The sequence below is a fragment of the Hordeum vulgare genome, chromosome 3H (genome assembly GCF_904849725.1).
Source record: "Hordeum vulgare subsp. vulgare chromosome 3H, MorexV3_pseudomolecules_assembly, whole genome shotgun sequence".
Taxonomy (NCBI): Eukaryota; Viridiplantae; Streptophyta; class Magnoliopsida; order Poales; family Poaceae; genus Hordeum; species Hordeum vulgare.
The window spans coordinates 481,785,364-481,857,452 of NC_058520.1; the positions used below are offsets into that span (position 1 = coordinate 481,785,364).

The window sequence follows — 72,089 nt, forward strand, 5'->3', positions numbered from 1 at the left end:
CCCTGGTCGGCCTCGCGAGCTGGCCATGTGCATCCAAAGGCCTGACGAACCCCTTCGCGACTATGTCACGCATTGGACGGAGCTGCGCAACTCCTGCGAAGGAGTGCATGAGGTACAAGCCATTCAATATTTCATTGACGGCTGTCGAGACAGCACTCTACTCCAGCACAAGCTCATGTGCTCCGAGCCCACTTCTCTGGCGGTGCTCATGGCCAAGGCGGACAAGTACACCACGGCTGCCTTGGACAAAATTATCCCCACGCCGTCTACTCCCAAGCCGGCTGGCGACAACCGAGGCGGCCAGAACAACAAGCGCAAGGTGGATCAACTTGATTCGCGCTCCACAAGCAAGCAGGTGGCTAGCATGGATGAAGATGCGCCGGCTACTCAAGCCGGCTCTCAGCGGCACCGGACCGGCAAGAACAACTGGCAACCCAAGCTCACATTCGACCAAATGCTCGATGCGCCATGCAAGATGCATACTGGGGCATAGCCGGCCACTCATACCCTCCGACAGTGCAGCTTTGCACAGCGACTACCGCGAGGAGAGGGTCTGTCAGCTCCCCCGGCGACAGCTGCTGTGCCTCGTGCTCCGGCTCCTGGGCCGGCTCCGGCTCCACCACCGCTGCCTCACAACGATGGTCGTCTCCACGACGAGTACCCCCACCAAGACGGAGCTTACATCGTCTTCACCAGCGAGGGTGACGACAAGCATAGCCAGCGGCAACACCGGCGTCAGGTGAACGCCACGGTCCCCCCAGTTCCCCAATTCATGCATTGGTTTGAAAAGCCCATTACGTGGAGCTGGGCTGACCATCTTGCGGTGATGCTGAACTCAGGCTCATACGCACTCGTCCTCGACCCCACCTTCGCCTCCAAGAGGCTCACTTGACGGTTCTCCCGGGTGTTGGTCGACGGTGGCAGCAGCATAAACATCCTCTACCACGACACCTTGCTCAAGCTTGGGCTAAAGGAGAAGGACCTCCAGCCGACCAGCACTGTCTTCCACGGCATTGTACCGGGACAGTCCTGCTCGCCTATCGGCAAAATTCAGCTGGATGTCCTCTTCGGCGACAAGGCACACTTCCGCCGAGAACCAATCTGGTTCGAGGTGGTGGATCTCAACAGCCCCTACCACACGATGTTGGGTGCTACTTCTCAAACAACAGCGCCATAAATTGGCACGTTGACGGAGACTTGCCTTGTGTTGGTTTTTCCCTTGAAGAGGACAGGAGCAGTAAGTATTTCCCTCAGTTTTGAGAACCAAGGTATCAATCCAGTAGGAGAATCTCGTCAAGTCCACAGTACCTACGCAAACACAAAAGAGCTTGCACCCAATGCTATAAAGGGGTTGTCAATCCCTTCAAGATTGATTGCAAAGTGAGATCTGAAGACGGAAAGTGCAACGAAGTAAAAGAGTAAGGCTGAAAATATGGTGTGAAGTAGACCCGGGGGCAATAGTGTTCACTACAGGATTCTCTCAAAATAGCAAATATTACGGTGGGTGAACAAATTACTGTCGAGCAATTGATAGAACTGCACAAAGTCATGACGATATCTAAGGCAACGATCATACATATAGGCATCACGTCCGAGACAAGTAGACCGATACTTTTTGCATCTACTACTATTACTCCACACATCGACCACTATCCAGCATGCATCTAGTGTATTGAGTTCATGACGAACAGAGTAACGCTTTAAGCAAGATGACATGATGTAGAGGGATAAACTCAATCCAATGATGAAAACCCCATCTTTTTACCCTTGATGGTAACAACATGATGCGTGCCTCGCTACCCCTTCTATCACTGGGTGAGGTCACCGCACGGTATGAACCCAAAACCAAGCACTTCTCCCCTTGCAAGATTCATAGATCAAGTTGGCCAAACAAACGCCACAACTCAAAGAGAATTACAAGGATATGAAATCATGCATAAGAGAGATTATAAGAAACTCAAATAAGATTCATAGATAATCTGATCATAAATCCACAATTCATCGGATCTCGACAAACACACCGCAAAAGAAGATTCCATCAGATAGATCTCCATGAAGATCATGGAGAACTTTGTATTGAAGATCCAAGAGAGAGAAGAAGCCATCTAGATACTAGCTATGGACCTGTAGGTCTATGGTGAACTACCCATGCATCATCGGAGAGGTCATGGTGTTGATGAAGAAGCCCTCCGTATCCGAATCTCCCCTTTGGCAGGGCACCAGAACGTGCCCCAGATGGGATCTTGCGGAGACAGAAGCTTGCGGCGGCGGAAGAGTATTTTCGTGGATCTCCTGATTTTTTAGGGATTTTAGGGAATTTATAGGCGAAGAAGCTAGGGCAGGGGATGCCCAGGGAGCCCACAAGCCTGGGAGGCACGGGCCCCCCTAGCCGCGCCATGGGTGCTTGTGGCCTCCCCCGGGACTCCCTGCCTAGGTTCCCAAGCTTTCTATGTATCTTCTGTTCCGGAAAAAATCTTTTCGGAAGTTTTCTTCCGTTTGGACTCCGTTTAAAATCCTCCTTTGAAAAGAGTCAAAAACATAGAAAAAATAGGAACTGGCACTTGGCACTGAGTTAATAAGTTAGTCCCAAAAAAGATATAAAAGGCATACAGAACATCCAAAGTTTGACAAGATAATAGCATGAAACCATAAAAAATTATAGATACGTTGGAGATGTATCAAGCAGCCCCAAGCTTAACTCCTACTCGTCCTTGAGTAGGGAAGTGATAAAGACTGAATTTTTGATGTGGAATGCTACCTAGAATAGTTGTCCTTTGTAACTTCTTTCATGTGACATGAATGTTCAGATCCTTAAGATTCAAAACAATAGTTTGCTATTGACATGAAAACAATAATACTTCAAGCAAACTAGCAAGGTAATCATGAACTTTCGAAATAACAAGGCCAAAGAAAGTTACCCCTACAAAATCATCCTCACACAACTAATGTAAATCATGAACAACCCCGGTATTGGCCAAGTAATTGTTTTCGCACTCTTACTTTCTCAAACCTTTTTCAACTATCACGCAATACATGAGCGTGAGCCATGGATATAGCAGAATAGGTGGAATAGAGTGTGGTGGTGGTTGTGAGACAAGAAAGGAGGAGATGGTCAAATTGACTCGGCGTATCAAAGGACTATGGAGATGCCCATTAATAGATATCAATGTGAATGAGTAGGGATTGCCATACAAAGGATGCACTAGAGCTATAAGTATGTGAAAGCTCAAAAGGAGGAGTAGTGGGTGTGCATCCAACTTGCTTGCTCACAAAGACCTAGGGCAATTTGAGGAAGCCCATCATTGGAATATACAAGCCAATTTATATAATAAAGATTCCCACTAGTATATGGTGGTGACAATGCAAGAAGCTCTCAATCATGAAGAACATGGTGCTATTATGAAGCACAAGTGTGGAAAAAGATAGTAGCATTGTCCCTTCTCTCTTTTTCTCTCTTTTTTTGGGCTCTTTTGCCTCTCTTTTTTTATTTCCTCACATGGGACAATGCTCTATTAATGATGATCATCACACTTTTATTTACTCACAGCTCAAAGCTTAGAACGATGATGACTCTATAGGAAATGTCTCCGGCAGTGTACCGGGATGTGCAATGATCTAGCTTGGCGTATGACGTTGAAACATCTCGCTAGCTATCTTACGATCATGCAATGGCAATATGAGAGTGACGGCACAAGTCATGAGACGGAACGGTGGGTGTTGCATGGCAATATAGCTCGGAATGGCTATGAAAATGCCATAGTAGGTAGGTATGGTGGCTATCTTGAGGAAGGCATATGGTGGGTTTGTGCACCGGCGAAAGTTGCGCGGCACTAGAGAGGCTAGAAATGGTGGAAGGTGAAAGTGCATCTATACCATGGACTCACATTAGTCATGAAGAACTCACATACTTGTTGCGAAAGTTTTTATTAGTAATCGAAACAAAGTGCTAAATGCATACTCCTAGGGGAAGGGTTGGTAGGTGTTAACCATCGCGCGATCCCGACCGCAACACAAAGGACGACAATCAATAGATCAATTATGCTCCGACTTCCTAACATAGCGGTTCACCATACGTGCATGTTACGGGAATCACTAACTTCAACACAAGTATTTCTAGATTCACAACACCCTACTAACATAACTCTTAATATTACCAAATCCACGTCTCGAAACTAATTGAGAGGAATCAAACTTCTCTTTCTACTCAATGCACATGAATATGGAAGTTTGTGTATCCTCTTTGGGTACCTATCACCTTTGGGACTACTTTCATAGCACAAACCAACTACCAAGTCACGCACCGCCGTGCTCTGAAAGATCTAAGTGAAGCACATACATCAAAATTATCTAGCTCAAAAGATATAAGTGAAGCACAATGATCATTCTAGCAAATTCATGATGAGTGCATGTCTCTCTCAAAAGGTGTGCAGCAAGGATGATTGTGACACAACAAAAAGAAAAGACTCCTACGATACAAGACGCTCCAAGCAAAACACATATCATGTGGTGAGTAAAAATATAGCTCCAAGTAATGTTACCGATGGATTGAAGACCAAAGAGGCGATGCCTTCCCGGGGCATCCCCAAGCTTAGGCTTGTTGGTGTCCTTGAATTTTTCTTGGGATGCCTTGGGCATCCCCAAGCTTGGGCTCTTTCCACTCTTTATCCCTTTGTCCATGAGAACATCACCCAAAACTTGAAAACTTCACAACACAAAACTTAAACAGAAACTCGTGATACCATTAGCACAAGAAAACAAACTACCACCTCTTTAGTGTGACATCCTCGACTTTTGCTACCGTGATGATTGTAATTAAGCGACAGTGATCCCGCGCTAATGATGCCACGTCACAGTTAATTATATCAATGATCTCGTGTTAGTTGAAACCGAAACAAAATTCGAAACTTAAAATTAAAGTCAGACGAGAAAGGTTTTATGTTGTTGAAATAAAAACGTCGGGGAGTTATTAAAATGCTCTAATGAATTATAAATGCGAATCTGGCACTTTTGGAATTGTTGGTAATCCCAATATATTTAAAAGAGGATCTTTAAATAAAATAAATAAAGGAAATATAGTAAATGAAAATAAATAAATAAAAGAAAGTATTAAAAATATATATAATAAATTGTAAAAGAAAGTAAATAAAATTAAATAATAAAAGAATAATAATAATAAAGTATTAAAAAAAGGAAAAAAGAAAAATACCCCCTCGCCTAACTGGGCCAAAACTGGCCCAGCCGGCCTCCCCATTCGGCCCACCAGCCCCTAGCGTATAAAGCCACCCAGGGGGGCAAACCCTAGCCGACCCTCGTCGGCACCATCCTCACCGGAACCGCGCCACTGCCACCTCCTCGTCCGCCTCCACGCCGCCTTCTCCGCCTCCCGAGAACTCCGGATTCACCGGGCACTCTCGTCAACGCCGGTGAGCCCCTTTTCGAGCTCCTCCCACCGTCTCCTTCCTCGCGTCGTCCCGGTTCCATCTCGACAAACGGCGCTCCGTTCCGACGTCGTGGTGCTCGTGTAGGCATAGGTGTAGATAGCCCCCTCTCTCTGTGTGTTGAGATGAGAGTTGAACAGAGAGTTAGCATAGAGTTTTAGGTAGAAATAAAAATAAGATGATGTATTCGTGTATGTGTTTTGTATGTATGAGATGCACGTATGTATGTATTTATGTATGTAGGTATATGGAGAAATACGTTGATTGTATAGATATGTTTATGGGTGTTTTGTGTGTGTGTGGCCTAAGCTACTTACCGGTGGGGCCAACCCACCCCGCTGTCTATGACAGGTAGGCCCACACCCTCTTTTGAGAAAAATTAAAATTAAAATATAAAAATAAAATATGTTTTTATTAAATAAATAAATAGATATATTAATTAATTAATTAGTTAATTGATTATTTGGGTAATTAGAATAATTAGAATATGACACGTGGGTCCCGCACTAATTTAATTTGATTAATTACTATTTAATCTTAATTAAAAACTTGTGTCTATGACGCTCGGGACCCACTGGTCAGTTGACCAGTCGACTACTGATGTCACCATGACATCATTTTGATGTCATAATAGCATTTAATTAAATTAATTAAATCTTTGTTTAATTCCTAAATATTGAATAAAACTTCAAAAATTAATATTAAACAATCCGTAAGTCAGATCAAAATATTTTCAACATGAAAGTTGATCAGCAGAACGAGACGAACCCGGATACACGGTCCATTCGTCTGTCACGCGTCTCTAGAATAGAAAACATGGAACATTTCCATCATTACCAGTCTGACCGGTAGTAGCCCGAGACCCGGAAAATATCGTCACATATTCTTCCAACCCGTCTATGACGGATGTTGCTGCGTTAGCTCATATCTAGCCTGCATCTTGCAATGTCATGCATCGTGTCGCATCTGTTGCTATAATTTATTGTTTCTTCCCCCTCTTCTTACCGGTAGACCCCGAGACCGACGCTGCTGCCGGGTGCATCTACGACCCTGCCGATCAGTCCTTCGCCGCAGAGCAGCAAGGCAAGCAAACTCCCCTTGATCATTCCTATATCGCCTATGTCTTTCTTCCTACTGCTTGCATTAGTATTTTGCTACTGTTGTAGTTAGCTCCTATATCTGATGCATAGCCTATTTTTGATGAACTGCTACTTTCAGCACTATATCTTTAATCTGCTTAGTATAGGTGGAACAGTCATCCCTTGTGACCCCGTAGTCCAGTTGCCCCGCTTGTTTTCAAATCTTTATCCGTGATCGACGAGCCAGACCCGACATAGCACTTACACCCCCCTTAGTTGTAAGACGCTACCGAGATACTATCGAGTACCGAGGCTGACACCTCGCTAAGTACTCTTGATGATATCTCTGTAGTATAGCAGTCGGTCATGGTTATCGAGGGTGATTCCTTTTTCACCATTCCCAACGATGCCTCTGTCGTGCAACCCCTCAAGTGTGGGACCCCCGAGGGTGATTCCTCTAAGCCCACCTTGACGGATACATCGTTCGGAATCCAATGAGGGTGATACCTCGGATTCCCCCCGATATTACAACCACATAGTTACTCGAGCATGTCACTGGGATCATTGGTGATTAGTTGTTAAGACGGGTGGATTCCCGCAAGATTGTGTCGATGGCCTAATTAAAATGTTAATGGATTTGGGTATTTGATCTGGGTTGGTTGTAGACCTTTTCGCACTAACCAGCTACGCGGGAAGAATTATGGGTACTCGGTGTCGCGGTATCAGCCAAAGCTTTTCAGATGTCAGCAATGTAGCGGCGCGCGCCCGAGTGGTCCCGAGATGCATCGCACTTGTGATTAAGGGATAATAGGACTGACGTCGGCCGCCCACGCATCGTGCAGGAGCGCGAAGGGGAACTGGGCCCACGAACCCTTTGTGTTTAGGATTTAGACCGGAGGGCTGGCCTCTCTGTTGAGTCTTAGGTGGGGCTGCGACGTGTCGATATTCCGAGGCCGGGCAGGACCCAGAAAAGTGTGTCCGGCCAGAGTGTTATCGAGCGTGACGGGACATGTGGTGCACCCCTGCAGGGATGAAAATTAACTATTCGAATAGCCGTGTCCACGGTTACAGGACGACTTGGAGTTGTGCCCTGATCTTATACAACTATGACTGTTACTTAACTGGAATTAGTTTGCCTCGGGATTGCTTCCTCGCAGGGAGTCGAGGGAGGATCTCTGGGCGTGACCTCACTTTGTTACTACTGCAACAATATGACTATTAATTGTGTTACCTTGGTCTATTCTCGTCTATTGTTGCGAGACCCTAAAGATGCTAGTCGTGGATAGGACTAGGCCTTCTCTCTCTATTCTCGCATTGCTGCAGTCAGTCCACATACAACCACCCCCCCTTCTTTGATACTGATGCATACTTAGAATAGTTCTGATGTAAGTCTTGCGAGTACTTTGGATGAGTACTCAGCGTTGCTTTGCTCACCCTTTGTCCCCTTGATCCGTTGCTGCGAACAGATGATGGAGCCCAGGAGTGGAGTTTCCTACCGACGCCTTCCGCCCCGATGGTGACTTCTTCGTGGAGGCTTCTGAAGAATAGTAGTAGTTAGGAGGTTCCCAGGCAGGAGGCCTCGCCTCGCTCGATCATGGTTCTTCTGTGCTAGCCTTCTCTAAGGCACCCCATGTTTTATGTTTGTACTCAGATATTGTTGCTTCCGCTGACTCGTGTGTTTATTGAGCTTTTGTATTCTAGCCCTCGAGGCCCTGGCTTGTAATATGAAGCTGATATTGTTTTATTTGTGTCTAGTGTTGTGTTGTGATATCTTCCCGTGAGTCCTTGATTTTGATCGTACGCATTTGCGTGTATGATTAGCGTACGATTAAACCGAGGGCGTCACATTTAGGTACTATAGAAATCTTGATTTCTATTTATATTGGTGTTAGATTACTGTATTCTCACTTTTCCATGGATAGTACCCCCCCCCCCCCCCCCGATACTATCCATAGTTTCATCAAAACAAGCAACCAACTCAACAAAAACAGAATCTGTCAAAAACAGACCACTCTGTAGCAATCTGTATACTTCGTATACTTCTAGTACCTCAAAAATTCTGCACAATTACGACTGCCTGGTAAAAAGGCATATCAACCAGCAGCAAAAAGAATCAACTCAAAATCTATTTCTGAATAAAAATGAAAAATAATCTCCTGAGCAAAAAGTTTCTGTCTTTTCCCAGCAGGATCAAACAACCATCACACCAAGACTAGTCATAAAGGTTTTGCTTGGCTCAAACACAAAAAGAAACACAAAATACACAATCATAACAGAATTATGATGGTGTGGATGCAACAAAACAGAAATAAAAAAGATAAATTCATTGGGTTGCCTCCCAACAAGCGCTATTGTTTCACGCCCTAAGCTAGACATAAAGTGATGGAATCACGTATCGTCGTCTTTGGTTCTCAAACCATAAGTAGCGTGATCACTCATCATCTTAAGGTCTTCATCTTTCTTACTAGATGATTCACCACTATTTTTAGGAACAAAAATAGACTTGGTGGCCTTATTGTGGGCAAAGTTTGGAGTATTCTGCACAGCGGCAAAAGCGGAACCCAAGTTGGTTATAACATCCTCTAGTTTGCCAATCCTAGCGGAATCATGACCTAGTTTTTCGTTAACTGTGGGTTCCGTCTCCTTTAAATTTTACAAAACCATTCCCACCTTGGATCCGTAATGAGTGATTTGATTGTGGATCTTTTTATCCAAATTCTCAATGAGTTCGATCGTAGCATCTTTATTTTCAATGACGCCCAGCCTACGCATCACATGTTCCAGAGTTAAGGTAGTTCCATTAACCATGAGTGGGGGTGAGCCTACCAATTTTATTACAGCTCCGTAAGAATCAACGGTATGGCTACCCAAGAAATTTTCGCCTATGATGGTGTCAAGAATATACCTATTCCAAGGAGAAATACCCACATAAAAACTGCGAAGCAGGACGGTAGTAGATTGCTTACGAGTAGATCTACTCTGAGCATTGTAAATCCTATACCAAGCGTCCTTTAAGTTTTCTTCCTCATTTTGCTTGAACTTGAGAACTTCGTTCTCGGGAGTATCGTTCGGAGCGGTGGGTCTAGCCATGAGGACAGGTAGACTATCCCACACAAGCGAACAGGAAGCAAGCGAGAAAAAAGGGCGAACGAAAAAGGCAAACGAAAAAGGAAAAAAATTTGTAAATTTTTGTTTTTCAGAACTGGGGGAGAGGAAAACGAGAGGCAAAGAAGTAAATGCAAGAGATGAGTTTGCGACACTTACTTGGATGAGTTCTTGACTTGATCCTCCCCGGCAACGGCACTAGAAATCCTTCTTCTACTTCTCAAACAACAGCGCCATAAATTGGCACGTTGACGGAGACTAGGCTTGCGTTGGTTTTTCCCTTGAAGAGGAAAGGGTGATGCAGCACAGGAGGAGTAAGTATTTCCCTCAGTTTTGAGAACCAATATATCAATCCAGTAGGAGAATCTCATCAAGTCCAGAGTACGTGCGCAAACACAAAAGAGCTTGCACCCAACGCTAAAAAGGGGTTATCAATCCCTTCAAGATTGATTGCAAAGTGAGATCTGAAGGCGGAAAGTGCAACGAAGTAAAAGAGTAAGGCTAAAAATATGGTGTGAAGTAGACCCGGGGGCCATAGTGTTCACTAGAGGCTTCTCTCAAAATAGCAAATATTACAGTGGGTGACCAAATTACTGTCGAGCAATTTATAGAACCGCGCAAAGTCATGGCGATATCTAAGGCAATGATCATACATATAGGCATCACGTCCGAGACAAGTAGACCGATACTTTCTGCATCTACTACTATTACTCCACAAATCGACCGCTATCCAGCATGTATCTAGTGTATTGAGTTCATGACGAACAGAGTAACGCTTTAAGCAAGATGACATGATGTAGAGGGATAAACTCAAACCAATGATGAAAACCCCATCTTTTTACCCTTGATGGCAACAACACGATGCGTGCCTTGCTACCCCTTCTGTCACTAGGTGAGGTCACCGCACGGTATGAACCCAAAACCAAGCACTTCTCCCATTGTAAGAATCATAGATCAAGTTGGCCAAACAAAACCCACAACTCGAAGAGAATTACAAGGATATGAAGTCATGCATAAGAGAGATCAGAATAAACTCAAATAAGATTCATAGATAATCTGATCATAAATCCACAATTCATCGGATCTCGACAAACACACCGCAAAAGAAGATTACATCAGATAGAGCTCCATGAACATCATGGAGAACTTTGTATTGAAGATCCAAGAGAGAGAAGAAGCCATCTAGCTACTAGCTATGGACCCGTAGGTCTATGGTGAACTAATCACGCATCATCGGAGAGGTCATGATGTTGATGAAGAAGCCCTCTGTATCCGAATCTCCCCTCCGGCAAGGCACCAGAACATGCCCCAGATCGGATCTTGCCGAGAGAGAAGTTTGCGGCGGCGGAAAAGTATTTTCGTGGATCTCCTGATTTTTTAGGGATTTTAGGGAATTTATAGGCGAAGGAGCTAGGGCAGGGGAGGCCCAGGGAGCCCACAAGCCTGGGAGGCGACCCACCCCCCTCGCCGCGCCATGGGGGCTTGTGGCCTCCCCTAGGACTCCCTGCCTTGGCTCGCAAGCTTTCTGTATATCTTCTGTTCCGGAAAAAATATTTTTGGAAGTATTATTCCGTTTGGACTCCGTTTAAAATCCTCCTCTGAAAAGGGTCAAAAACACGGAAAAAATCAGGAACTGGCACTTGGCACTGAGTTAATAAGTTAGTCCCAAAAAAGATATAGAAGGCATACAAACATCCAAAGTTTGACAAGATAATAGCATGAAACAATCAAAAATTATATATACGTTGGAGACGTATCATTGGGCACGCCGGCTCTGGCCAAATTCATGGCCATCCCCCACTACGCCTACCTCAAGATGAAGATGTTGGGTCCAAAGGGCATCATCACCATTGCTGGAGACTACAAAAAGTCGCTCGAGTGTGCAAAAGACAGCAGCCGTCTTGCCGACGCCCTGGTGATTGTTGAGGAAAACAGGCAGATCGACCGTCTCGTGGCTCAGGCTACCGAGCAGCCGGCGATCCCTAATCCACCATCCCAGTCGGTCGGCGAAGACTCATTCAAGCCGGCCAAAGAGACCAAGCAAGTTCCACTCGACCCTGCGAACCCCAAGCAGTGCGTCACCATTGGCGCTAATCTCAGCACCAAATAGGAAGGCGAGCTCGTCGACTTCCTCCGTGAGAATCGGGACATCTTTGCATGGTCCCCAAAAGACATGCCCGGAGTTCCGAGGAAGTACACCGAGCACAAGATTCATGTGTGGATGGATGCCAAGCCGGTGAAACAACCCTTACGCTGCTTTGCCAAGGGGAAGTGGCACACAATTTGAGAAGAAATCGCCCGGCTACTCGCAGCCGGCTTCATAATGGAGGTTTTCTACCCGAACTGGTTGGCCAACCCAGTCCCAGTGCTGAAGAAGAACAACACATGGTGAATGTGTATCGACTACACGAGCCCGAATAAGGCGTGCCCGAAAGACCCTTTCGCCTTGCCCAGGATAGATCAAGTGATCGACTCCACAGTCGGTTGCGAATTGTTGTCCTTTCTCGATGCCTATTCAGGCTACCATCAAATCAAGCTGGATTCGGCTGATCGATTGAAGACCTCTATCATCACGCCCTTCGGGGCCTACTGCTACACCACCATGACGTTCGGTCTGAAGAACGCTAGTGCCACGTTTTAGTGTTGCATGCAGCAATGCCTCCTACCGCAGATCGGCAGGAACATCCACGTCTATGTGGAAGACATCGTCGTCAAGACCAAGCAGCACTTCAGTCTCCTTGAAGACTTGCGAGAGAGATTGGCATCCGGCGGATCCTTTGCTTCGGCGACTCGGATCTTGTGGTGCATCAAGTCTCTGCCGAATGGGACGCCAGGGACGCCAACATAGCAAGCTACCGCTTCCTCATCCAGCAGCTTAGCGGTACTTTCGAGGGCTGCGAGTTCCATCATGTCCCCAGGGTGGACAATGAGGCGGCTGACACCTTAGCCAAAATTGGCTCCACAAGGCAGACAATCCCAGCCGGCGTCTCCCTCGAGCAATTGCACAAGCCATTCATCAAGCCGTCTCCGGAGTCGGTGTCGATCTTTGTGCCGGCATATCCTTCAGTGCCAACGACGTCGGCTACGCCAGTTCCGCCGGCTACAGCTACTGTGCGGGCTACAGTGGCTCTGCCGACTCCAACTGTTGCGCCGGCTACAACTGCTTCGCCGGCTACAACAACAACTCTGGCCACGCCAAGCCTCGAATCATGTCGGCTCGACACCTAGTGGGTGGCTGTCATGGAGGTAGATGGCACGGCTGCCACAGCGGCATTAGAGACAGAAGGTCTCGAGCCTGCGACTACATCAATAAGCACAGGGGCTGCAGAAGCCCCTGACATTTAAGTCGCGGCGGAGCCCGCTCCTGTGTCGGCTCCTATCATGGTGATGTCCTACGCGCACGAAGACCTATCATGGTGATGTCCATCTACGAGGGGGATTTCAGATCTACGTACCCTTGTAGATCGCACAGCAGAAGCGTTAATAAACGCGGTTGATGTAGTGGAACGTCCTCACGTCCCTCGATCCGCCCCACGAACCGTCCGACGAACCGTCCCGCGATCCGTCCCATGATCCGCTCTGATCTAGTGCCGAACGGACGGCACCTCCGCGTTCAGCACACGTACAGCTCGACGATGATCTCGGCCTTTTTGATCCAGCAAGATAGACGGAGAGGTAGATGAGTTCTCCGGCAGCGTGACGGCGCTCCGGAGGTTGGTGGTGATCTAATCTCAGCAGGGCTCCGCCCAAGCTCCGCAGAAACGCGATCTAGAGGAAAACCGTGGAGGTATGTGGTCGGGCTGCCGTGGAAAAGTTGTCTCAAATCAGCCCTAAAACCTCCGTATATATAGGTGGGAGGGGAGGGGCCTTGCCTTGGGGCTCAAGGAGCCTCAAGGGGTTCGGACGAAGGGGGGGAGGAGGATTCCTCCTCCAATCCTAGTCCAACTAGGATTGGAAGGTGGAGTTCTTCCCTTCCTTCCCACTTCCCCCTTTTTTTCTTTCTCTTTGATTTTCTTATCTCCTTGCGCAGGGGCCTCTTTGGGCTTGCCCACCAGCCCACTAAGGGCTGGTGCGGCACCCCTAAGGCCTATGGGCTTCCCCGGGGTGGGCTGCCCCCCCCCCCCGGTGAACATCCGGAACCCATTCGTCATTCCCGGTACATTCCCGGTAACTCCGAAAACCTTCCGGTAATCAAATGAGGCCATCCTATCTATCAATCTTTGTCTCCGGACCATTCTGGAAACCCTCGTGACGTCCGTGATCTCATCCGGGACTCCGAACAACATTCGGTAACCAACCATATAACTCAAATATGCATAAAACTACGTTGAACCTTAAGTGTACAAACCCTGCGGGTTCGAGAACTATGTAGACATGACCCGAGGGACTCCTCGGTCAATATCCAATAGCGGGACCTGGATGCCCATATTGGATCCCACATATTCTACGAAGATCTTATCATTTGAACCTCAGTGCCAAGGATTCATATAATCCCGTATGTCATTCCCTTTGTCCTTCGGTATGTTACTTGCCCGAGATTCGATCGTGAGTATCCGCATACCTATTTCAATCTCGTTTACCGGCAAGTCTCTTTACTCGTTCCATACTACAAGATCATGTAACTTACACTAAGTCACATTGCTTGCAAGGCTTGTGTGTGATGTTGCATTACCGAGTGGGCCCCGAGATACCTCTTCGTCACACGGAGTGTCAAATCCCAGTCTCGATCCATACTAACTCAACGGACACCTTCGGAGATACCTGTAGAGCATCTTTATAGCCACCCGGTTACGTTGTGACGTTTGATACACACAAAGTATTCCTCCGGTGTCAGTGAGTTATATGATCTCATGGTTATAGGAATAAATACTTGACACGCAGAAAACAGTAGCAACAAAATGACACGATCAACATGTTACATCTATTAGTTTGGGTCTAGTCCATCACATGATTCTTCCAATGACGTGATCCAGTTATCAAGCAACAACACCTTGTACATAGTCAAAAGACCCTAACTATCCTTGATCAACTGGCTAGCCAACTAGAGGCTTGCTAGGGACAGTGTTTTGTCTATGTATCCACACATGTATCTAAGTCTTCATTCAATACAATTATAGCATGGATAATAAACGATTATCTTGATACAGGAATCATAATAATAACTTATTTATCATTGCCTCTAGGGTATAATTCCAACAGTGGGCTCAACCCATCTAGGCCTTCCTTCTTCGCGGTGAGCTTCCCCAAAATGAGGCGGAGGCAAGGCAGATCCAGCGTCGATCAGCAGCCTACGCCATCATCAATCACAAGCTGGTTCGGCGTAGCGTGACTGGCGTGTTCCAGCACTGCGTCGAGTCAGAAAAGGGGCAGGAGATCCTTAGAGATATACATCAGGGTGAGTGTGGGCATCGTGCCGCCTCTAGAACCCTCGTGGCCAAGGAGTTCCGCCACAGATTCTACTGGCCCACGGTCCTCGAGGAGGCTATAGACATGGTCAACAAGTGTGAAGGTTGCCAACGCTTCAGCACGTAGAGCCACATGCCGGCTTCGGCCCTGAAAACCATCCCCTTGTCCTGTCTGTTTGCCGTTTGGGGTTGGATATGGTGGGGCCATTCAATACCTCTCGAGGCGGCATGACGCATCTCTTGGTCGCTCTTAACAAATTTACCAAGTGAATTGAGGCCAGGCCCATCAGGAAACTTGATGGCCCCACGGCCGTCAGGTTCATCAAGGACATTGATGTCCGCTACGGCGTCCCCCACAGCATCATCACCGACAACGGCACCAACTTCGCCAAGGGTGCTTTGGCACTCTACTGCTCCAATGAAGGCATCCGGCTCGACTTAGCATCGGTGGCGCACCCACAATCCAACGGCCAGGTGGAAAGGGCCAATGGCCTCATCCTGGCTCGCATTAAGCCAAGGCTGGTGGCGCCACTTGTCAGGTCAACCGGCTGCTGGATTGAAGAGCTGTCGGTTGTGCTATGGAGCCTCCGCACCATGCCGAACCGGTCAACCGGATTCACACCATTCTTTATGGTATACGGGTCCGAGGCCGTCATCCCCACGGATGTTGAGTTCGACTCTCCTCGGGTCACCCTATACACAGAGACGGAAGCAAAGGAGGCAAGAAAAGACGGCGTCTATCTGCTCGAAGAGGCACGGGATCTGGCCTTGAGCCGGACGGCCATATATCAACAAAAGATGAGATACTACCACAGCAAGAAGATCAAGCCCCTCTCTTTCAGAGAGGGAGACTTGGTGCTCAAAAGAATCCAGCGAACAGCCGGCCAGCACAAGCTCTCTTTCCCATGAGCGTATAGTGTACGCCGGGTCGAACCCTTGCAGTCTCGCACAAGCTACAGTCCGGCTCCCGGCTGTCTGGCTAACGAGACGGTGGCAGGGAATGCAGACTGCATGAAAATCTTAACTACAAAAAAGGATGCCGGTTCGGGTTGGTTTGATCGCTTTCGATCTTATTTTCTAGTCGGCCTCTGCTGGCTCGCTTTCTGAGTCTAAAAGTCTTGATGGCTTCAAAAATTCTAAGTCCAATGTTCTCAAAGGCAGAAACCTCGTCCCAGTCACAAACCGGCTCCCAGCTGTCGGGCTGGCGAGGCAGATGTTAGAGAGAACAAAGGAGTTGGCTGAAAAGGAGTCAAACAGGAATCAAAAGACGAAAATGTGAGTCAGCAAGCATAGTGCTTACGAATTCAATGTAGAATGACATAGCATATATTACATTCAAAAGCATTCAGAGGCCCACGGCCGAAGTTCATTACAATAAAACACCCCTAGTGGGTGGAACTGTTGGACTGACAACAAAACGCAGATAAAAAACAAAGAGGACAAGCTAAGGGGCGGTGGCTCCGTCTGCGGCCCCGGCTGCAGCTTCTGAAGTGGTGGCTTCACCATCCCCGGCTACGCCTGAGCCGGATGAGTCGTCCCCGCCTCGAGCGCCTTCGGCACCGTCCTTCGCAATCGAGTCCGTGTAGGCCTCGCTGTTGGAGTCGGCGGCTTCCTCCTCGAAGGCCGCCTCGGCAGAACTGCCTTCGGCATCATAAGGCTGCAGATGAACAGGTCCTCACGGACCACATTGCCATCTGCATCGCGCTCCAGGCCGAATTCGTCCCAGGTGGCGAAGGAGGCGACGCCACTAGCCCTCAATTGCAGTTGGTCCTCCAAGGCCACCAGCTCCTCCTCCGAGTCGACACGCTGTGCTGCGAGCTTGCCCAAGTCTAGGTTTCCGTATCAGGACTTGGCCAAGCGGAGCGCCAGGTATGCGCCAGCGCGCGCGGCTGAGGCACGCCAGGCGTCGAGGCGGGAGCTGCCGGCCTCAAGCCAGCGGGATAGCCGGCTCATGGATGCCGGCTCCACGGCGTCGGGCCACAGGACCCTCACCATCTCCGGACCTGCGCTCTAGAGCAGCTCCAGGGAGCGGGCCAGTATGAGCAGGCGGGCCTTTATGCCGGTGGCGATCTCCTCCACGGACCAGCCGGCGTCGGCGTCCACCTCTTCACCAGTGGCGCGACGCTCTTCGCGGCTGGTCTCCACCGCCGTTTTCGTTGCTTCCCGTGTCCCAGGGAAGAGCCCTGGGGTGTGGGATGGGTAAGAAGAAGAACGAGGGAGGATGCCAACAAAAGAGAAAGATCAAATCAAGATGAAGGAAACTTACGGTTGAAGTGGATGTCGGTCTCGCTGGCCTCCTCCATGGCCTCTCACTCCCGTGTCATGCTCTCTTGAGCCACACGGGAGAGCTCGCCTCGGAGGGCCTGGGCCACCTCCGTTTCCTTCGCTAGCTGTGTCACACCCAAGATGCGGCCCTATCCTCAACTTGGCACGAGGGCCTCGTCAGGGATAGAAGCGCATCTTGTCGTGTCACAAGAATGGATATCGTTACAAGTACATGTACTGAAAAGATGAGATATATATATAATTGGCTTACACTCGCCACATGCTACATCAGAGTCACATCAGTACATTACATAATCATCAAGAGTAAGAGCAGGGTCCGACTACGGACGAAAACAAACGAGAAAAGAAGAACGACGTCCATCCTTGCTATCCCAAGCTGCCGGCCTGGAACCCATCATAGATCGATGAAGAAGAAGAAGAAGAAGCAACTCCAGATGAACAATCAACGCGCTCGCGTCAAGTAACCTTTACCTGTACCTGCAACTGGTGTTGTAGTAATCTGTGGGCCACAGGGGACTCAGTAATCTCATTTCAAAGGTATCAAGACTAGCAAAGCTTAATGGGTGAGGCATGGTTAAGTGATGAGGTTGCAGCAGCGGCTAAGCATATATATATGGTGGCTAACTTACGAGTACAAGAAATAAGAGAGGGAAGATCTACGCATAACGGATGTGAACTACTGATGATCAAATGAATGATCCTGAACACCTACCTACGTCAGACATAACCCCACTATGTCCTCGATCGGAGAAGGAACTCACGAAAGAGACAGTCACGGTTACGCACACAGTTGGCATATTTTAGTTAAGTTAACTTCAAGTTATCTAGAACCAGTGTTAAACAAAGCTTCCACGTTGCCACATAACCGCGGGCACGGCTTTCCGAAAAGATTTAACCCTGCAGGGGTGCTCCAACTAGTCCATCACAAATTACCACAAGCCGCGTTGAAATCCTCAATCACGAAGCTCGCGATCTCGTCGGATTCCCTAGTGGAAAACCTCAACTCTCAGATTACCCAAAGCATCACCGGAATCCCGATGCACAAGATATCTCGTCAAAGGTAAAACTAATCCAGCAAGGCCACCCGGTGTGTCGACGAACCCGATAGGAGCCGCGTATCTCGTTCTCAGGACACACCGTCTATGCAAAGTGGACGGGAACCAAACCTCGAGTTGCCCCGTGGTGGCACCGCCGACTGCTAGGTGGGTGGACCAACACTCATGAGGAGCACTGGCCCGGGGGTTGATTAAATTTCCGCGGGTTAATTACTCCCTATGCAGTTCATTAGTTATTAGGCAAAAGTAGTACCAAAGTTGGGCCCTGCCAGACCAGCTTTAATCTAAAACGAATTATCAAGGGGGTCCCCATAACAACCCCGATCGTGTTAGGAGCGCTCATTTATGGAACATAACACCGGTAGCCGCAAACTAAGGGACAAAGGTGGAACAAAACACCAGGCTAGAAAAGGGCCGAGCCTTCCACCTTTCACCAAGTATATAGGTGCATTAAATTAAATAACATTTAAATATATGGTGATATGACAAGGAACCCATGTTATCACATGGAAGCAACTACACCTCCAACTAGCAACGCTATCAACAGGGTTAAGCAAGCAATAACATAGCCAAACAGTGGTTTGCTAGGTCGATCAGGTTGAAGGTTATCATGGCATTGTTGAGAGGCTGAATTTAACATGTGGTAGGCAACGAGACACAATCGATAGAAGTGAAATAACTAGAATGGCAATGATAGAAACGGTATCTGGGGAAATGGTCATCTTGCCTGAGATCCCGCATGGAAGAAGAACTCTGTGAAGTCGGCGAACCAATGTAGTCGAACGGGTCCTCACATTCTGACACGCTTGCGGAACTCTAACGAGACGGAGCAAACCGGAAACAAACATCAACACAGATATTCACCTCACGATGCACAACATGATGCATAACCTACTATGATGCATGATCAAGCCAACATGCAAGGGATGGCATGGCAATTCACCTCATGCAAACACTACACATTAAGTGAAGCTCGATATGCAACGGGTTGCATATCGACGAAACTCCACGATTAATTATTCAATTCACGCCCGATTATTTAACACACAATATTAAGTGTGGTTAACATGGCAAGGGGTGAAGCGATGATCCTACATGGCATCCTACACGGTTAACACGCGGAGCATAGGACGGAGCTACGGCACGATAAACATGCAACACAAGATATATATGCCATGAATGCGTCATGCATGCGAGTTCAAACAACACATGCAAGGGGAGAAAGAAACAAGTGTCGCCACGGCGAGCGAGAGGGAACCATGGCGGCAACACGGAAACGATGCCACGGCAACGTTCCTATCCCGATAACTCGTCGAGATATCGTGCCAACATATAGGAAGCGTGTGTGGGCACGTTAAGTAAATATGGGGTGATCCCGTATCTAGGGTTCGCACATGTCGGGGGCACGACGAAAAGGTAGACAACATGCAACGGGCAACCATATATAGCCGCATACATACATACATTCATACATCACTTGTACACGATACACGACATGTCCCATCGGTATACCTTCGACGCGTGCAAATCGGAGGGGTTCGGTCAAAGCGGACGTCGTGGAGGTCGAGGTATCGGTCTCGTCGACGGTAGTCGTTCGCTCGGCGTCGTGGTTCACGGGTCTTCGGCGTCGGTAGACGAACTCGTTTTCCGAAGATGGTCGGGGTCGTCGAGGATGTCGTGGTTCTCGGTGAGCTCGTCGTCGACCCATGGCAGGCGGGAATGGTGCGCGCGGCAACGGCAAGCGGCAGCACGAGCAAAGGCGAGCGGAGGCCACGGCTACTAGCGGTAGCAACTAACATCTAGCCACTAGCATGCCTCAGCTAGCAACCTACATGAAACTGGCGGCTACAGCTAGCCGCTAGCAGCAAGCTAGCAAGGCAAGCAAGCATCTACATCAAGCAACTACTGCAGCTAGCACTAACTATAGCAGCACTCGGCAACAAGCAAGCACAGCAAGCAGCAGCCTAGCGAGCTAGCATCTACAGCAACAGCAAAGCGACCCAAGCAGCAAGCAGGCATCGCAGCAAGAACAGCGTCAGCAATAGGCAATGAGCTACTACTACAGGCATCGGTCGGCAGCATGCACAGCAACAGCAAAAGGCACGGCATCAAGCGAGCAACGGCACAAGCAGGCAGCAGCAGGAGCCGGCAGCGCGAACGACAGCAACAGTGACAGACCAGCAGGCAGCAGCGGCACCAGCAAGCTTCGGCAGCAAGCAACGCAACAGCTAGCTAGCACCGGCTAGCACAGCAACTTAGCAGAGCATCAGGCAGCATTCCGACGGCAACAAAAGCAAAGACAACATAAACGGCAATAGCAACACAGGCGGCAGTAGCAGCAGGCAATGACGACGAGCTCTAAGGTGCTGTGGGTGCTTGCCGGAACTGCGGTGGCCACCGAGGAGGTTCCCGGCGGGGCCCTGCGAGGTGGGATCCGGCGTGGCCTAGGGGAAGAGGGAGGCCGCGGCCACGGGGCTGGTCTCTGGTGAGCTGCAGTGGGCGCGGTGGAGGTAGGCACGGACACAGGGAGTCCGAGGGGGCGGCAAAATCCGGTCGGAACGGGCACGGGCGGCGGCGCAAGGCAGGAGGCCGTGCGGCGAGCGGCGGCGGGGCAGGAGGTGCGCGGCCTCGGGAGGAGAAGCTGGGAGGAAGAGAGGAGAGGGGAACGGGTGGCTCGGGCTCAGGGCGGCACCAGCGGCGATGAGAGGTCGGCGGGCGATGCAGTGGCGGAGAGGGAGGCGAGGCAGCAGAGAGGCTCGGGCAGGGAGATGGCTGCGCGAGGGGGGAGGGTGACGCACGGGGAGGAGAACGAGAGGCTCGAGGGGAGGACGATGACGGCGCAGCGGGGGGAGAGGGATCGAGCGAGGCTCTCCTCACTCCTTGTCGCTAGGGTTAGGGGAGCCTGGTGGGCCTTGGGCCGGCTAGGCTTCCTCTCCCTCTACCTCAAAATATTTTCTCTTTTCTATTTAAATAAGATAGAAGCTTGAGAAAAAAAAAGGTGCGGTTGGGAAAATAGATAGAGAAAAATATTTTCCTTGGAACCAGAAAAAAATGTGCAAAGTTCTAAAAATGGTTGGAGGAATTTTACAAACTATAAATTCAAACAAGTTTGAATTTAATTCCAACTGGTCTGATTTTAAAACCCAACCAAACCAAATCCGAATGGCTTGCAATTTCAGAGGGTGACCCTACATCATACATATGATTTATGGGCACAATAGGAACATTTATTTGGGTCATATAATATTGGCAACCAAAAAAACGACTAGGAGGAAGTGGCATAGAGAATTTGGGAGGTAGGGCAAAGCATTGTGTCTGGGATAAAAAATGAAGTTGGGATGACACCCGAGGATGCAATGGATTGAAATAAGTTGAGAATAGGAAAAAAATGAAGGGTCAAGGAGTGGCTAGGAGTAGCGGAAGAAGAAGAAAAAAACATGAACACAATAAGGGAAGCAATCACAACAGAGATGATGGAGATGATGCATGATGCGTGATGAATGCAACAAACAAAATAAAACACACTGCGACAACGAATTAAAAGGGGAATCTTCTGGAGCGTCGGTGTCGGGCTGTCACAACTCTCCTACACTACAAGAGGGTCTCGCCCCGAGATCCAAGAATGAAAGGGGGAGAGGGTGAGAAGGAACAAGAGGTAAAACTTAGTCGCTTCTTTGACAAACGAGTGAAACCAACGATCCTTGAAGGTTGCAAAGAGATAATGATATAAGAAACAAGCAAGAATTCACAGAAAATTTCGGCAGCACTTCGGTAGGAAAATGGGGCAAAAAATTCGATAAGAAGAGAGAATTAGGCAATATTCACAACAAACAAGTAAATAGAACAAGGGAACACCATGATCTTGATAGAACAACATAATAGACCCAAAAGAGCAACATCACAATGCCTCCGGAACAAGAGAATAAGAACTAACTCAAGCGGAAGAAGAGAATGAAGAAAAGAATGACAACTACTAACTCCAATGAACTTGGCGAGCATCCTTGCAAGAAGAATTTGGACGGAGTTGTTGGAAAGACAACAACGAAAAGAACAAGACAGTAGTGGGCTTATGAAAATCATCTCAACAAATATGAGGTGACAACCAACCACTAAAAGAAACAAGGATAGATTGGGAGCAACAAGATAAGAACAATTTCTTACACCAAGAGGGTGCATTCAGAACTAGGATTAATGACAAGCACCATGATAGCATAATCCATAGGAAAAGCTTTAGGTGAAGTCCAAACCAAGATAGCTGAATGGAGAAATCATGGGTTGAAATATCTCATGATCAAAGAATTGGTGGGTTTAATTATCTCATTCTTGAGAGGAAAACTCTTCGAGGCTCCTACACTAACAAGAATGCTATAATACCACCTCAAAGAATAAAGGAGAACAAACGCATTGGAAATGAAAGAGAAGAATACTTGAGGTACTCCAACAAGAATCTTGAAGAACACTTGAGAATGAATTGATATCATGACGAACCACCATGAAGGACCTCCGTATACAAATGAATGATGCAAAGATATGAAGGATGAAAGAATAAGATTGAAGCCTTGCAAAGTCTTCGGTGAAGCTTCACGAAGAGAAACTTGAGAAAACTTGGAACTCCGGAAAAGAAAAGATAAGAACACTTGAGAAAAAAGGAATTGATATCATGAGCCACTCCGGACGAAGAATTCAGATTACTATGAACAAGAATAAGAATTATGTTATGCTTATTCTTCAACAGGTTTAAATGATGACAAGCAACGGATTTAGCATACCACTTATTCCTCTTGAAAGAATCTTGAAGAGACAGAGAGAAAAGCACCATTTGAAGCACCGGTAAGAATTCACAATTGAATGGGAAAACCAAGAATTAATGGAGATACATGAGAATGATGAGATCATAAGCCACGTGAGAGAAAACTTGAATAAGGCACCGGAATAATTGAGAGACGAACGAAGAGGCAACAATTTAGAAGAATTGAGGATGAAAGCTGAAAGCTGAGAACGAAGAATCTTCTGAAATGATGGCCTTCGGAGGATCGAGAAATGAACACAACATTGAAATGCACCGAATAGCAAGAAAGGGAATACTCATGATTGGAACAAATAAAATGACGACACCAAGCTGAAATGATGAATCTACAATAGAATGGACCAAGATTGAGAGAAACACTCCTTCGAATTGCAAGCTGAGAATGATGACGAGGAGCACACCAAGAATTACTGAGACACTCCGGAATAGAGAAGAATGAAAGGTTGAGCCAAATAAGAGTATTAATTCAAATAGAACTTGAAGAAGTAATATGACTGATGGAAATCATACTTACGTCATAGTTGAAACGATTTATAGATCTCCGGAGATGATCAAAAGAGCCAGGAAAGATCCTGGGAAAATCTGTGGGTTATGGGCCCACTCGAAGAACCACCGTTGAAAAGATTGCTTGGAAGAGAGATATTGCACCGGTAGGAAGAGAACTAGATGAGGTTGAGAACCTCGAAATAATTGAAAAGACTGGAAATAAGAACTACAGAGATAACTTCAATGCTCCGGATCGAAAAGAGAGAAATAAATACCAAGATAGGCTGAAAAAATCTCCAACATGAAAAAGAATTACAAGGATAATTAGGATATGATGAACACGGATAGCTGAATTAAATTCACCGGTAAAAGATAACCAGGTTGAATAAAGATGAACACGAAGCTCGTGAGAATCTTCACCATGAATCACCGGATAAGAGAGAAAAGAATAGACAGCGGAAGCACCATGAAAAGAAAACTCTTGGATGAAAATCCAATCACTGAAGAAAAAGGTGGGAGGGCAGGGAAAAACAAAGACGACTTGGAACAGATGAGATGAACTCCGACATAAAAGAGAGAATGATCTTGCAAAATTAGATAAGATTGAATTCAGTTGAAGAGAAACACACTGGTTGAATGGAATTGATACGATGACTCCGGTTGAAAAAGGAACTGACATGATAATTGATATAGCAGAAGAATTAATACTCTCATAAAAAATATGAGAACACCACTTAGGAAAGATCTGAAATCACCACTGGACATCGAAGCAACACGAATTTGTTGGAAGATCGTCCTATAAGTAACTACTTGAATTCCCACCTAAGAATTCCCGAAATATCTGGTCATGCAATCTGGTACACGGATACAAGGAGTAATAATCACACAACTCCTATACTAACCCGTCACCTGTATCACATCCGTCAACACACAACCAGAATCTCGGACCTTCATCTACAACAGACCCTCGTGATCACAACGATACAAAGTATGGCAGTACTCCCGAACAATCTGCACCAGTATTGGGGACATCGGGGTTATCTCGCCACTACTAGTATTGAAGCAATTACGAACATCCTTCGTTCTGAGATACTAAGAAATCTGAATGATAATGATGTGCTCAAGAATCCCCTGGAGCTCAACTCCCCTGAAACTCAAAGCACATAGGAGGCACCAAGACAGAACTCCGTCACATCGGCATCATATAGATTCCAAAAATATCCGCGTGATCCTAAAAAAAATTGAGTGAGAAGACGAGTAGAATAGATTATTACGTCAAGATTCCTCACCAGAGCATAGAAGAGGAGAAAAAAGAACCCTACTCTCCGATATATAACTATACTCAAAGCAGTTTTTCACTAGACTCGACTCGGCCAAGTTCGATCAATCAAGGGGGCTCCTAGGTCGGTACTGGTCTGATACCAACTTGTCACGCCCAAGATGTGGCCATATCCTCAATTTGGCACGAGGGCCTCGTCAGGGATAGAAGCGCATCTCGTCGTGTCGCAAGAATGGATATCGTTACAAGTACATGTACTGAAAAGATGAGATATATATATATATAATTGGCTTACACTCGCCACATGCTACATCAGAGTCACATCAATACATTACATAATCATCAAGAGTAAGAGCAGGGTACGACTACGGACGAAAACAAACGAGAAAAGAAGAACGACGTCCATTCTTGCTATCCCAGGCTGCCAGCCTGGAACCCATCCTAGATCGATGAAGAAGAAGAAGAAGAAGAAACTCCAAATGAACAATCAACGCGCTCGCGTCAAGTAACCTTTACATGTACCTGCAACTGGTGTTGTAGTAATCTGTGAGCCACAGGGGACTCAGCAATCTCATTTCCAAAGGTATCAAGACTAGCAAAGCTTAATGGGTGAGGCATGGTTAAGTGATGAGGTTGCAGCAGCGGCTAAGCATATATATATGGTGGCTAACTTACGAGTACAAGAAATAAGAGAGGGAAGATCTACGCATAACGGACGTGAACTACTGATGATCAAATGAATGATCCTGAACACCTACCTACGTCAGACATAACCCCACCGTGTCCTCGACCGGAGAAGGAACTTACGAAAGAGACAGTCACGGTTAAGCACACAGTTGGCATATTTTAATTAAGTTAACTTCAAGTTATCTAGAACCAGTGTTAAACAAAGCTTCCACGTTGCCACATAACCGCGGGCACGGCTTTCCGAAAAGATTTAACCTTGCAGGGGTGCTCCAACTAGTCCATCACAAATTACCACAAGCCGCATAGAAATCCTCAATCACGAAGCTCGCGATCTCGTCGGATTCCCTAGTGGAAAACCTCAACTCTCAGATTACCCAAAGCATCACCGGAATCCCGATGCACAAGATATCTCGTCAAAGGTAAAACTAATCCAGCAAGGCCACCCGGTGTGTCGACGAACCCGATAGGAGCCGCGTATCTCGTTCTCAGGACACACTGTCTATGCAAAGTGGACGGGAACCAAACCTCGAGTTGCCCTGTGGTGGCACCGCCGACTGCTAGGTGGGTGGACCAACACTCATGGAGCATAGGACGGAGCTACGGCACGATAAACATGCAACACAAGATATATATGCCATGAACGCGTCATGCATGCGAGTTCAAACGACACAGGCAAGGGGAGAAAGAAACAAGTGTCGCCACGGGGAGCGAGAGGGAACCATGGCGGCAACATGAAAACGATGCCACGACAACGTTCATATCCCGATAACTCATCGAGATATCGTGCCAACATATAGGAAGCGTGTGTGGGCACGTTAAGTAAAGATGGGGTGATCCCGTATCTCGGGTTCCCATGAGTCGGGGGCACGACGAAAAGGTAGACAACATGCAATGGGCAACCATATATAGCCGCATACATACATACATTCATACATCACTTTCACATGGTACATGACATGTCCCATCGGTATACCTTCGACGCATGCGAATCGGAGGGGTTCGGTCGAAGCGGACATCGTGGAGGTCGAGGTACCGGTCTCGTCAACGGTAGTCGTTCGCTCGGCGTCGTGGTTCACGGGTCTTCGACGTCGGTAGACGAACTCGTTTTCCGAAGATGGTCGGGGTCGTCGAGGACATCGTGGTTCTCGGTGAGCTCGTCGTCGACCCATGGCAGGCGGGAATGGTGCTTGCGGCAACAACAAGCGGCAGCACGAGCAAAGGCGAGCGGAGGCCACGGCTACTAGCGGCAACAACTAACATCTAGCCACTAGCATGCCTCAGCTAGCAACCTACATGAAACTGGCGGCTACAGCTAGCCACTAGCAGCAAGCTAGCAAGGCAAGCAAGCATCTACATCAAGCAACTACTGCAGCTAGCACTAACTATAGCAGCACTCGGCAACAAGCAAGCACAGCAAGCAGCAGCCTAGCGAGCTAGCATCTACAGCAACAGCAAAGCGACCCAAGCAGCAAGCAGGCATCGCAGCAAGAACAGCGTCAGCAATAGGCAATGAGCTACTACTACAGGCATCGGTCGGCAGCATGCACAGCAACAGCAAAAGTCACGGCATCAAGCGAGCAACGGCACAAGAAGACAGCAGCAGGAGCCGGCAGCAACAGTGGCAGACCAGCAGGCAGCAGCGGCACCAGCAAGCTTCGGCAGCAAGCAACGCAACAGCTAGCTAGCACCGGCTAGCACAACAACTTAGCAGAGCATCAGGCAGCATTCTGACGGCAACAACAACAAAGACAACATAAACGGCAGCAGCAACACAGGCGCCAGTAGCAGCAGGCAACGATGACGAGCTCTAAGGTGCTGCGGGTGCTGGCCAGAACTGCGGCGGCCACCGAGGAGGTTCCCGGCGGGGCCCTGCGAGGTGGGATCCGGCGTGGCCTAGGGGAAGAGGGAGGCCGCGGCCATGGGGCTGGTCTCTGGCGAGCTGCAGTGAGCGCGGTGGAGGTAGGCACGGACACAGGGAGTCCGAGGGGGCGGTGAAATCGGCCGGAACGGGCACGGGCGGCGGTGCAAGGCAGGAGGCGGTGCGGCGAGCGGCGGTGGGGCAGGAGGTGCGCGGCCTCGGGAGGAGAAGCTGGGAGGAAGAGAGGAGAGGGGAACGGGCGGCTCGGGCTCAGGGCGGCACCAGCGGCGACGAGAGGTCGGCGGGCGATGAAGTGGCGAAGAGGGAGGCGAGGCAGCAGAGAGGCTCGGGCAGGGAGGTGGCTGCGCGAGGGGGAGGGTGACGCACGGGGAGGAGAGCGAGAGGCTCGAGGGGAGGACGACGACGGCGCATCGGGGGGGAGAGGGATCGAGCGAGGCTCTCCTCACTCCGTGTCGCTAGGGTTAGGGGAGCCCAGTGGGCCTTGAGCCGGCTAGGCTTCCTCTCCCTCTACCTCAAAAATTTTTCTCTTTTCTATTTAAATAAGATAGAAGCTTGAGATAAAAAAGGTGCGTTTGGGAAAATAGATAGAGAAAAATATTTTCCTGGGAACCAGAAAAAAATGTGCAAAGTTCTAAAAATGGTTGGAGGAATTTTACAAACTATAAATTCAAACAAGTTTGAATTTAATTCCAACTGGTCTGATTTTAAAACCCAACCAAACCAAATCCGAATGGCTTGCAATTTCAGAGGGTGACCCTACATAATACATATGATTTATGGGCACAATAGGAACATTTATTTGGGTCAGATAATATTGGCAACCAAAAAAACGACTAGGAGGAAGTGGCATAGAGAATTTGGGAGGTAGGGCAAAGCATTGTGTCTGAGATCAAAAATGAATTTGGGATGACATCCGAGGATGCAATGGATTGAAATAAGTTGTGAATAGGAAAAAAATGAAGGGTCAAGGAGTGGCTAGGAGTAGCGGAAGAAGAAGAAGAAAAAGAAACATGAACACAATAAGGGAAGCAATCACAACAGAGATGATGGAGATGATGCATGATGTGTGATGAATGCAACAAACAAAATAAAACACACTGCGACAATGAATTAAAAGGGGAGTCTTCTGGAGCGTCGGTGTTAGGCTGTCACAAGCTGCGCTTGCACTTGGGTCAGGGCGGCCTCCTTCTCCTTCAGGGTAGCGTCCTTACGCTTCATCTCTTCAAGATGAGCGTCTTCACGCGCTCCGTGTCAGCAATGTGGGAGGTGTCCTTCTCCTGAAGGGCGGCGCGTAGCTGTTCCAACTTTGCCTGGTGGGCCGCCTCGCGGTCCTTCTTCTCCGTCTGGAGAAGACCCAGCTGTAGGTGGAGCTGCTTGTCCGCCTCGCGCAAAGCGTTTTGCTTCAAGACGGTAGTATCCAGCCGGCTCTGAAGATCGCCGGCTCGGCCTTCGGCCGTCTGGATCTGGACCCGTAGTGCGTTATACGCGTGCACTTGGGTATCATGAAGCTCCTACAAACAAAACAAACGAAGCAAAAAGTAAGATTCGGCCCGGCTAACTCTTAGCCGGCCCAATTCTCGGGGGCTACACCAAGTGGGTGCGCTAGCGCGCCCCCACTAAAAAAGCAATGACAAGCATAGCACAATGAGATTCGGCCCGGCCAATGCTTGGTCGGCCCGATTCTCAGGGGCTACACCCAGTGGGTGCGCTGGCGCGCCCCCACTGGTTCAAGAACAAGGAAGAAAACCCGAAATGAAGCAAAGAAAACGCAAAGGTTTGAAGACTCACCCTGGTTCGGTCTTCAAGGTGGTCCAGGTCGCACTTGGCCACCAGGGTTGCTTGCGTCACCTTGTCGCGGCTGCTGGAGAACAACGCCACCAGCTCCGGGATGCCACTGAGCTCGGTGCCTGGGGCAGTATCGCGCTTTCGGCATTGGCCACGCACCAGATATTCATGGGCTGGCTCCCGAAGATGGGGCCGGATCCTGGAGTGGCCGGGCCGTGGTTGATCACGACAATGGTGTCGTCTCCGGGTGGTGGGTTCGCGGCCGGCTCCCTCGACTTTCCGGCCGGCATTGTCTTCGCACTCGAAGGTGGATGGGTCGTTTCTGGCGCCTCCATCATCGCCTCCGGCGCCTCCATCATCGCCTCCGGCGCCTCCATAATCATCTCTGACGCGCCGTCTACATCAGCTTTAGGCGCGTCGAGGATCACGACAAGATCCACCGGCGTAGAGGCGGCCGGCTTGGCGGACTTGGCTCGTTCGGCTCCCTGAGTGCAGTTCGGCGCCGCCTCGCTAGCTGGCTCCTCCACACGTGCCCGCTTGGAGGGGTCGTGACTTGCCTTCGACCGCTTCTCCTTGGGGGGCTTTTTGGCCCGGCTGGGCTGAGATTGGCCTTCGGTCGCTTTCCGAGCCGCTGTATCCCAGCGAAGGGCGGACTCATCGTCGAGCGCCTTCTTGGTAGCATCAGCAGCCGCCCAGGTGGCTCGCTCGGTGGCGGAGGCAGTTTCCTCCTCCACCTCTTCGGCATCCCTGCCAAGTACAAATTGATGAGGAATCTATCCTCGCACAAGAATTTAAAAGAAGGTAATAAAGAGCTCTTACCAGCCACGACGGGCACCCGCTTCCTGCCGGCGGCGGCTCGGTGCTTCTTAGCGCCATCGCCTCGACCTCCGGCTGGAGGTCCCGTTGCGATGCGCTTGGGAGCTGGCTTGGCGTGGCGACCCCCTTGCCCTTATGCCAGGCCGCCTCGCCAGGCGCTGTCGTCTCGCCAACATTGCGACGGCCTCGCGTCATGGGAAGGCTGGAGACTTCCTCCAGGTCCTCTGGGTCTTCCCCGAAGGCTGCACCATGCAGAGTAGGCGGCGTCTCTTCATCATCCGTCCAGTCAAGAAGAGTAGGCGGCGTCTCTTCATCACCCTCCGACTCCAACGCATCCTCCGAATGTTCGGAGGCGGCGGCCCGTGGCTCTATCACCCCTTCATCCTCAATCTCCGAAGGGTCCCACGCCTCCACGTCGTTGGCTGGCGGATCAAGCACTTGCATGCGCTCGAACATCTAGATAGAGGAGTCGGCGTCCGGCTCAAAAAAGGAGAACAACAAGTTCAAAACAAGTAAAGAGGGTTTGGGGAGGTACTTACCATCGGAGCCGGATGGGCTCGGTCGTGAGGGGCATTCCCCATTCCCAGTCTCCGCCTTCATCCATGTTGGCGGAGGAAATCATGTTCACATTCCGGGCCACCGCGCCGGGTTGGAAGTTCTTGGTGGAGAGCCGGCAGGGGTCGCGTCGGCCGCCCATCTGGTAGATCAGATGCAGCCGTCTCTGTAGAGGCAGGACCCGGCGGGACATCATGGTGGTGAGCAGGTCACGGCCCAGCAGGCCGTGAATCTTCATGTTGTCGAGGTGGGCGCATATCTGCGACACCTCGGCAATCGGATTTGGAAGCATAGCCTTCCAGTTCCTCTTCTCCGTCGGAGGAGCGATGGCGAAGCGGAGCAGACTGATGCAGTCGTGGAAGGGGTCGACATTCTTGATGGAGTCTTACAGCGGCATTTGGGGGAAGTCGCACGTCGTCCTGTGATGCACCAGCGTCGTGCCGCATGGGGTCATCGACCGGGGGCCCTTGAGCTTCATCGCCTTGGCCTTGTCCATCTTCACGGACTGTTGTTTGAACAAGACCAGCTTCTGCCAGAGGTCGAGGCGGGGCTCAATCCACAGGAAACCACGACGAAGGAAGCTAGCTGAAGAATGGCGTTGGGCGCCAGATGATGCGGCTGCAGGCCGAAGAAGGTGAGGAAGCGGGCGAAGAAGTCGCTTACAGGGAGCCCGATGTGTTGCCCCTTCTTAGGGGCACTGCTGGACATGGTGGCTGACGGCGAAGGCTAGGCCGATCCTAGAAGCGGTTGATGGCGATGGCCTGTGCGACGGCGAGGACGAAGCATGGCTTCTTCTTCATCTAAGCTCAGAGAAGAAAGGGGCGCTGGTGCAGGGCGAGAAGGGGGTGAATGGCCTCCTCGATGCACTCGCACCCTATTTAAACCCCCACGATAGATCGTGGGGTGGGGATCCGGTGCGCATAACGCCCACTTCCCTCGATTATTACGGGCGCATTTACGCCCCTTGGAACCCAACCGTCGCGGAGTAATCTCCAGAGGATCCGTTCGCACGGGGGCCGAGGGGGCGTCGTGGCGGGACCCAGCGCTCAGGACCCGTCCCGTCACCTGCTCAATACATCATCACGTCAGGCCAGGGCCTGACACATGGCGCAACAGCGCAACTTGCGGCGAAGCCGAGGCGTCCCTTGGAAGCCAGCCGGCTTCCGATCCGACACCTCCTGCCGCACGCGGCTTAAGAAGATCATGAGCAAAAACCTCAAGCCGGTGAGGCCTCCCGCTCTGAGGCGGTGGGCCTCCCGTGCTTCGGGGACTACTGACGGGGGGATAACCCCGGGGTAGGCTCATCGAGCCTACTCCTTTGCCTTTCATATTAAAGGAAAAGCACAACTCTCTCCATGCAGCCGAATCCCCCTGGACGGCTAGGAAGCTCCTGCCGGCTAGGGGTGAGATGGTCAACTTCTCCTGGCCGGCTGGGAATCACCTGCCCGCTAGGGGCGAGACGGCTACCTCCTTCTGGCCGTGTGGGGGGCATCTACCGGCTAGAGGCGAGACGATCGCTCCTAGGCCGGCTAGCGAGGCCGCTAGCCGGCCAGGGAGCTCAGGTCACATCAGATCGTAGGTCATGACGAGACCCTACAATTAAAGTTGAATACACGTCAGCCAGGGTACTGGATTGGAGTGCACGGCATGTATAGTGTCAGCGGCCATGCCGCTGACCTACTCCAGCTCCGATCCATCATCCCCACACACTATCAGCCCTTCAAACACCCATTCCATTACCACACTCGACGTGGGAACAGTGGGGACGGACGTACTAGCAACCCATGACGAATCTCGCAAGACGACGTCGGACGTACTACACGTGTCCTGTGTCGGCCTTACGCGAGAGCTTCATTGGCTGACCGGCGGGTCCCATAGCCAGATGAGACCTTGCAGCCGACGGGCCCCTCCAGCGACAAGACAAGACCACTATGGACCCCCTGGCCAGCCGACTAGGCTGCCAGCCGAGTCCCACCTTTGTACTTTTATCCTTATTCTAGGTCAGTGGGTTCGTCTATAAAACCCATGGAGAGGGTCGGTCAATCCTTCACACACACACCCACACATGAGAGGTAGTAGCGAGCCGGCAGCTCCTTCTTCCTTCTCCGTCGAACAGCTCAAGAAGCACATTGTAACCACTCTGGTGCATTATACATTCCGACAGGACTAGGGGTATTATCTCTACGGAGAGCCCCGAACTTGGGTACATCGTGCATTCCTCGCTTGTACCAACCCCGTTCCCAGAGTCCGTCGGTGTCCTTTTGGTCTCCACCTCATATCTTTAGCCTGCTCATGGCTTATGTCGTGAGTAAACACCGACAGGGATGCGGCGGCTCGGACACACGCGTGTAACACGTGCGCTCTGGACGTGCACGGCAAGTGTTCGACGAAATGCCAGAGCACCCAAAAGAGCTCCAAAGCGAGTGGGACTGCACAAGGCTAGGCTAGAGTCTGCAAGATGGTTGGACATGAAAGTTCGGCTAGGGGGACAATCCACAATGCAGGTCAAAGCTTATGCCAAATTTGGCCATGCACCCAAGGTGCTTGATGAAATGCCAAAGGCTTCAATTGAGCTTTTCTTCAACCCCAAAACTCCAGATCATACTCTGCCAAGGTGTAAGCAATGGTGGCAGGGTTGGTGGGAGAAAAGAAGAAAATTGCTAGTGCAAAATTTTAAAAAACACATTTCTGGACAGCAAGTTAAAGCTAGTATCTCATGCATTGAAAATCATCCAATGGGCCTAAACTCCTGGACTTAAGATTTTGGTAGGGTGTTATACAAGCATCAAAAATCTCAAAGCAACTAGAGCAAGGAAAAACATGGTTGTGGTACAAAGTACCAAACTGGACCAGAATAGAAAAATAATTGGTTTGCTAGATTTTTCCAAAGCACAAGGTTGGGTTTTTCATAAAAGTGAATCTCATGCATCACTTGACATCCCCAGATTTTGTATAGAATTTTTGAAATATTATTTCTAGGTGTTGCAATTCAAACACAATATAGGGCCAGAAAAGAAAAGAAGTTAATGTGCTTAAATTTTTCAAAACACTCGGATAAGTTTTTACAAAAACATGATCCAAGAACATCCTAGGTCATCTTTAAGTTTTTGCAGAATATTTAGAAAATGTTATTAAACGGTTGTAGTGCAAAACAGGTCCTTAAAGGAATTAAAAATCTTTTTTGAATAAATAAAATCATTATAGCTAGTATAAGTATACTGCTGAAAAATAAAATGAATTGATTTGATGCTGTGCCTTCACAAGGAACATACCAAGCCCAAATTAGGCAACCATATACTTCCTACCTCCATACCTAAATATAAGTCTTTTTAGAGATTCTAATACAAAACTACAAACTACAAACGGAGCAAAATGGGTGAATCTCCAAAAAAACTTATACTCCCTCCGTCCTAAAATAAGTGTCTTAAGCTTAATACAATTTTATACTAGCGCTAGTATAAAGTTGAGACAGTTACTTTGGGACGGAGGGAGTATTTAAGAACTGAGGAGGTAGCAGAATGAAACACAGGCCGAGTTAAAACAGAACAGGCCGGACACTGGACAGCATCAGTCCAGAAAACTAAAGGATAGCTGCAGCTTCAGCAACAGCAACACCCAGGCACACAAACTTAACCAACAAAATTGCCACTCATTAGCATAGACATAAGAGTGCACTTAGTTATCATAGCTATGATGATTACTACTGTACCAATGATGGTACTCCACTCCATTAATATGACAGCAGATTTGTCTGATGAAACATCCTTTCCTTTGGAGCTCCATGCACCTCCTACTTCCTATAGTTAGTTGTGCTTCAGTACTACTACTACATGTACTATATTACAAGGTGGAAGCTAGCGCTTGTGTCAGTTCAATTTAGTAATTGTCCAATTTACAATGCCTTTCTTTCATTTTACTGAAGCGGCGCACACAGGCTGATGATGGGCATGGCGTCTCTTCTCTCGAGGTAAGCTGGCCTCGAACTGATCTTATCCTCTCTAAAAACAAACTCCTGCTCTTGTACTTGAGATTCATCATCTAAGCTTCACTTATTCCTGCAGACAAGCCATACTTGACGTTAGATATATATATATATACATCATCACAAGTAGTTCACATACATTCCAGCCTCTCTGCATTGCACTTTGCAGGGGGGTAAGACTAGGTTCCTATAATCCCTCCCCAAACCCCACCTTGTGTGGGAGCTTCTCTGGGGTCTGTCCTTTAGTATGTGTGTGTATGTGTGTGTAGGAGGATGGTTCTAGACTCCCACCCACACAACCATGACCCATCCCCCTCGCACGACAAAAGTACCCTTCGCTGCCACACCACAGCCACTCACACGAGCTGCTGCCTAGGAACTTGTTTCCCCGATCCAAGTCGCAGGGTGTCACCGTTTCTGCACAGCCGGATACCAGGACCCTCCATGGAGCAAGCTTCACCACTAGGGAGCATATATGTGGACCTCTCTTCCCAAATGGGCGACCCAAAGCTGGACATTATCTAGGAATCGCAAATGCCAAGCTAAGTCAACATATTTGGCTGGCTGCTCCACCTTGACAGGCTGAACACCAAGCAAAACCTCCTTCAGAAAAACCTGTGGACCAATGCTGCACGTTCTCGGTGCCCTAATGGTACTGAAGATCAACACCATCTCTTCACATGCCGTGTTTCTCGTAGAATGTAGTGTATGATTAGCGTTCTTCCAAGCACCAGATAATTCAGCAACATCTGGTCCTCACCGATTCTCCTAGGGCTACCATTCACCATCCGGCATTTCATCTTCGTTCTTGTTCTCTGGAAATTACGCGAGACTAGAAAGGCCAAAGTGTTTCGCAATGTTGAGCATGACGCCATGGTGTCAAAATCATCACTGACCTGACAGTTTGGTCCAACAGACCTAAAGTTTAGGGAACAAAAAGGAGGACACTTGTACACGCTGTCACTACCTGTCCTCACGATAACACACACACACACACACACACACACCCCCGGTTGACAGTTTTGAAAACCATAATCAAAAGGAAGTAGAGAACACAGACCTCAGAACGGTAAAACAGCTCATCTGCGTGATACCACCTGAAAAAAAGACACTGGGACTATCAGTATCAGAACTGAGAACAGAGTGATAAGTTGATGGCTTACATGAGAAGTACTTACATCTCCCTTGATGGTATTTGAGGCTTACAAGAATGTGGATCTTTGTAGCAGTTAAAACCAGCATGGGATTTAGCATCAAATAGAGTTCCTGTTTTCAGACTCTCTTCACGCGACCTTTCTTTGAATTCTTCAGTAGTTTCATGGCGTTGCTTCTGTGGCTTGTCTCTCACTTGTGTCCTGTATTCTGACACCTTGCTATTCAGAAAGAACTTTGTCTTGAAAACAGCTTTTCTACGCAAGATCACATATGCATTGATGCATTGCCACAGTGTCCTGAATACAGCACCTTTGACAATCTTGTAGCCACCTCTCTCAAGATCATTTATCTTTTTCCCTGTTACTTTTTCAAGCGCTGACAAAACACTGCTAGATACCTGCTGGTGATTGGTGACAGTGCCATCTAAGCTAGAAGGAATGGAAATCGGCATTTGCAGCTTAGGATCAAGGGAATGCATGGTATATTGAAATACCCAGAGATTTTTTCCCGCCTCTGTTGCGAACAACACAAGGTTGTCGCACGCAACATGGCAATCCTTATGTAACGACTCTTTCTTGTCATGACCAGCAACTGCAACAACTGCAGCGCGAGTCGTGTGGAGTGATACCTTCATTTGGGAGACAGCACCTGCGTAGTTGCCTCCATAATCAGCCTCTAGCAAGCCAGTATCAACAATGTATGGAGTTCCATTTTTGTCTGACAGTGCCGCCTGTTGATTATGACTGTTTCTTTCCTCTTTGCGAACATCACTGAACTGGATAGATGGGCGATATGAATATTTACCATCTTCAGCACGACTTCTCCTTAGGAAACCCTCAACCCACACACTCTGTCCGTCAATCACGAGTCCTACATCTTGCCCCGAGTATCGAACCCAGAACACGAAGGTTTGGTCCTTTCTTGATACACAGAATTTCTTCCCTTCAGGACCAACTTCATATATTAGATCCGAACCAGAAACATGCCAAGCTCGATAATGGCTGATCGCTCTCAGATAGCTGATTTGAGCCTTCCTCTCGTATGTCAGATCGAAAATGACGCTGTTCTGAAATATTAATATCAGAAGAAATAGGTTAGGAGAAATTTGTACTCGTGAAAGGTAGGAAAAGGGTATATAACATGGACCTCTATTGAGAACAAACTGAACAAGTGTAATTCATGTTTGCTGTATAGGTAAACATCTATGATTGAACTCATGATAAATACAACTTTATTACCTATGTGCTCTAAAGATTGTTTGCTCCACAGGTTTATTACTAGTGATGAACTGATGATTCATGGTCAGTACATAAATTACCTTTACTTTTCCACCATCAGGTTCTGCAATTTGCTTGAGACTGGTGGGTCTAACCAAGGTTGACTCATAGAACAACCTCTTTTTCATTGGTGACCACTCTTTGAAGAATTCATCCTCGTCTTTCACTAACATTCTACCAAGCTCATGTTCAATTTCCTTATCTGAAAGTTCCTTTGCGGCCCTCTGAAATAGCATACAACAAGTCAATTCTATGAACACAAAAGGCACACCTGTGCACAACCATATGTCATGCCCCACATGAAATGCTTGCACAGCAATCTTTGAAGCCTTAAATGTATAACATGCCATTATAACGTACCTTAACAAACTGGGATCTCCATGGATCAGCTTCTTCTATATGTGCTTGATCTGCCACCTGAAAAGCATATTTAAATATTTGTGTTGGCCAAGAATTAATATTGTAAAGATTTTAATGAACCTGGAAGAAAAACTAGTAATAAATACCATTTCCTTATTTTTGCGCAATGCATATTCCATTATACAATTAACAGTCCAGTTAGGAAAATCTGAGAGTTGCATGGTAAGTGGAAAGAGGACTTGCACAACTGCAAGATCATTGTTGGATGCGGCGATCAGTATTGGTTTCGAACCATCCTATATAAAAAAACAGAAGCCAACCAAAGATCAGTTTCATTTGGCTCCGCAAAAAATATGCAATATTTAACGACAAATGATTGTACAATATGAAAGGATTGCTTCACCATGCTGCATAAATAATCCAAAATTACTGCCCAAAAGTACAATAACTTCCAATTAAAAAGCAAAAGATGACTTCAGGTTTGCATAGAAACGCAAACAAAGATAATCTGTCAATATGTAAACATGCAAGTGGAGGCTTACCCTTGACTCATGTATGTGATCGTGGAATCTGTGTGACTGTGAGTTGCTAGTACTAAGACGATAAGCCTCACATGTGATCTTAGTACATCTAACAAAACGATCTGCTATATGAACCTAGTTGCCTGCTACATTTATGCCAATTGCAAAATGCAATGTCGTGGTAGTAACTTCATTGAGCTGGAACCTCCTCATGGTGATGTAGCCATTTCAAATGCTACTCTGCATGGAAAACTTAGGACAAGGAAGAACAGAAAAGATCTAGTTAGACCCTCATCTACTTGCTTTGTCACCCCCCCCCCCCCCCCCCCCCGGGGCAAGCAAGTACAAACATGGGCAAGTCAAGAAGGAGTTGTGAATGCATAACTGGGATAAGGAAGTGCATGAATAAAATCATGTAAAATGTATAACTTACTTTGTTACAGCTATTTGGATCATACCCAGCTTCAAGAAAATAGTTGACTATTTCGATGCTGCCACATTTTGCCGCATCATGTAGTGGGTATTCCATAGTCTCTGGAGCTGCACCTGCCTATGTTGCAGAAAGGGAGGCACAGTCTTAGGCAGCACATACAATATGATTAAAGAAATGAGAAATCTACAGAGGGATTAACTACAAAAATGAAACTATTTTCAGCGACACCAAAAGGCTAAAAATGATGACTCACTGCTAAGAGGAAACATTTGAAACAAAGATGCATAAGTCTCAAAAGTGTAAGTATCTGAACAAAAATAAATGTAATGGAAGGAGCAGAATAAATCGAGCTGGGGTTTCTGGACTATAAATGCTCCTTGTAAAGAAATACTCCCTCCATTCAGAAATATAAGATGTTCTAACTTTTTTTCTTTATCAGATGTATATAGACACGTTTCAGTGTGTTTGCTCACTCATTTCAGTCCATATATAGTTCATTGAAATATCCAAAACACCATTTGTGAACAGAGGGAGTAGTATGAAAGTGTTACAATCAGAGGCTCCAAGTAAGTATGTTTTACCAAGGTAATGCTCATATTAGTTTGAAAAATTCCCTAGTGCTCTTGATTACCATATATGTTAAATGTGTTGCTTCCCAACCTAATATTTATGTCTGGTTTGGATATAGACCCCAGATTGGTCAAGAGTTACAATCCTTAAAACCAATTGATTACTGTACACTTATTGTATAAAATGTTTGAAACTTACCTCCGTGAAAAGAATAATGTGACTTCCAGCTAACAGTACAGCAAGACCACATTTCAAATGAAAAGAAATCTCAAGAGTGTTAGCATCTAAGCAAGAACGGCGCTTTGAAGAAAAGGAAAAGGTTGACAGTTTGGTGATTTTGGTACATATTTTGAGATGTTACCGATACTTTTAATAACTTACAGTTCCAGACACATTTATCAAGACTTTATTACCTACTACAGTGTCTTCTCCAATTATTAAAACTATAAGTTACATTTTGATTCCTCCCATTTGTCTGTGTTCTGCAGTCTAATAAGATCATTTCCTAGTATGTATTGACTAACCTTAAACGATGAGACATTTGAACCATCTCAGAATGACTTACAATGATAGCTTTCCATTAAGCACTTAGTACAAAATAAATAGTGGGAGTCAAAGCTTAAGACAGCAGGACGTGGACTGCAGTAGCCATTTAATGGTGGTGAGGCAGGAAAAGCTACGATTTCTAGATAAATAACGGGAGTTCCATAACATTCCTTGTGATATACATATACTAACTAGCATATTGCCATTCATATCTATCATTTGTAAGAAAAGAAAAATATGTGTACTATGAGCTAACAAAAGTACATTTTCCCTAAGGTGATGGAAGGTACCACTGAACTTTCGGTGTTTTCATGTACACACAGGTAAAAAAAATCCTTGATGGTTGATGAGGGGTTATCAAGTCTTCATATGTGACGAATGTTCCATTTTACTAGCTCTGAAACATGGAGGGGTTATCAAGTCTGACATTTTGATAAATGTGAAAACACTAGATGTGTTATCTTTGTAATTTTGGTAGATGAGGTGGATTAGTATATCCACTGTCACAGACAGTGGTTAACACTTATCAAACAATCTACCAGATTGATACTTCTATATTTGAAATTCATGCAACGATGCACATTCCAAGTGTTTCTTGTGCTTCTCCAACATATTGTATTTTTGAGTTCAATGAGGTAGACTCTGATTACTTGCTCTTAACTAGAAGGTGTCTAACATTGTTTTCATTTTTCTATAACCTTGCAAGCACTTCTTCTCGTGCAAGATGGTGTAGAAAGAAAATTTGTGCTTATGGCTACATTGTGTAATTCCAGTTTTGTTTTATCAATCTATACCTTCTCTATGTGTTGTTTAATCAGACGCTTTTCTTGCAATATCTATTATGTGATAGGTACATTACTAAAAGTGAGGACTTATTCACTGAATTATATCTGATAACACAATGTATGTGCCTATGACTGTTTATAATCTCCACCTTATAATTTGAACGAAGGATTCGGTTCAATTTATATGATACACAATTTCTCACATAATTATTTGCTTTTCCAATCACACGGAAAACTGGCGGATGATATTACAACAATATGGCATAGCAAGTTTGGAACTAATAATGTTATTATTCTCCAAGAGTTATGACATGAAAATTTTAGCAAAATACATGTTTTGAATAGCATATTATCAAATATATATGAGAAAATGAAACTTTATTCGCAAAATTAAACAGGATAAAGAGGGTGCACGCGCGCACTTGCAGGGGCCACTATGCTAGTTTTGACAACTAAAATTGTACCTGAACTAAAGCATTGAAGCAAGCAAATGAACCAGATTTAACAGCGCAGGCAAGTGGGGTTCCCATCATAACAGAGTGAGAGTTAACAGGCACACCATTCTCAAGCAGAATCATCACAAGTTTTAGGTCTCCTGTAAAAGGGAACAGATAATAAATACCAGATTGGGAATCTTATAAAAAGGGGATGCATGTGGCACAATTTTACCCCTAATTGCTGCGTTGTGAAGGTTTGTGATTCCAAGCGAAGATTTAACATGCGGGTCTGCTCCATTGGTAAGCAACCATTTGGCTGTTCCAACATGACCATTTTCATACCTGGTCAAACAGGCCGTGCTAGTCGGGCCAGCCCGACAATCCACACGGGCCTGGTCCGGCACGACTTAAACGGACCGTGCCAGGCACGCGGCACGTCTCGGGTCGTGCCTGGGCCTGGAGGCTGGACAGGCGGGCCGGCACGACACAGTTCATTTATTATTTTTACATATTTTTGATATTTTTGATATATATATATATATACATAATATATGGTCCAATAAACCTAAAATAAGCCCATAAGGCTAAAATTATACAGCCCAGCGTGCTAATCGGGCCAACAGGCCGGTCCGTTTAGTAACCGGGTCGTGCATGGGCCTGGAAGCGCAGCACACGGGCTGGCACGGCACGGCCCGATTACTAAACGTGCCTCGACGGGCCGTGCCGGGCCAGGCACATTTAGCACGGGACGTGTCGTGCCGGGCCGGGCCGGCCCGTTTGGCCAGGTATGCCGACGGGGTCGGTCTGTGGAAGACTTGGATTGGTTTTGGTCCAGCCCGCTGCGCTTCGGCCCACTAATAAGCTCACTGCTGCTATGCATCACAAAAAAGCATTGTATTGTCTTAAAAAGAACATGGTACCCCTAAAAAAGGAAAAGCTTGGGACAGCTGGCAGATCCGACGAGACGTCCGGTGCCTCCAGCGCATGACATGTGTCCTATGTGTGGCCCGCACACCGTATTATTCTAATTACATTTTTGTTCTATTTTTTCTGCAACATCATCTTTGATGCAAAAGTTTCTTTCGCAAAAAATACCTATGTTGCGAAAAAGAAATACCCAAAAGAAATTCTGCAGTAAGATCTCAAAAATATGCAACAAGACCTATATTGCACACACAAAAATCTACAACAAAATCTCTGTTGTATATGTTTTTGCAACAAGAATTGTGTTGCAAAAGAGAACTTGCAACACGATCTCTATTACAAAAATAAGGATAATGCTCAGCCACAAAATTTGTGCCTGATCTGATGGCTCGCAACCCGGCGAAACTTTTTAAAACATCCGTCGGTCAACGCATAGCACATCCCATCACCAAAAACCTTCAGTTTCTCAAAAAACATTGGGATATTTGTGGGGTGATAGTTTCTAAAGTGGAAAGTGCAGAGGAATTTGTGAAAGTAAGTATGGACGACACTGCTTTTGACGAGGAAACAGGCATTGGGCGTACCGAGGCAATTATCCGTGATTGTATAGGAGCTCCAATTGATGGGGTAGCTCATGTTTGCCATTCATTGATACATCGTCGACTGCAGAAGCGTGTGCACTTTGTGATGGTTTGATCATTGCAGGTAACTGTTGTTGGAAATATGCCCTAGAGACAATAATAAATTAGTTATTATTATATTTCTTTGTTCATGATAATCGTTTATTATCCATGCTATAATTGTATTGATTGGAAACACAATACTTGTGTGGATACATAGACAAAACATTGTCCCTAGTAAGTCTCTAATTGACTAGCTCGTTGATCAAAGATGGTCAAGGTTTCATGACCATAGGCAAGTGTTGTCACTTGATAACGGGATCACATCATTAGGAGAATCATGTGATGGACTAGATCCAAACTAATAGACGTAGCATGTTGATCGTGTCATTGTGTTGCTACTGTTTTCTGCGTGTCAAACGTCACAACGTAACTGGGTGACTATAAAGATGCTCTACAGGTATCTCCGAAGGTGCCTGTTAAGTTAGTATGGATCAAGACTGGGATTTCTCACTCCGTGTGACAGATAGGTATCTCGGGGCTCACTCGGTAATACAACATCACACACAAGCCTTGCAAGCAATGTGACTTAGTGTAAGTCACGGGATCTTGTATTACGGAACGAGTAAAGAGACTTGCCGGTAAACGAGATTGAAATAGGTATGCGGATACTGACGATCGAATCTCGGGCAAGTAACATACCGAAGGACAAAGGGAATGACATACTGGATTATATGAATCCTTGTCACTAAGGTTCAAACGATAAGATTTCGTAGAATATGTAGGATCCAATATGGGCATCCAGGTCCCGCTATTGGATATTGACCGATGAGTCCCTCGGGTCATGTCTACATAGTTCTCGAACCCGCAGGGTCTGCACACTTAAGGTTCGGCGTTGTTTTATGCGTATTTGAGTTATATGGTTGGTTACTGAATGTTGTTCAGAGTCCCGGATGAGATCACGGACGTCACGAGGGAATGGTCAGGAAACGAAGATTGATATATAGGATGACCTCATTTGATTACCAGAGAGTTTTTGGCATTACCGGGAATGTACCGGGAGTGACGAATGGGTTCCGGATGTTCACCGGGGGGGCCAGCCCACCCGGGGGAAGCAAATGGGCCTTAGGGGTGCCACACTAGCCCTTAGTGGGCTGGTGGGACAGCCCAAGAAGCCCTATGCGCAGGACTCAAAAAAAAGGGGGAAGTGGGAAAGTGGAGAAGGACTCCACCTTCCAATCCTAGTTGGACTAGGATTGGAAGGGGAGGACTTCCCCCCTTGCTTCGGTCGACCCCTTGGGGCTCTCTTGAGCCTCAAGGCAGGTCCTTCCCCCTCTCTCCTATATATACTGAGGTATTAGGGCTGATTTGAGACAACTTCACCACGGCAGCCCGACCACATACCTCCATGGTTTTTCCTCTAGATCGTATTTCTGCGGAGCTCGGGCGGAGCCCTGCTGAGATAGATCAGCACCAACCTCCGGAGCGCCGACACGCTGTCGGAGAACTCATCTACCTCTCTGTCTCTCTTGCTGGATCAAGAAGGCCGAGATCATCGTCGAGCTGTACGTGTGCTGAATGCGGAGGTGCCATTTGTTCGGCACTAGATCGGGATGGATCGTGGGACGGATCGCGGGACGGTTCGTGGGACGGTTCGCGGGCGGATCGAGGGACGTGAGGACGTTCCACTACATCAACCGCGTTTCTTAACGCTTCTGCTGTGCGATCTACAAGGGTAGGTAGATCGGAAATCTCCTCTCGTAGATGGACATCACCATGATAGGTTTTTGTGGGCGTAGGAAAAAATTTGTTTCCCATGCGACGTTCCCCAACAGTGGCATCATGAGCTAGGTTCATGCGTAGATGTTATCTTGAGTAGAACACAAAAGTTTTTGTGGGAGGTGATGTGCGATTTGCTGCCCTCCTTAGTATTTTCTTGATTCCACGGTATTGTTGGATCGAAGCGGCTCGGACCGACATTACTCGTACGCTTACGAGAGACTGGTTTCATCGCTACGAGCAACCCCGTTGCTCAAAGATGACTGGCGAGTGTCGGTTTCTCCAACTTTAGTTGAATCGGATTTGACTGAGGAGGTCCTTGGAGAGAGGTTAAATAGCAATTCATACATCTCTGTTGTGGTGTTTGCGTAAGTAAGATGCGATCCTACTAGATACCGATGGCAACCACGTAAAACATGCAACAACAATTAGAGGACGTCTAGCTTGTTTTTGCACGGTATGCTTGTGATGTGATATGGCCAACGACGTGATGTGATATATTGGATGTATGAGATGATCATGTTGTAATAATTAAGATCGACTTGCACATCGATGGTACGGCAACCGGCAGGAGCCATAGGGTTGTCTTTAAACTAACGTTTGTGCTTGCAGATGCGTTTACTATATTGATAGGACGTAGCTTTAGTAGTAATAGCATGAGTAGCATGACAACGCCGATGGAAACACGTTGATGGAGATCATGGTGTGATGCCGGTGACAAGAAGGTCGTGCCGGTGCTTTGGTGATGGACATCAAGAAGCACATGATGATGACCATATCATGTCACTTATGAATTGCATGTGTTGTTAATCCTTTATGCACCTTATCTTGCTTAGAAGGACGGTATCATTATGAGGTGATCTCTCACTAAAATTTCAAGACGAAATTGTGTTCTCCCCGGCTGTCCACCATTGCGACAGTTCGTCGTTTCGAGACACCACGTGATGATCGGGTGTGATAGACTCAACGTTCACATACAACGGGTGCAAAACAGTTGCACACGCGGAACACTCGGGTTAAACTTGACGAGCCTAGCATGTGCAGACATGGCCTCGGAACACAAGAGACTGAAAGGTCGAGCATGAATCGTATAGTTGATATGATTAGCATAGAGATGCTTACCACTGAAACTATTCTCGACTCATGTGATGATCGGACTTGAGATAGTGGATTTGGATCATGTACCACTCAAATGACTAGAGAGATGTACTTTTTGAGTGGGAGTTCTTAAGTAATATGATTAATTGAACTAATTGTCATGAACATAGTCTAATGGTCTTTGCGAATTACGATGTAGCTTGCGCTATAGCTCTACTATTTTTTATATGTTCCTAGAGAAAATTTAGTTGAAAGTTGAAAGTAGCAAACTTTGCGGACTGAGTTTGTAAAACCAAGGATTGTCCTCGTTGCTACGCAGAAGGCTTATGTCCTTAATGCACCACTCGGTGTGCTGCACCTCGAGCGTTGTCTGTGGATGTTGTGAACATCCGAAATACACGTTTCTGATGACTACACGATAGTTCAGTGCAAAATACTTAATGGCTTAGAAGCAAGGCGCCGAAGACGTTTTGAAACGTCACAGAACATAAAAGATGTTCTAAAGAGATGAAATTGTGATTTCATGCTTGTGCCCTTGTTAAGAGGTATGAGACCTCCGACAAGATTCTTTGTCCACGAAGTAAAAGAGAAAATCTCAAATCGTTGAGCGTGTGCTCAGATTGTGTGAGTACGACAATCGCTTGAATCAAGTGGGAGTTAATCTTCCAGATGAGATAGTGATACTTCTCCAATGTCACTGCCACCAAGCTGTGAGAGCTTCGTGATGAACTATAACATATCAAGGATAGATACAATGATCCTTGAGCGATTCGTGATGTTTGACACTGCGAAAGTAGAAATCAAGAAGGAGCATCAATAGTTGATGGTTGGTAAAACCACTAAGTTTCAAGAAAGGCAAGGGCTAGAAGGGATACTTCGTGAAACGGCAAAACAATTGCTGAACTAATGAAGAGACCCAAGAGTAAACCCAAACCCGAGACTAAGTGCTTCTGTTATGAGGGGAAACGGTCACTCAGACGGAGCTATCCTAGATGCTTGGTAGATAAGAAAGCTGGCAAAGTCGAAAGAAGTATATTTGATATACATGATGTTGATGTGTACTTTGCTAGTGCTCCTAGTAGCGCGAGGGTATTGGATACCGGTTCGGTTGCTAAGTGATTAGTAACACGAAATGAAAGCTACGGAATAAACGGGGACTAGCTAAAGGCGAGGTGACGATACGTGTTGGAAGTGTTTCCAAGGTTGATATGATCAAACGTCGCACGCTCCCTCTACCATCGGGTTTGGTGTTAAACCTAAATAATTGTTATTTGGTGCGTGCGTTGAGCATGAACATGATTGGATCGTGTTTATTGCAATACGATTATTCATTTAAAGAGAATAATGTTTACTCTATTTGCTTGAATAATCACCTTCAATGGTTTATTGAATCTCGATCGTAGTGTTGCACATGTTCATGATATTGGTGCCAAAAGATACAAGGTAATGATGATAGTACCACTTACTTGTGGCACTGCCGCTTGAGTCATGTTGGTATAAATTGCATGAAGAGGCTCCATGCTGATGGATCTGTATACTCACTTGATTTTGAATCACTTGTGACATGCAAATCATACCACATGAGCAAGGCCTTGTTTTCATTGAGATGAGACAAGATAGTAACTTGTTGGAAGTAATACATTTTGATGTATGCAGTACAATGGGTGCTGAGGCACGCATTGGATATCATTATGTTCTTACTTCAATGACGATTTGAGTAGATAAAGGAGTATTTACTTAATGAATCACAAGTATAAAATATTGAAAAAGTTCAATTCTGTTTCAAAGTGAAGTTCATCGTAACAAGAGGATAAACTTTCTACGATATGATCATAGAGATGAATATCTGAGTTGCGAGTTTTGGTACACATTTACGACAATATGGAAGTTGTTTCGCAATTCATGCCACCAAGAACACCATGGTGGTGATGGTGTGTCCGAACGTCATAGCCGCGACCTATTTGATATGGAGCATACTATGATGTCTCTTATCGAATTACCGCAATCATTTATGGGTTATACATTAGCGACAACCACATTCACTTTAAATAGGGCACCGCGTAATTCCGTTGAGATGACATAGTATAGACTGAGGTTTAGAGAAATCTAAATTGTCGTTTCCTAAAAGTTTGGGGCTGCGATGCTTATGTGAAAAAGGTTTCAGTCTGATAAGCTCGAACCCAAAGCGGATGAAAGCATCTTCATAGGATATCCAAAACAGTTGGATACATCTCCTATCTCAGATCCGGAAGCAAAGTGTTGGGGAACGTCGCATGGGAAACAAAAATTTTCCTACGCGCACGAAGACCTATCATGGTGATGTCCATCTACGAGAGGGGATGTGTGATCTACGTACCCTTGTAGACCGTACAGCAGAAGCGTTAGTGAACGCGGTTGATGTAGTGGAACGTCCTCACGTCCCTCGATCCGCCCCGCGAACTATCCCGCGATCAGTCCCACGATCTAGTGCCGAACGGACGGCACCTCCGCGTTCAGCACACGTACAGCTCGACGATGATCTCGGCCTTCTTGATCCAGCAAGAGAGACGGAGAGGTAGCTCCGGAGGTTGGTGATGATCTCGTCTCAGCAGGGCTACGCCCGAGCTCCGCAGAAACACGATCTAGAGGTAAAACCGTGGAGATATGTGGTCGGGCTGTCGTGGCAAAAGTTGTCTCAAATCAGCCCTAAAACCCCACTATATATAGGAGGGAGAGGGGGGAGCCTTGCCTTGGGGTCCAAGAACCCCCAAGGGGTCGGCCGAGCCAAGGGGGGAAGGTCCCCCCCCCCAAACCGAGTCCTACTTGGTTTGGAAGGTGGAGTCCTTCTTCCCTTTCCCACCTCCTCCTTTTTTTTCCTTTTCCTCTTTGATTTTTATCCCAATGCGCATAGGCCCCTTTTGGGCTGTCCCACCAGCCCACTAAGGGCTGGTGTAGCACCCACAATACCTATGGGCTTCCCCGGGGTGGGTGGCCCCCCCGGTGAACTCCCGGAACCCATTCGTTATTCCCGGTACATTCCTGGTAACTCCGAAAACCTTCCGGTAATAAAATGAGGTCATCCTATATATCAATCTTCGTTTCTGGACCATTCCGGAAACCCTTGTGACGTCCGTGATCTCATCCGGGACTCCGAACAACATTCGGTAACCAACCATATAACTCAAATACGCATAAAACAACGTCGAACCTTAAGTGTGCAGACCCTGCGGGTTCGAGAACTATGTAGACATGACCCGGGAGACTCCTCGGTCAATATCCAATAGCGGGACCTGGATGCCCATATTGGATCCTACATATTCTACGAAGATCTTATCGTTTGAACCTTAGTGCCAAGGATTCATATAATCTCGTATGTCATTCCCTTTGTCCTTCGGTATGTTACTTGCCCGAGATTCGATCGTCAGTATCCGTATACCTATTTCAATCTCGTTTACCGGCAACTCTCTTTACTCGTTCCGTAATACAAGATCCCGCAACTTAAACTAAGTCACATTGCTTGCAAGGCTTGTGTGTGATGTTGTATTACCGAGTGGGCCCCGAGATACCTCTCCGTCACACGGAGTGACAAATCCCAGTCTCGATCCATACTAACTTAACGAACACCTTCGGAGATAACTGTAGAGCATATTTATAGTCACCCAGTTACGTTGCGACGTCTGATACACACAAAGTATTCCTCCGGTGTTAGTAAGTTATATGATCTCATGGTCATAGGAATAAATACTTGACACGCAGAAAACAGTAGCAATAAAATGACACGATCAACATGCTACGTCTATTAGTTTGGGTCTAGTCCATCACGTGATTCTCCTAATGACGTGATCCAGTTATCAAGCAACAACACCTTGTTCATAATCAGAAGACACTGAGTATCGTTGATCAACTGGCTAGCCAACTAGAGGCTTGCTAGGGACAGTGTTTTGTCTATGTATCCACACATGTATATAAGTCTTCACTCAATACAATTATAGCATGGATAATAAACGATTATCTTGATACATGAATTAAAATAATAACTATATTTATTATTGCCTCTAGGGCATAATTCCAACAGTCTCCCACTTGCACTAGAGTCAATAATCTAGCCCTCACATCATCATGCGAATTACATTGTAATAAATCTAACACCCATACAGTTCTGGTGTTGATCATGCTTTGCCCGTGGAAGAGGTTTAGTCAGCGGGTCTGCTACATTCAGATCCGTGTGCACTTTGCATATATTTACGTCCTCCCCTTCGACGTAGTCGCGGATGAGGTTGAAGCGTCGTTTGATGTGTCTGGACTTCTTGTGAAACCGTGGTTCCTTTGCTAGGGCAATGGCACCCGTGTTGTCATAGAACAAGGTTATTGGATTCAGTGCGCTTGGCACCACTCCAAGATCCGTCATGAACTGCTTCATCCAGACACCCTCCTTAGCCGCCTCCGAGGCAGCCATGTACTCCGCTTCACATGTAGAATCTGCTACGACGCTCTGCTTGGAACTGCACCAACTTATCGCACCCCCATTAGGAATAAATACGTATCCGGTTTGCGACTTAGAGTCGTCCGGATCTGTGTCAAAGCTTGCATCGACGTAACCTTTTACAGCGAGCTCTTCGTCACCTCCATACACGAGAAACATCTCCTTAGTCCTTTTCACGTACTTCAGGATATTCTTGACCACCGTCCAGTGATCCACTCCTGGATTACTCTGGAACCTACCTGCCATACTTATGGCCAGGCTAACGTCTGGTCTAGTGCACAGCATTGCATACATGATAGAACCTATGGCTGAAGCATAGGGGACGGAGCGCATATGCTCTCTATCTTCATCAGTTGCTGGGCACTGAGTCTTACTCAATCTCGTACCTTGTAAAACTAGCAAGAACCCTTTCTTGGACTGTTCCATTTTGAACCTCTTCAAACTTTATCAAGGTATGTGCTTTGTGAAAGTCCTATCAGGCGTTTTGATCTATCCCTATAGATCTTAATGCCTAGAATGTAAGCAGCTTCTCCTAGGTCCTTCATAGAGAAAATTTTATTCAAGTAATCCTTTACGCTCTCCAAGAACTCTACGTTGTTTCCCAGTCAGCAATATGTCATCCACATATAATATTAGAAATGCCACAGAGCTCCCACTCACTTTCTTGTAAATACAAGATTCTCCAACCACTTGTATAAACCCAAATGCTTTGATCACCTCATCAAAGCGCTTGTTCCAACTCCGAGATGCTTGCACCAGTCCATAAATGGATCGCTGGAGCTTGCACACCTTGTTAGCATTCTTAGGATCGACAAAACCTTCGGGTTGCATCATATACAACTCTTCCTTAAGGAAACTGTTAAGGAATGCCGTTTTGACATCCATCTGCCAGATTTCATAATCGAAAAATGCAGCTATTGCTAACATGATTCTGACGGACTTAAGCATCGCTACGGGTGAGAATGTCTCATCGTAGTCAACTCCTTGAACTTGTGAAAAACCCTTTGCCACAAGTCGAGCTTTATAAACAGTCACATTGCCGTCAGCGTCCGTCTTCCTCTTAAAGATCCATTTGTTCTGAATAGCCTTGCGGCCCTTAGGTAATACTTCCAAAGTCCACACTTTGTTCTCATACATGGATCCTATCTCGGACTTCATGGCTTCTAGCCATTTGTTGGAATCTAGGCCCACCATTGCTTCTTCATAATTTGCAGGTTCATTGTTGTCTAACAACATGATTGACAAGACGGGATTACCGTACCACTCTCGAGCAGCACGTGGTCTCTTCGACCTGCGTGGTTCGACAGAAACTTGAACCGGAGTTTCATGATCATCATCATTAACTTCCTCCTCAACCGGCGTCGCAACGACAGAGGTTTCCCCTTGCCCTGCGCCACCATCCAGAGGGATGAGAGGTTCGACAACCTCGTCAAGTTCTATCTTCCTCCCACTCAATTCTCTCGGGAGAAACTCCTTCTCGAGAAAAGCTTCGTTTTTAGCAACAAACACTTTGCCCTCGGATTTGAGATAGAAGGTGTACCCAACTGTCTCTTTTGGGTAACCTATGAAGATGCACTTTTCCGCTTTGGGTTCCAGCTTTTCAGGCTGAAGCTTTTTGTCATAAGCATCACATCCCCAAACTTTAAGAAACGACAACTTTGGCCTTTTGCCATACCACAGTTTGTATGGTGTCGTCTCAACGGATTTTGATGGTGCCCTATTTAAAGTGAATGCAGTTGTTTCTAATGCATAACCCCAAAATGATAATGGCAAATCGGTAAGAGACATCATAGATCGCACCATCTCTAATAAAGTACGATTACGACGTTCGGACACACCATTACGCTGTGGTGTTCCAGGCGGTGTCAACTGTGAAACAATTCCACATTGTCTTAAGTGAGCACCAAACTCGAAACTCAGATATTCACCCCCACGATCAGACCGTAGGAACTTGATCTTCTTGTTACGATGATTTTCAACTTCACTCTGAAATTGCTTGAACTTTTCAAATGTTTCAGACTTGTGCTTCATTAAGTAGACATAACCATATCTACTCAAATCGTCAGTGAAGGTGAGAAAATAACGATATCCGCCGCGTGCCTCTATGCTCATCGGACCACACACATCGGTATGTATGATTTCCAACAAGTCACTTGCACGCTCCATTGTTTCGGAGAACGTAGTTTTAGTCATCTTGCCCATGAGGCATGGTTCGCACGTGTCAAGTGAATCAAAGTCAAGTGACTCCAAAAGTCCATCGGTATGGAGTTTCTTCATGTGCTTTACACCAATATGACCTAAGCGGCAGTGCCACAAAAATATGACACTATCATTGTTAACTCTAACTCTTTTGGTCTCAATGTTATGTATGTGTGTATCACTATCAAGATTCAATATGAACAATCCTCTCACATTGGGTGCATGACCATAAAAGATGTTACTCATAGAAATAGAACAACCATTATTCTCTGACTTAAAAGAGTAACCATCTCGCAATAAACAAGATCCATATATCTTGTTCATGCTCAACGCAGGCACTAAATAACAATGATTCAAGTTCATAACTAATCCTGATGGTAACTGAAGTGAAACTGTGCCGACGACGATTGCATCAACCTTGGAACCATTTCCTACGCGCATCGTCACTTCATCTTTCGCCAACCTTCGTCTATTCCGCAGTTCCTCTTTCGAGTTGCAAATATGAGCAACAGAACCGGTATCGAATACCCAGGCACTACTACGAGAGCCGGTTAAGTACGCATCAATAACATGTATATCAAATATACCTTATTTTTCTTTGGCCGCCTTCTTATCACCCAGATACTTGGGGCAATTGCGCTTCCAGTGACCCATACCCTTGCAATAGTAACATTCTGTTTCAGGCTTAGGTCCAGCTTTGGGTTTCTTCGTCGGATTGGCAACAGGCTTGCCGCTCTTCTTTGAATTACCCTTCTTGACTTTGCCGTTTCTCTTGAAACTAGTGGTCTTATTCACCATCAACACTTGATGCTCTTTACGGAGTTCAGACTCTACGACTTTCAGCATCGCAAACAACTCGCCGGGAGACTTGTTCATCCCTTGCATGTTGTAGTTCAACACAAAGCCTTTATAGCTTGGCGGCAGTGATTGAAGGATTCTGTCAGTGATAGCTTCTTGCGGGAGTTCAATCCCCAGCTCAGCTAGACGGTTTGAGTACCCAGACATTTTGAGCACATGTTCACTGATAGACGAGTTCTCCTCCATCTTGCAAGCATAGAATTTATCGGAGGTCTCATACCTCTCGATCCGGGCGTTCTTCTGAAAGATAAACTTCAACTCTTGGAACATCTCAAATGCTCCATGACGCTCAAAGCGACGTTGAAATCCCGGTTCTAAGCCATACAAGACTGCACATTGAACTACTGAGTAGTCCTCCTTACGTGCTAACCAAGTGTTCTTAACATCCTGATCAGCCGTAGCGGGTGGTTCATCTCCTATCGCAGCATTAAGGACATAATCCTTCTTCCCAGCTTGTAAGATTAGCTTAAGATTACGAGCCCAGTCTACAAAGTTGCTTCCATCATCTTTCAACTTAGCTTTCTCTAGGAACGTATTAAAATTCAGGGTGACTATCGCGTGAGCCATGATCTACAACACAAATATATTCAAAGTGGACTTAGACTATGTTCAAGATAATTATAGTTTAACTTAATCAAATTACTCGCTAAACTCCCACTCAAAAAGTACATCTCTCTAGTCATTTGAGTGGTTCATGATCCACTTACACTAGCTCAAGTCCGATCATCACGTGAGTTGAGTATAGTTCCAATGGTAAGCATCCCTATGCTAATCATATCATCTATATGATTCATGATCGACCTTTCGGTCTCATGTGTTCCGAGGCCATGTCTGCACATGCTAGGCTCGTCAAGCTTAACCCGAGTGTTCCGCGTGCGGAACTGTTTTGCACCCGTTGTATGTGAACGTTGAGTCTATCACACCCGATCATCACGTGGTGTCTCGAAACGACGAACTTTAGCAACGGTGCACAGTCGGGGAGAACACAATTTCGTCTTGAAATTTTAGTGAGAGATCACCTCATAATGCTACCGTCGGTCTAAGAAAAATAAGGTGCACAAAAGGATTAACATCACATGCAATTCATAAGTGACATGATATGGCCATCATCACGTGCTTCTTGATCTCCATCACCAAAGCACCGGCACGATCTTCTTGTCACCGGCTCCACACCATGATCTCCATCAACGTGTCGCCATTGGGGTTGTCGTGCTACTCATGCTATTACTACTAAAGCTACATCCTAGCAAAATAGTAAACGCATCTGCAAGCACAAACATTAGTTATAAAGACAACCCTATGGCTCCTGCCGGTTGCCATACCATCGACGTGCAAGTCGATATTATCTATTACAACATGATCATCTCATACATCCAATATATCACATCACATCATTGGCCATATCACATCACAAGCATACCCTGCAAAAACAAGTTAGACGTCCTCTAATTTTGTTGTTGCATGTTTTACGTGGTGACCAAGGGTATCTAGTAGGATCGCATCTTACTTACGCAAACACCACAAAGGAGATATATGAGTTTCTATTTAACCTCATCCAAGGACCTCCTCGGTCAATTCCGATTCAACTAAAGTTGGAGAAACTCACACCCGCCAGTCATCTTTGAGCAACGGAGTTACTCGTAGCGACGAAACCAGTCTCTCGTAAGCGTACGAGTAATGTCGGTCCGAGCCGCTTCGATCCAACAATACCGCGGAATCAAGAAAAGACTAAGGAGGGCAGAAAAACGCACATCACCACCCACAAAAACTTTTGTGTTCTACTCGAGAAGACATCTACGCATGAACCTAGCTCATGATGCCACTGTTGGGGAACGTCGCATGGGAAACAAAAATTTTCCTACGCGCACGAAGACCTATCATGGTGATGTCCATCTACGAGAGGGGATGTGTGATCTACATACCCTTGTAGACCGTATAGCAGAAGCGTTAGTGAACGCGGTTGATGTAGTGGAACATCCTCACGTCCCTCGACCCGCCCCGCGAACTATCCCGCGATCAGTCCCACGATCTAGTGTCGAACGGACGACACCTCCGTGTTCAGCACACGTACAACTCGACGATGATCTCGGCCTTCTTGATCCAGCAAGAGAGACGGAGATGTAGAAGAGTTCTCCGGCAGCGTGACGGCGCTCCGGAGGTTGGTGATGATCTCGTCTCAGCAGGGCTCCGCCCGAGCTCCGTAGAAACACGATCTAGAGGTAAAACCGTGGAGATATGTGGTTGGGCTGCCATGGCAAAAGTTGTCTCAAATCAGCCCTAAAACCCCACTATATATAGGAGGGAGAGGGGGGAGCCTTTCCTTGGGGTCCAAGAACCCCCAAGGGGTTGGCTAAGCCAAGGGGGGAAGGTCTCCCCCCAAACCGAGTCCTACTTGGTTTGGAAGGTGGAGTCCTTCTTCCCTTTCCCACCTCCTCCTTTTTTTTCCTTTTCCTCTTCGATTTTTCTCCCAATGCGCATAGGCCCCTTTTGGGCTGTCCCACCAGCCCACTAAGGGCTGGTGCGGCACCCCCAATACCTATGGGCTTCCCCGGGGTGGGTGCCCCCCCGGTGAACTCCCGGAACCCATTCGTCATTACCGGTACATTCCCGGTAACTCCGAAAACCTTCTGGTAATCAAATGAGGTCATCCTATATATCAATCTTCGTTTCCGGACCATTCCGGAAACCCTCGTGACGTCCGTGATCTCATCCGGGACTCCGAACAACATTCGGTTACCAACCATATAACTCAAATACGCATAAAACAACGTCGAACCTTAAGTGTGCAGACCCTGCGGGTTCGAGAACTATGTAGACATGACCCGAGAGACTCCTCGGTCAATATCCAATAGCAGGACCTGGATGCCCATATTGGATCCTACATATTCTACGAAGATCTTATCATTTGAACCTTAGTGCCAAGGATTCATATAATCCCGTATGTCATTCCCTTTGTCCTTCGGTATGTTACTTGCCCGAGATTCGATCGTCAGTATCCATATACCTTACTAACACCGGAGGAATATTTTGTGTGTATCAAACGTCGCAACGTAACTGGGTGACTATAAAGATGCTCTACAGGTATCTCCGAAGGTGTTCGTTAAGTTAGTATGGATCGAGACTGGGATTTGTCACTCCGTGTGACGGAGAGGTATCTCGGGGCCCACTCGGTAATACAACATCACACACAAGCCTTGCAAGCAATGTGACTTGGTTTAAGTCACGGGATCTTGTATTACGGAACGAGTAAAGAGACTTGCCGGTAAACGAGATTGAAATAGGTATGCGGATACTGACGATCGAATCTCGGGAAAGTAACATACCGAAGGACAAAGGGAATGACATACGGGATTATATGAATCCTTGGCACTGAGGTTCAAACGATAAGATCTTCGTAGAATATGTGGGATCCAATATGGGCATCCAGGTCCCGCTATTGGATATTTACGGAGGAGTCCCTCGGGTCATGTCTACATAGTTCTCGAACCTGCAGGGTCTGCACACTTAAGGTTCACGTTCTTTTATGTGTATTTGAGTTATATGGTTGGTTACCGAATGTTGTTCGGAGTCCCGTATGAGATCACAGACGCCATGAGGGTTTCCGGAATGCTACAGAAACAAAGATTGATATATACGATGACCTCATTTGATTACCGGAAAGTTTTCGACATTACCTGGAATGTACCGGGAGTGACGAATGGGTTCCGGATGTTCACCGGGGGGGCCAGCCCACCCGGGGGAAGACCATAGGACTTAGGGGTGCCACACCAGCCCTTATTGGGCTGGTGGGACAGCCCAAGAAGCCCTATGCGGAGGAATCAATAAAAAAGGGGGAAGTGGGAAAGTGGAGAAGGACTCCACCTTCCAATCCTAGTTGGACTAGGATTGGAAGGGGAGGACTTCCCCCCTTGCTTCGGCTGACCCCTTGGGGCTCTCTTGAGCCTCAAGGCAGGTCCCTCCCCCTCCCTCCTATATATATTGAGGTATTAGGGCTGATTTGAGACAACTTCGCCACGGCAGCCCGACCACATACCTCCACGGTTTTTTCTCTAGATCGTATTTCTGCGGAGCTCGGGCGGAGCCCTGCTGAGATAGATCACCACCAACCTCCGGATCACCGTCACGCTGCCGGAGAACTCATCTACCTCTCCGTCTCTCTTGCTGGATCAAGAAGGCCGAGATCATCGTCGAGTTGTACGTGTGCTGAACGTGGAGGTGTCGTTTGTTCGACAGTAGATCGGGACGGATCGTGGGACGGATCGCGGGACGGTTCGTGGGACGGTTCGCGGGGCAGATCGAGGGATGTGAGGACGTTCCACTACATCAACCGCGTTTCTTAACGCTTCTGCTATGCGATCTACAAGGGTACGTAGATCGGAAATCTCCTCACGTAGATGGACATCACCATGATAGGTTTTCGTGCGCGTAGTAAAAAATTTGTTTCCCATGCGACGTTCCCCAACAATCGTAGGGTGCAACAAAATCCTAGTCGAAAGTGATTGTATGGAAGTCATGTAAAATGGCGGTAATTCTCTAGGTGTGGCGACAACCATTTATGAAGAATGTACCTTCCTATGTCATAATTTTATACGTGTTATGTTCTCGCATTGCCCTAGGGAAGCTAATAGAGCAACCCATAATCTGGCTAGATTTAGTGTGGGGAAACCATTCTTGGCAAGAACCTCCAAAATTTATCGTGTTGTTCTAGCTGATGATGTAGCTGTGATTCTAGATCAATAAAATTCGCCATGATGGCTTTCCTAAAAAAAGTGGAAAGTATAGAGGAGATAAATGAGACTATCCTTGTCCTTGTACCAAAGGTAAAGAATGCTACACTTTTGACGTAGTTTCGTCTAATAAGTTTGTCCAATGTATTATACAAGAGTAATTGCTAATCGTCTAAAGATAGTATTACCAAAAAATATTTCTAAAGAACAATCAACTTTCGTTCATGGTCGTCTCATAACTGAGAATATTATTTTTACATATGAGTGTTTGCATTTTACGAAAAGGAACAAGGCTCAGAAGCATATATATTGTGTGCCGAAACACGATATGATGAACGCATATGAATGGGCAGAGTGGAATTATTGAGAGCTATTATGATCAAGTTGGGCTTCACGGATGCCTATAATCTTTAAAGCCTCGAGGTTGCTCAACATATACTTCTTCCTTGATATTACCATTGGGAAATGCACTTTTCACATTAATTTGGATAACAATATATTATTGTAATTTGAATGTGCAAGAAGAATGCCAATTGCTCTAAGCCTAGCAACATGTGCAAATATTTCACCAGAGTCAATCAATACCTTCTACCTGGGTGTAGCCTTTATGCAACAAGACGAGTCTTATTTTCTGATGACTTGGCCATCTTTGTATTGTTTGTTGCGGAAGATTCACTTTATGCCGACGACATTGTGCTTTCTTGGATGTGGTCATTCGACCAAGGTCCACACCTCTTTGCGCTGAAATCGTAAAAAATATTCTTGCATGGCTTGGTTTGTATCCACTTAGGTTCTTCAAACGCTTCTTTAACCTTTGTGATCTCTACAATAAATAGAAAACAAAAATGTCCACAAAAGTTATCCAAGCAAGCTTGTGGGCATGTGAGTGGACGTGGAGTATGTATGTTGTCGAGGATCTTGTTGATTTGCACTTCATTGACAACTCGAGGATGTGTACACTTTTGATTTCCTTACTGTTGAGCATTTTTTCACAAGCACCAACATTTTCTTTACGAGGAACATGAGGAGGCACTAAAAATATTTCTTCTACTTCAGGTTCCTCATCAGCTTGATCTCCAATGCGCATCAGCTTGATAGATATTTCAAGAGTCGGTTCATTTAGTACAAGAGGCCTCTCTTTGCGAGCCATCAATTTTGTCGAATCGCACATCTACAGTTTCACCCATCTTATGAGGATGCATGTTGAAGACTCTGTAGGTACGCGAATCCAATACATAACTAAGCATAATACCCTCATGTGCTTTTCGATGAAAATTTTAAAGTTAAGATGTGTGTTCGAACCAAGAGCATATCGACCCAAAGAGAGGTGAATAGGAGATTCAAAATTTATTTGAAACTTCGAATCAAAACCAATCAGAATAGTGGACTAAGTAGACAGATTACTAAATATAAACATTTAGGGTGCGACCGAAAGGTAAAATAGAGAGAGAACTGATACGTCTCCAATGTATCTATAATTTTTTATGGTTTCATGCTATTATCTTGTCAAACTTTGGATGTTTTATATGCCTTTTATATCTTTTTTGGGACTAACTTATTAACTCAGTGCGAAGTGCCAGTTCCTGTTTTTTCCGTGTTTTTGACCCTTTTGAGAGGAAGATTTGAAACGGAGTCCAAACGGAATAAAATCCCCGAAAAGATTTTTTCTGAAACAGAAGAAGATGGGGAGACTTGAGAACCAAGGCAGGGGGTCCCGAGGGACCCCAAAGCCCCCTAGACCCGGCCAGGGGGGAGGCCGGGCCTCCCTGGCTTGTGGGCACCCTGGACCTCCTCTGCCCTAGGTTTTGCGCCTATATATTCCCTAAAATCCCATAAAAAATGAGGAGATCATCGAAAGTACTTTTCCGCCGCCGGAAGCTTGTGTCTCCACAAGATCCCATCTAGGGCACGTTCTGGTGCCCTGCCGGAGGGGGGGATTTGGATACGGAGGGTGCTACTGCGACAACAGACCTTCCCTGGTAACGGCGCCAGGAATCCTGCTGCTACGGGCTACGCCTATAGGGACTTCCTTGGCAAATATGCAAAGGATTTCCCCACGGCCTTGGAGCCTTGCGTTGGTGTTCCCTTATAGAGAAAAGGGTGATGTAGCACAACGGCGGTAAGTATTTCCCTCAGTTTGAGAACCAATGTATCAATCCAGTGGGAGGATCGCGTCAATTCACAAGTACCTGCACAAACACAAAGAGCTTGCGCCCAACGCTATGAAGGGGTTGTCAATCCCTTATAGAATGTTTGCAAAGTGAGAACTGAAAGCAAAAAGTAAACAAAGCAAAGTAAAAGTGAAAGTGGAGATGATAGTTGTGAATAGACCCGGGGGCCGTAGTATTCACTAGTGGCTTCTCACATAAAAGCAAGTAGACGGTGGGTGAACGAATTACTGTCGAGCAATTGATAGAACCGCGCAAAGTCATGACGTTATCTATGGAAATGATTATATCTATAGGCATCACGTCCAAAACAAGTAGACCGATACTTTCTGCATCTACTACTATTACTCCACACGTCGTCCGGTATCCAGCATGCATCTAGTGTACTAAGTTCAAAGGAACAGAGTAACGCCTTAAGCAAGATGACATGATGTAGATGAACAATCTCAAATTTATGATGAAAGCCCATCTTGTTACCCTTGATGGCAACAACACGATGCGTGCCTTGGTGCCCCTTCTGTCACTGGGAAATGTCACCGCACGGTATGAACCCAATACCAAGCACTTCTCCCATTGCAAGAATCATAGATCTAGTTGGCCAAACAAAACCCAAGACTCGGAGAGACTTACAAGGATATCAAATCATGCATATAAGAAATCAACAAAGACTCAAATATAATTCATGGATAATCTGATCACAAATCCACAATTCATCGGATCTCGACAAACACACCGCCAAAGAAGATTACATTGGATAGATCTCCATGAAGATCATGGAGAACTTTGTATTGAAGATCCAAGAGAGAGAAGAAGCCATCTAGCTACTAACTATGGACCCGTAGGTCTGAAGTGGACTACTCACGAGTCATTGGAGAGGCGGTGATGTTGATGTAGAAGCCCTCCAACTCCAAAGTCCCCTCCGGCAGGGCACCGGAAAGGGTCTCCAGATGAAATCTTGCGGAAATGGAAGCCTGCGGCGGCGGAAAAGTGTTTTCGTGGATGCCCTGATTTTTTTTGCGATTTTAGGGAATTTATAGGCCAAAGAGCTAGGGCAGGGGAGCGCCAGGGAGGCCACAAGCCTGGTTGCCGCGGGCCCCTCCCCTGGCCGCGGCAACAGGGCTTGTGGGCTCCCTGTGGGCCCCCTGCCTTGGCCCTGAAGCCCCCTGATCTTCTTCTGTTCTGGAATAATTTATTTCGGGGATTTTATTCCGTTTGGACTCCGTTCCAAAATCAGATCTGAAAAGAGTCAAAAACAGAGAAAAAACAGGAATTGGCACTTGGCACTGAATTAATAAGTTAGTCCCAAAAAAGATATAAAAGGTATATAAAACATCCAAAGTTGACAAGATAACAACATGAAACCATCAAAAATTATAGATACGTTTGAGACGTATCAGAGGGCTTCTTCATCAACACCATGACCTCTCCGATGATGCGTGAGTATTTCACCATAGACCTACGGGTCCATAGCTAGTAGCTAGATGGCTTCTCATCTCTCTTGGATCTTAAATACAAAGTTCTCCATGATCTTCATGGAGATCTATCCGATGTAATCTTCTTTTGCGGTGTGTTTGTCGAGATCCGATGAATTGTGGATTTATGATCAGATTATCTATGAATCTTATTTGAGTTTCTTCTGATCTCTCTTATGCATGATTTCATATCCTTGTAATTCTCTTCGAGTTGTGAGTTTTGTTTGGCCAACTAGATCTATGTTTCTTGCAATGGGAGAAGTGCTTGGTTTTGGGTTCATACCGTGCGGTGACCTCACCCAGTAACAGAAGGGGTAGCGAGGCACGTATCATGTTGTTGCCATCAAGGGTAAAAATATGGGGTTTTCATCATTGGTTTGAGATTATCCCTATACATCATGTCATCTTTCTTAAGGCGTTACTCTGTTCGTCATGAACTCAATACACTAGATGCATGCTGGATAGCGGTCGATGTGTGGAGTAATAGTAGTAGATGCAGAAAGTATCGGTCTACTTGTCTCGGACATGATGCCTATATGTATGAGCATTGCCTGAGATATCGTCATGACTTTACGCGGTTCTATCAATTGCTCGACAATAATTTGTTCACCCACCGTAATACTTGCTATTTTGAGAGAAGCCTCTAGTGAACACTATGGCCCCCGGGTCTACTCCACACTATATTTTCAGCCTTACATTTTTTCTTCGTTGCACTTTCTGCCGTCATATCTCACTTTGCAATCAATCTTGAAGGGATTGACAACCCCTTTATAGCGTTGGGTGCAAGCTCGTTTGTGTTTGCGCAAGTACTCTTGACTTGACGAGATTCTCCTACTGGATTGATACCTTGGTTCTCAAACTGAGGGAAATACTTACTGCTCCTGTGTTGCATCACCCTTTCCTCTTTAAGGGAAAAACCAATGCAAGCAAGTCTCCGTCAACGTGTCAATTTCTGACGAAGTAGCGGAAGGACTTTTGTTGCCGTAGCAGAAGAATTTGTGGCGCCGTTGCCAGGGAGGATCAACTCGAGAACTCATCCAAGTAAGTGTCGCAAACTCATCTCTTGCATTTACTTTTTTGCCTCTCGTTTTCCTCTTCCCCACTTCTGAAAAACAAAAATTTACAAAAAGATTTGCCCTTTTCTTCGTTTGCCTTTTTTTCGTTTGCCTATTTCGTTCGCCTTTTCTTTTGCTTGCTTTAATTTGCTTGTGTTCTATATGCCTTCAATATGCTTGCATCTTCGCTTGCTGAAAATCTAGTGATATGGATCCTCATCCACTTGCTAATCTCTTTAAGAGATCCAATTATGTTGATCCAATTGCTAGTGAGTTGAGTGCACTTGACTATCTTTATGAAGTTTTGCTTGATATGCGTGAATCTGAAAATCGTGATGAAGAAATTTATGAAGTGATTCACGAGGGCTCCTTGAATGAAAAGCATGATTGCAATGGTTTCACTACAAATCCTATTAGTGTCAATCATGCTAAAAATATGCAAAACCCTAAGCTTGGGGATGCTAGTTTTGCTATGTCCACTACTTGTTGCAATAATCATGATTGGGGTGATGATCTTTCTTATGATCTTGAAAAATTGTTTAAGCCTCATGATGAATATGATATTTGCAATAATATTGAAAGTGGGTTTGGAGAAGTCATGACTTTAGTTGATGATAATCCCACTATTTTTGAAGAGCATCAACTTTGCATGCATGTGGATCATGAAAAGAATATCCTATGTGATAGTTACATTGTTGAATTTGAATATGATCCCACATGTAATTATATGAGGGAGGAAAATATGGTGGTAGAAACTTTCATATCACTAAGTTACCTCTCGTTATGTTGAGATTGCTTTTGTCTCTTTCTTCTTCCTTGCATTTGGTAACTATTGGTTGTCTTGCTAATCTGTTTTTCTATAAAATGCCTATGCATAGGAAGTATGTTAGACTTAGATGTGATTTTCACATGCTTTATGATGCTCTCGTTGTGCTTCAATTCTTGTCTTTTGTGTGAGCATCATTGATTTATCAATGCCTAGCTAAGGGCGTTAAACAATAGCGCTTGTTGGGAGGCAACCCAATGAATTTATCTTTTTCTTTCTGTTTTGTTACGTCCATACCATCATAATTATGTTATGGTTGTGTATTTTGTGTTTCCTTTTGTGTTTGAGCCAAGCAAAACCTTTGTGAGGGTTGTTTGATCTTGCTGGAAAAAGACAGAAACTTTTCGCTCACGAGATGATTTTTCATTTTTTTAACAAAGAGATTTTGAGTTGATTCTTTTTGCTGCTGGTTGATATGCCTTTTGCCCAGGCAGTCGTAATTGTTCAGAATTTTTGAGGTACCAGAAGTATACGAAGTATACAGATTGCTACAGACTGGTCTGTTTTTGACATATTCTGTTTTTGTTGAGTTGGTTGCTTGTTTTGATGAAACTATGGATAGTATCGGGGGGGGGGGGGGGGTACTAGCCATGGAAAAGTGAGAATACAGTAGACCAACACCAATATAAATAGAAATCAAGATTGCTACAGTACCTAAAGTGGTGGTAGTTTGTTTTCTTGTGCTAATGTTATCACGAGTTTCTGTTTAAGTTTTGTGTTGTGAAGTTTTCAAGTTTTGGGTGATGTTCTCATGGACAAAGAGATAAGGAGTGGAAATAGCTCAATCTTGGGGATGCCCAAGGCATCCCCAGCCAAATTCATGGACACCAAAAAGCCTAAGCTTGGGGATGCCCCGGGAAGGCATCCCCTCTGTCCTCTTCAATCCATCGGTAACATTACTTGGAGGTATATTTTTATTCACCACATGATATGTGTTTTCCTTGGAGCGTCTTGTATGTTAGGAGTCTTTTCTTTTTGTTGTGTCACAATCATCCTTGCTGCACACCTTTAGAGAGAGACATGCACTCATCGTGATTTTTCTAGAATGCTCATCGTGCTTCACTTATATCTTTTGAGCTAGATATTTTGCTCTTTGTGCTTCACTTAGATCTTTTAGAGCACGGGGGTGCGTGACTTGGTAGTTGGCTTATGCTATGAAAGTAGTCCAAAAGGTGATAGGTACCCAAAGAGGATACAAAAACCTCCATCTTCATGTGCATTGAGTAGAAAGAGAAGTCTTGATTCCTCTCAGTTAGTTTTGAGACGTGGATTTGGTAATATTAAGAGTTATGTTAGTAGGCTGTTGTGAATCTAGAAATACTTGTGTGGAAGTTAGTGATTCCCGTAGCATGCACGTATGGTGAACCGCTATGTTAGGAAGTCGGACCATAATTGATCTATTGATTGTCATCCTTTGTGTTGAGGTCGGGATCGCGTGATGGTTAACACCTACCAACCCTTCCCCTAGGCGTATGCGTTTAGCACTTTGTTTCGATTACTAATAAAAACTTTCGCAACAAGTATGTGAGTTCTTCATGACTAATGTGAGTCCATGGTATAGATGCAATTTCACCTTCCACCATTGCTAGACTCTCTAGTGCCGCGCAATTCTTGCCGGTACACAAACCCACCATATGCCTTCCTCAAAAGAGCCACCATACCTACCTACTATGGCATTTTCATAGCCCTTCCGAGATATATTGCCATGCAACTCCCACCGTTCCATCTCATGACTTGTGCCGTCACTCTGATATTGCCATTGCATGATCGTAAGATAGCTAGCGAGATGTTTCTACGTCATACGCCAAGCTAGATCGTTGCACATCCCGGTACACTGCCGGAGGCATCTCCTAGAGAGTCATCATAATTAGGCCAAATAGCCCAAATAAAAAAAAAGAGGCCAAGAGCCCAAATAAAAAAAGAGAGAAAAACAGAGAAGGGACAATGTTACTATCTTTTTCCACACTTGGGCTTCATAATAGCACCATATTCTTCATGATTGAGAGCTTCTTGCTTTGTCACTACCATATGCTAGTGGGAATCTTCATTATATAACTTGGCTTGTATATTCCAATGATGGGCTTCCTCAAATTGCCCTAGGTCTTCGTGAGCAAGCAAGTTGGATGCACACCCACTAGTTCTCCTTTTGAGCTTTCACATACTTATAGCTCTAGTGCATCCCTTGTATGGCAATCCCTACTCATTCACATTGATATCTATTAATGGGCATCTCCATAGCCCTTTGATATGCCGAGTCAATGTGACCATCTCCTCCTTTTTGTCTCACAACCACCACCACACTCTATTCCACCTATAGTGCTATATCCATGGCTCACACTCATGTATTGCGTGATAGTTATAAAAGGTTTGAGAAAGTAAGAGTGCGAAAACAATTACTTGGCCAATACCGGGGTTGTGCATGATTTACATTAGTTGTGTGAGGATGATGGAGCATAGCGAGACTATATGATTTTGTAGGGCTAACTTTCTTTGGCCTTGTTATTTTGAAAGTTCATGATTACCTTGCTAGTTTGCTTGAAGTATTATTGTTTTCATGTCAATAGCAAACTATTGTTTTGAATCTTACGGATCTGAACATTCATGTCACATGAAAGAAGTTGCAAAGTACAACTATGTTAGGTAGCATTCCACATCAAAAATTTAGTTTTTACCACTTCCCTACTCGAGGACGAGCAGGAGTTAAGCTTGGGGATGCTTGATACGTCTGCAACGTATCTATAATTTTTTATGGTTTCATGCTATTATCTTGTCAAACTTTGGATGTTTTATATGCCTTTTATATCTTTCTTGGGACTAACTTATTAACTCAGTGCCAAGTGCCAGTTCCTGTTTTTTCCGTGTTTTTGACCCTTTTCAAAGGAAGATTTGAAATGGATTCCAAACGGAATAAAATCCCCGAAAAGATTTTTTCTGAAATAGAAGAAGATCGGGAGACTTGAGAACCAAGGCAGGGGGTCCCTAGGGACCCCACAAGGCCCCCTAGCCCCGGCCAAGGGGGGAGGCTGGCCCTCCCTGGCTTGTGGGCACCCTCGACCTTGATACGTCCATTTTGCATCATGTTTTCATGTTGATATTTATCGCTTCTTTGGCTGTTATTTCACTTCACGGTACTATTCTTATGCCTTTTCTCTCTTATTTCGCAAGGTTTACATGAAGAGGGAGAATACCGGCAACTGGAATTCTGTCCTCAAAGTGGATCAAAGTTGAGATACCTATTCTGCGCAACTCCAAACGCCGTGAAAATCAACGGAGATTTTTTTCCCAATATATAAAAAATACTGGGCCGAAGAAGCGCCAGAGGGGCGCCAGGGGGTGGCCACAAGCCTGCACGGTGCGGCCACCTCCCCAGGCCGCGCCATGGGAGCTTGTGGGCACCCTGCTGGCCCACTTTCCCCCCTCTTTTGCTATATCATACGTCTAGAAAAAAATTAGACGGGAGCTTTTTCGTGGTTTCGCCACCGCCAAGAGGCGGAACTTGAGCAGAACCAATCTAGAGCTCCGGCAGGACGATCCTGCCGGGGAAACTTCCCTCCCGGAGGGGGAAATCGTCGCCATCGTCATCACCAACACTCCTCTCATCGGAGGGGACTCGTCACCATCAACATCTTCATCAGCATCATCTCATCTCCAAACCCTAGTTCATCTCTTGTAACCAATCTCTGTCTCGCGACTCCGATTGGTACTTGTAAGGTTGCTAGTAGTGTTGATTACTCTTTGTAGCTGAAAGGACCACGATGACGCCTAGAGGGGGGGTGAATAGGCTATTTAAAAACTTCTTCGGATTTGGTTAATCCTAATGCGGAAATAAACTAAGAGGATACTTTTCAAGCACAAATCCTAAGTGCAATAGGCACCGCAACGTGCACCAACAACACGATCTATGAAGATGGACACAACATGGTTACTACCAACCACAAGTAAGTTACACAAGCTTACTTGAGCTATATCACATGACGAGTAGGTGAAAGACACGAGATACTAGATCACACTATAGCACACGATATATCAATAGTTGCAAGTGTGAACGTGTGGATATAGAGGGTATGCTTGAACGATTAATCTTGTACAAAGAAATATCCAACACAATATAATGAGCACAAACAATATGCAATGTATATATGCTCAAGTAACACAAGTAAACCACAAATAAGAAGTTAGGGTTAGGGATAACCAAGGTCACTGAGACAAAGATGTATCCCGATGTTCACTTCCTTGGAGGGAAGCTAGTCACCATTAGAGAGGTGGATGTTACCACGAAGACACACCAACGCCACGAAGGCTCACCCTATTCTCCCTTTGAGACAACACCACGAAGGCGTTTCTCAACCACTAGTGGTAAGCCTTTGAGGTGGCTTCCAAACCCTCACAAAGTTTTCCAGGGGTAATCACACGGATTGATTCCTCTCCGTAGAACTCCTACCATCTAGAAGCCTCCAACCTCCAAGAGTAACAAGATCACGGGGAATGCTCAAAACTTGCTCAAATCTCAAATAGCTTGGGTTGAGAGGAGGAGAGGGAGACGATCTATCTTTTGATTGGAACAACTCTCAAAGGGGCTCACAAATGCTCTTGGGATCTAAGATTTGGTGTAAGCAAATGTGTGTGAGGTAGAAATGTGTTCTTATGAAGATATGGTTGTGTTGGACCCCCTCTCAAGAAGTGGGAGGGGGGTATATATAGTGGGGAGACTAAAGTAACCGTTGGGGTCACTTAAGTCTGACAGTGGTCGGATGTCCGACGGTATTCGGACGTCCGACACGCGTCGGACGACCGAAGGAGTGTTCATATCAGTTGGCCACTGTGTAGTCGAACAGGGATCGGACGTCCGAAGAGAGCGTCGGATGTCCGAGAGTTCAGCACTATTCAAGGGCACCGGATTTCCGAAAGCGGTCGGACGTCCGGCCCTCGGACGACCTGGGGAGGCCGGAAGTCCAAGGTTTTTGACTCTGGTATAAGGTTCCAGATTTCCGAAGTTGTCGGGCGTCCGGCCCTCAGACGTCCGGAGGAAGCCGGATGTCCAAGATTTTGACTCTGGTATAAGGCTCCGGTTTTCCGAAGTTGTCGGGCGTCCGGCCCTCGGATGTCCGGAGGGAGCCGGATGTCCGAGGCTTTGGTTTTGTTTTGGAATCAAACAAGAGCAGAGGAGATGTGGCTTGAGCAGAGAAGTAGAGATGTAGTTTTGAGAAAAATTATCGCAATACCCAGTGATCCCCTCTTAATAGTGCGGGATCCCTAAAGACTCAAGAATCATAAAAGGAAGGGGTACCGATGATCTATACTTGTGTGTATACTTTTATTCGCTGATCATCACTCCGCACCACTAACGTCAAAGGAACTGATACCTTTGAGTTAGCCTTTCACTTGAGCTTGGTGTTGTTGTTCCTTCTTGACTCAAGTTGAAAGCAAGACATGATGAAGTCTTCGAGAAGCTCTCCCATACACAATGTGGAAAGCCTAGCTTGTGTATTCATCTTCATCCGTCCACCATGTGAGCATCCACAAGATTCAAGCATGTAGTTCTCAGGAATGCTTATCTTGATCTTGTCCTTGTTAGCACATGAGCTTGTCCTTATCAACACATGATCATTAACAACAGCTTAAAGGGGATTAGTGATTAGTTATCTATATGTGTGTTGTAAGCAACACCAAAACACGATTAAGGGCATGACTTCACTTTCAATCTCCCCCTTTTTGGTAGTTGATGACAACATACATATAGCTCTCCAAAATAGTAATAAACATGTGTGGCTTAGGAGAGATTTGTTACGAGGCTCCCCCCTGATTATATGCATGGTAAGAATGAATGGGAGAGTGAGAGTTTTGTCGAAACTCCACTTGATTATATGCATGGTAAAACAGGTAAATGCGGGAGCACCCCCTTAATATATGTATCGAAGAAATCGTATGGCAGCAGATCATCACATGGAGTAATAGAACAAAACATAATAGCATACGATGATGCACGGCATTCATACATAGTACATCACAGTCGTTTATCCATACATCATCGTAGTTCCACCATGCAAATTGAGTTCAAAAGCTAAAACTCCAAAGACTAAAACTAGGATACATTTCTCCCCCTTTGGCATCAAGTACCGAAAAGGGAGGCATCAGAAACATCAACCAAGCTCAAATATCATCAGCACCATCATCCTCATCATCCTCATCCTCAGGCAAGCCACTGCCACCAGCCTCGTCAAGAAAATCAGCCCACTCAGGACCAGATGGGAAGCCAAAATCAGAAGGAGGAATAGCAGGACGAGCCTCATCGTCACTGACATCAAGATTTCCCGAGTCTCTCAGACGAGCCTTGAGGGCATTCTTGGAGGTGATCAGGCGCGAAACCACATCGTGGTTTTGAGCGCACTTGAAGGAGAATGCCTTCATCATGGCAGAATGGGCTTTGCCAATGAATTTGGCAAAGCGACTGAGAGGGGCAGAGCTGGATGAAGGAGTGTCTGACCGGGAAGCAGCACGACAAGTGGAGGTGGATGGGGTTTTCCTAGGAGCATAGTCATCCACCATATGAGTGGGGATGACCCACTTGTGGTGCGTGTGAGTAGAAGCAAGAGGGAAAGCAGCAATAAAGTTGATGAAGGCCTGGATGAAGGGGGCATGAGGGAAGGCTCGCTTGTATTGAAGACTAGCGAGCCGAATCTCATGCCACAGAAAATGAGGCACATTTATCTTGTGCTTGGGAAAATCATGCAAGTGTGACATGATATCAATGCAGTTGCCGCTGCAGGTTCCCCTGTCACCCATCTTGGGGTAGATGGTGCGGATAAGGCATTGAAAAATGATAAAGTATGGAGACCGCCAGATAGACACTTGGTTGAGATCTTTCTGTTTTTCATCAGCATCAAGTTCATGACGTGGTTTGAGAAGAGACCCACATGCCGCAATGGATTTGGGAGCATGGTTAGGGTCACTTTTGTGAATTTTGAAACCGGTGTCGGGAAAACCCAGAGCGGCAACAAACTCCGCATAAGTGGCCCTAAACTCCGTATCAGAGGTCATCCAGCTAACAGAGTCATCAGAATGAAAGTAACAGGTGGCATAGAATTGGTGGATGGCACCACTGTTAAAATCGCACTTAAAGGCAAGGGGAACAGCTAGCCCCGAGGACTCAAGAAGCCCAATGGCACCCAGATATTTCGCCGGGTGAGTGCGGATGTGCTCAAGGTCAATGCAATGATGAACTGAAATACCTTTAGGAACTATGACAGTAGAGAAAATGTCCTCTTGGACATTTGTGCAAAACCGTGAATCCAGAGAATCACATTCATCATCGAATTGGTTGACATCTCTACGGAAAGTAAAATAGGCGAATTTGGGTTTTTTGGTGAAGTCCGTGACTTCACGACCCAAGGAGGGAGGAGGCTCTAAGGAGATACGTCAAGCATTACCTGCTGGCTGTTCAGGAGGAGGCGATGGCATATATGAGGGCTTGCGAGTCCCTGTCTTCGGCACGGTCTTCCTAACGACAACGTATTCAACATGTTCCTCCGCTGCAAGCTCATCCTTGAAGTCAGAGCCATCAGACTAGGAGTTGGGCTGTGGAGGAGGACGCCGGGTGACCCGTTTGAAGGGACGACATGGTACATCGGTGTCATCCGACCCCGTGCATGGAGCGGCACGAGCGGATGATCCAGCAGAGTCCTTCCGGGCAGTGTGCTTAATCTTGGGCATGATTGGAAGGCCTACACGATTGGAATCCCAATGGGGAACGGTCATGGTCAAGACACATGAACGAACACATGAACTAGTGAGAAGGGGAACCAATCAAGAGGGAAACCGAGATTTACGTGCAGATCAGAAGGAGAAAGGGATGGAATCAGCCAAGGGTATGGCCGGAAGAAGGATCGCACGGAGGAAGAGGGCAACCGAGAGAAGAAATCGCGGGGTACAACTCCTATGGTGGCTGACGGCGGCTGTGGAGGGAGAGAGAGAGGGCGCGTGGTGGCTAGGGCAAGGCCCAGCCCGCGCACCTCTATTTATAGAGGCTCCCGATGTGTCGGACGTCCGACGGGCGTCAGCCGTCGGAGGACCGACAGGTGCCGGACGTCTGGAGTGTGTCAGCCGTCAGACGTCCGAGACGCGTCGGACGTGTGAGAGGGAAGTAGGCAGAGGCAATTTCTGGAATCTTGATGATGAGGTGATTTGAGTGAATCGAGCGGAGGTAGCATCCAACAATTATTTCATATAGTAACTATACCTTCCCATCGCTCGAACAGTGGAGTATGAGGTGGGTTTAACCACCAAGTTCAAGTGCTACATCGAGACAGGGACACTTAAGCATTTCTGTCATGCTCATGGTGGTGAAGTGATAAGGAGCATTTTCGCGTGTGTAGCAACCAAGAGCCTCACAACTAACATATTTTGGACATGGTATGCTATAAATCTTCTAACTCGATTACTATGATAAGTGTGAGTCCAAAATACGGTCAGACGCATGAGTGCATAGTGTTATGCACATGTTAACCTATTATAAGAGCAAGGCACATGACACAAGGGGCATGGCACAAATTTGTCTCATACATATGACCATGAAGAGCTAAGAGAGCACCAACACTAAGCATTTCATCAGTGTGATTGACAAGGATATGCAGGAAATTACACAGTGGAAAAAGTATTATGTTCATGCGATGATGCAACCTACACAGGGTTGACTCTAATGTTATACATGCATGAAGTAAATACTTGTTACCGAAAAGCATTGATATGGCGTAGAAGTAGCGGAGTCCTGTCTTGACTCTAATTTTATCATGACCAACACCACCAACTTCTTCTGAGAATAAGTCAAGATAGCAATGCTTCTCCAAAGTACCTAAACCACCATTCAAGTACAATATGGTCCCCAAACTCATTGGATCCGAAGTAGTTAGTCCAACTACCATATATATAGGGTAAAATCACTTAATTATGTGCTCATAGATATAACTTTTACTTTCATGCACACCTTAACCTGTTAATGGATATGTCAGATTTACCATATACATATATTGGATCAAAGATACGATAGACAAGGCATGTGAATCTACACATAGTTGATATGCCTACACAAGCCTATCAAAAACCAAGAATATACAAATTGGACAAATGAACACATAACTGTTAATTAAGGAACATTCATGTTGTCCAAGATGGATCAT

At 46.2% G+C, this 72,089-nt stretch overlaps 1 protein-coding gene across 1 annotated transcript; it reads right to left on the bottom strand.

Annotated features, from left to right (window-relative positions):
* Positions 1 to 34,294: 34,294 nt before the first annotated feature.
* Positions 34,295 to 41,060, bottom strand: LOC123440240. Its single transcript, XM_045116818.1, has 9 exons — positions 40,961 to 41,060; positions 40,756 to 40,886; positions 38,391 to 38,507; positions 37,583 to 37,732; positions 37,437 to 37,493; positions 37,118 to 37,300; positions 35,823 to 36,865; positions 35,705 to 35,741; positions 34,295 to 34,717 (listed from the first exon to the last, which is right to left on the bottom strand). Exons 2-9 carry the CDS (start codon positions 40,867 to 40,869, stop codon positions 34,712 to 34,714), a joined length of 1,707 nt encoding a protein of 568 aa, XP_044972753.1. The 5' UTR covers positions 40,870 to 40,886; positions 40,961 to 41,060; the 3' UTR covers positions 34,295 to 34,711.
* Positions 41,061 to 72,089: the final 31,029 nt, after the last annotated feature.

Bases quoted from the DNA above. Each gene is read 5' to 3' on its own strand.
- LOC123440240 (XM_045116818.1), bottom strand. From the start codon at position 40,869: ATGATTCTGCTTGAGAATGGTGTGCCTGTTAACTCTCACTCTGTTATG. The intron at 38,508-40,755 runs GTACAATTTTAG...TCTGCAACATAG, and splicing joins GCTTCAATGCTTTAGTTCAG to GCAGGTGCAGCTCCAGAGAC. The intron at 37,494-37,582 runs GTATTTATTACT...TATGCTTTTCAG, and splicing joins TGCGCAAAAATAAGGAAATG to GTGGCAGATCAAGCACATAT.